The sequence below is a fragment of the Gossypium raimondii genome, chromosome 11 (genome assembly GCF_025698545.1).
Source record: "Gossypium raimondii isolate GPD5lz chromosome 11, ASM2569854v1, whole genome shotgun sequence".
Lineage (NCBI taxonomy): Eukaryota > Viridiplantae > Streptophyta > Magnoliopsida > Malvales > Malvaceae > Gossypium > Gossypium raimondii.
The window spans coordinates 42,932,718-42,997,409 of NC_068575.1; the positions used below are offsets into that span (position 1 = coordinate 42,932,718).

Sequence of the window (64,692 nt, forward strand, 5' to 3'; positions counted from 1 at the left end):
TTATTATTCTAGCCATTGTCATTATTTACTTTTACCATTTTAGTTATTCGTTGTTAATTTGTTATCACATATGCTCATTTTAGTCACTCAACTTTAATAAATTTTTATTTTAATCATTCATTTTTTAAGAATTAATTTTAATTGTTAAAAAACCTTGAGTTTTTATAGAGAAGTGAGTCATTTAGTTGCTAAGATTAAATTCAAAATTTTCACTTGTAACTCAATTTCAAATAAAACTCAAATCTTTCCTTGTAGTAAACTTTAACTTTTTATTTTTATTGAAAACTAAATTCTAAAAAAAGAAGAAATTAACTAGATAAAATGGTTTTCAGTTTTCCTATAGAAATCCAGATAACTTTCTCTAAAGCCCTAGATATTTTCCTCTTATTACAAAAACTAAAATTAATTATGAAAAGAAGAAGTAAAAAGATAAGTTGATTTTTACTATAAAACTAAAGTAAAATCTTAAGTTTTTTGCTTCCCTTTTTGGGAAAAATTAAAATTAATTCTAAAAAGAAAAATAAAAACAAGAAAATGAGTTTTCTGATCAAGATTTCCATCAGTGAAAAAAAACTAAAATTAGTTCTTAAAAAAGAAAAAAATAAAATAAGTGATAAAAATAAAAATTTACTAAGTTTGGTTACTATATAAGATCAAATTAATACTAAAATAATAAAAATATCTAACAACAACACTCATATCGCAAACTTTTTATTTTTTATGCTCAAAGTAAAATTTTATTAAAATTAAGTTACCAACTCAAAAATTTACCTAAACCTTTTAATCGAGATAAGTTTAGAACCAAAGAATTTGCTGCAGTTGGACTGAAACAAACCATGCCTCAAGAGAGAAAAGAGAGAGAAAGCGAATCCGAGACACACTAAAAGGACAAGTTCAGTGCTGTGGACCACCATATCTTCACTTTAATTCCTGCAAGCCCACAAAAGATAATAAACGGGGGTCCTCCCCTCTCCTCTCCTCCTCTTTATTTTTTGTTTTTTCCTCCTCTTCCTTGCTGATTATCTCTTTAAGAGATTCCGTAATCAGCTTTTGTTTCTCATGGAACTGTCTTAGTGTGGCCAACCAAACAACCCTTTCAATTCAATTCTATCAACACACACATATACATATATTGCCTCCATAGAATCTTACTTTGCCTTGCTTGTTTGGGGTTTGTTTAGGGTTACAAAGAGTGGGGATTATATCAGATAGAGAGGAGAGACTAGAAGATGTCAGTTGCCAAAAAAGAAATGTGTTGGGCGAGGCAATAGTTAGGAGCTGGACCAGTGTGCAAGCTCGGAGAGGGCTTGTCGATTGTACCATGTCTCTCAGTGTCACCATCCTCTAATGCTCATCACTTGTTTTTGAGAGTACAAACCAAACCCACCTGTTTCCTTTGATTGATGGATTTTATGGGGTCAATTGGGTGATAGGAAACACAAACCCCTTCACAAATCTTTCTTTATCCCTCTCTTCTCCTACCAACCATCTCCTTAGTTCACCTTCCTTAATTTATGCTAAAACAACGCTTACCTTCTTGGTTTGGTCTTAAATAGAGTTTCGAGGATTCTTACAGAAAAAAAACATCTGTGTTCAAGTCTTAATTCATCAAGGTAAGCTCTTTGTAAACTTGTCTCAGCTAAGGGGCCCCATATCATAGTCCCCTTTCCTGTTTCAGCTTCCAAAACTATATTTTTATCACTTTTCTAGGGTGTTTATATACAATTAAATTTATTTTGGTCACTTCAAAATTTTTTCATTTGTCTCTACACTGCTCAAGCACTTGGGTTTCGTCTCCAGGAACAGGAAATCGGGATTTAGTGAAACGAGTTGGTGGGTTTACCACTAAAACGTCAAAGTCAGGGATAGTTTTGTCTCTCCCACTAATTATTTCTTTGATCAAGTGAAGAAGTGGTGATGAATTAGGGTTGAAATTATTGCATGTGGTCATGATGATGGGTTTGAGAACATACAGATTACTAGTTCATTAATTCCCTAATAATAAAAAACTGAGATCGAAGGCTTAGATCAAGGTTTTAATGGAACTGAGAGGCCAAGATAATAAGGAAATGGGGATGCCAAGCTCTTTTAGTTACAAAAATCAACTCAACAAAGACTCTTATTCTTCAGCACCTGTAAATTTAGCTACGGGAGAAAGAAGAAGAGATCGAACGGTTCATGGTGACCCCAACCTACCTCAAACCCTAGATGATCCACTTTCAGTACCTAACCCCAGAAGAGATTCGGACCCAGATCCAGTTTCAGCTTCCACAGCTACCACCGGTGAGATAGCAGCTGCGGCAGATAGCAGATCACCGCCAACACCGGAGCCCCAACCAGTCGCTGGTCCAACGTCGGCAACCATCAGCTTCAGTCCTTTGATTAGGTATAAAGAATGTTTGAAGAACCACGCCGCCGGTATGGGCGGCCATGTGGTCGATGGTTGCGGGGAATTCATGCCGAGCGGCGAAGAAGGCACGCCGGAAGCGTTGAAATGTGCGGCCTGTGAATGTCATAGGAGTTTTCACAGGAAAGAAATAAACGGGGAATCACAGTATGCACCGAGCAGCTATTATTATACCAACAACAACAACACAAGGAGAAACGCTGTACGTCCTCCTCCACGAGCAACACCTCTTCACCATCAAAGGTTCTCCCTTGGATTGTCTGCCAGTCCTCCTGCTATGTCCGTTGCACCACTGATGATGAGCTTTGGTGGCGGCGGCCAGGCCGAGTCCTCGAGCGAAGATCTCAATATGTTCCATTTCAGTGAAGGAGGGCAACAACCTTCACACCCACATTCATCAAAGAAGAGATTCAGAACCAAGTTCAGCCAAGAACAAAAAAATAAGATGATGGAATTTGCTGACAAATTGGGGTGGAAAATCCAGAAACAAGATGATGAACAAGTGCAACAGTTTTGCGATCAAGTGGGAGTAAAGAGACAGGTTCTCAAAGTTTGGATGCACAACAATAAACAAGCCATGAAGAGAACAAATGTAAGAGACATCTAATTTCTTCCTAAAACACATAACAATTTCATACAGAATATATATGCATTTGATTTAGAGAATAATTTTTGGATATAAAAATGTGAATAACAAAATAGAGATGGAGGAGGACATAGATTCTTACTATATTTGCTTCTTTTTCCTGATTTGTAAGAAATGTATGCTTACCAAAATTAAACAGTCTTTCTTCTCTAATCCTTCTTATTATTTACAGTTCTTAGAAACTTTTGCAGATTATAAAACTGTAGGAATCACAGCTTAAGCTCTCTTTCACTAAACCACAAAGTTTATATACTACAATTACTTTTCTCCATGGAAAAACAAGGAGAAGAAAGAAAAAGAAAACATGTATTAACAAAATATAATGTATGCATATCTTTTCCCCACTTTTTTCCCCCTCCAAAATGTTCCAATTGGCCCATTAATCACAAAAAGCCAGAGCAAACGGAATATGATGGGGTTTTACGATACTGACATGATTAACAAGGCATCATAAAAATCCCATTCTTTCAAATCCTTTCCCATTTTTTTGCATTTTCAAGTTGGATCATAGATTCAAACTTTGAATATTTCCTTGTTTTGGTGTTGCAAATTATTCAGTTTCTGGGCCATACATGTTATGCAATGTATCTAAAACAAAACCCCATTTTGTCTACTTGGCCAATCAAAGGTGTAGCTATGGGAAATGTTGCCAACACAGTTTGTTGCATGTATAGACAATAGATATTTGATTAGTCATAATCATAAGCTAGTGGAATTAAGCTTAATCTTAAGCTTCTTTCTTTGTTTTTATCCCCTTTTCAATTTGATAGATGTAAGATAAAAATAAAATAATATAATATAATAAATTCCCCATGCATTTTAAATAATTTGAGAAGTCTATTCATAACAATCACATGCATCGAAAGAGAGGATATTTCAAACAATTTGACAAGTATATCCATATTCAAATCAATCAACCACAAAGCTGAGAAATTGCATGAACATGGCAATAAGGAACATGCAAATATAAAGTAGTATTGAAGCATACAATATAATTAATATTTAAATATAAAACAGGAGGTATACTAACCAAACGTGTAGAGCTATAATAACTAGGTGACTGAAGACAAGTAGGGTTAGTGTTCAAAAGATTCAGCTTCATAAATATTAAGTAGGGGTTTACGTGCACAGCTCAACAATGTAAAACTCTAGTCTAGAGGGTCAAGTAGTTGAATGAAGAAATAGAAACACTGGGAGGAAAAAAAATAAAGAAGGTAATTAGGTTAGTCCACATATAAATGTTGGGAGAAAAGCTAACCAAGATCCACACATAATCCGTAGGGGAAGGTCATAGCCTCTCACAGGCATTTAAGAACAACTCACATGAAATCCATGCAGTCACTTGAAAAGGGTCATCTATAAAGAAAAGGGTGGCATAATGAAAAGCCTAGCCATTTATTTATTTATTTTTATACAGAGTTACATATGCTAATATTTCAATCTCAAATTTAATAAATGTCATATCTTAAGGAAAAACTTATCTATCTCTTAGAAGAGACTACATGAATGAACTTTGTTCGCTATGAAGTCTTTTTTAAAAATGAGAGGAGAATTACTCGAGCTGAGTTCAAAACTTACCTAGATTAACCCTCTCACAACCTCGAGTTCAATCCAATTTTCGAAAGGCCTGATCAAGAAAATATCAAATTATAAATTTTTGAAAAAGCTAAAAATAAGCTTTTATTTTTTTTCTTATCATTTCTCGAGTATGGTAAGGTTAAGAACTTAACAAATTTGAAAGTGTAATGAGACCAAGACCTCTACCTACACCTCTTGTCAAATACAAATACAAATACTCTTGATAGGTAAACTCAAACTTTGGGATGACAAAACCTAATTATATTCATATCTTTCCAATAGGTAAATAGTACAATTTATATATGCCCCCCAAAAAAATCCTAGAGGAATTTATGGGGAAAATGACTACAATATTTGATAAACTACAAATTTCATTCATTTCCCGTCATATCAAGCAGACAAGTTAAAATATGTTCCTAAGTGACACGAACATGATAAAAAAAGTAACTAAAATACAAAATAAAATAAGACACAAAATAATAATATGAACACAAATACACGAATTGTTGGGTCTAATATTTAGGAAGCAACAATTTATGGAGAAAATCTTCTTGCAAATGGGCTTAATAGTCCAGTTTCCAAATATCAAGGATAAGCCCAGGTCACTACATTGTCAAACTTACACAGCCCAGGTTCACTATGCACTACAATTTTGATATGGGGTTGGAAAAACAGAAACATGAAATTTGTCACGTGGAGAAATTATGTTTTATGCTTCCAATACCTTTTTTGTTTAAATATACTACCAAAATGAGCAAAAGACAGTGCACAAATTGTTTTTTATAATATCAAAATTCCAATATCTGCATGTGAATTTCTAGATAATAGGAAATAAAAGGAAAGGATTAACATTCCTCAAATACTATACTGAAGGGGAATTTTATTTTATTTTTGAAAGATTATGCTTCAAGAACAGAAAAGTAATAATAATGACAGTGACTCACAGAATGGTTCACTAAGTCGGCAAGTAGAAAATGAAGCATATGCTTCTCCTACCTTATTCTCCATCATCTCTTTAGCTTCATCATAGGTGTTTGATGCTTTATCACTTCCATAATTTACAGCTTGGCAGTATTCTCCTTGACAACAATAACATGATATGAAGCTGTATTCATTTTTTGATTGCCTTCTTCATAGGCATTGGCTGCTTTATCCCTTACATATTGCATAACTCCTGTCATTGTTTCATTTTGGCATCATCAGCTTTATCAGAAGTCACACACTTATCTTCTGACAAGTATTGCCCAAGGCATCGACTGTTTTGTCTTTCTTACAGACAATTGTTCCTGCCATTGTATCTAAAACATTAACAAACTTATCTGAAGCAACATATGCAACTATTTTAAGCTTCTGGTTAGCATTATCAACTCCATCATCACCAGCCTCCTAATAAGTGACATTTGCTCTAGCTTTATTAGCAACATAATTAAGAACATAAGTAATCATCCATCATACATACCGACAACAAGAAGAAAAAACAAATCCGAATAATTAGAAAAGAAATAAGACGAATTAATTTTTATCAGTGAAGGCAGATGGATGTGCATCCATGGTCCTTGAGGCAGGATCTCCGGCTCTATCCTATATATATACAATTTATCAATGTTCATGTTTGGGGTTCATGACTATTCCTCCTAACAATGTCATTTTTAAAATTCAGACCTGCATCTCCACTTAAAATGTAACATGTTTTAAGTTGCATCCAATACTAGTATTATTCTATTCAAGTCCCACTAATAAACTAAACTAAACCAAACCGATCTCCAATTGGCCTGATCAATCATAATAATGTAACATTTTTTGCAGCTACTTTGGTCATGATATGGACGACTGATCAGGCACAAGAGATCATTAGTGGTCTTTTAGTTTCTCTCCTTCCTTAAATTAAGAAAAATGGGGTCAAACATGCATGAACCATATTTCATTCATAAATATAATTAAGCTAGCTGATTCATGGAAATAATTAAAGGGAAAAACAAAAAGACAACCCTCAATCTAACCAATTCAATGTCATAGATTTTTTAAGCTTAAACCCTAATTACAACGAGTGACTAACTAATCTTGCATCAAGCTTATAATTTATCCTAATGACGCACATTTCATTTTCCACTTTTACAAATTACATAAGTGGATCCACTATAGCTTTCTCCAGTCAAGAAAATACACAATATAGATAGAAATTTCAAACTGAAATTTGAGTAAAATCATAATTACTACAAACTTCAATCACGTTCATTCACCTAAGCATATACACCTATATTTTAAGATAAATATCCTAGTAAAATGAACAACATTAAACAAAACCTAGCCATAAATCAACCACATTAAGTTCTAGCAAAATGAAACAAACGCCAAAATTTAGATAAGGATTGATCCCTAACATTTGGCCTATTGGTTTCACGGGCGTCCATCACACTGCTCATGTCATGAATTTGAGTCACTACTTGTGATGTGTAACTATGATATGTGCGTGTGATTTGTTCATGACATGTGACTTGTAAGACGAGTGTATCTATCACTCGGTTCTAGGCAACCACCTTTCCTATCCCCTTCCTATCCCGTGACACTAAGACCTCATTTGCACTTAAAATGTTGAAGTAAATTGTATTTCCTCTAATTTGCAAAAACTAAAAAACAAATATAGTTTAACATTTAATTAACTTGTAATATCGAATTAGCAAACATAAGTAATAAAATAATATTAAGTGAAAAGAAAGGATGGTATGAAATTGTAATTTCACGATAATAATGAATCAAATTTTTTCTCCTTATTTTCAGTTATTCCCTCCTAAATAGATTAGGATCCATTCTCGTTAAGCGACTGATATAAACAGATTACAGACGCACTTTTTCCACATAGTATAGGATGGTTTAAGTTTATGTATTTGATAATTACTCAGGGATCTTGTGAAGCAGATCGGGAGTCCTCGGCATCTTGCATGGCATAAGCGGCAATGCACATTGCTTGTTATTTTTTCTATACTTCGATTTCGGCATTCTCCATTGCATCATTCACCGTCTCCTCTGTTCCTCTAGCCAACCTGATCCCGGCAAATCCCCACCGATAACACACTAATCTATTACCATCACCGCCAGCACCATTTTCTTCTTCTACATCTTTTTCTTATTCTCTTTTTAGAATACTGTGTTTTTTGTCCTCGGAAAAAAAGTGTTGCAGTAACAAAAACTAGACGGGGAGGAAAAAAGAAAACAACAGAAAATTGAAAACCCTACACGATTGTGTCGGCTATTGCTCACAAGCTGTTGATTATAGAAGGGAAAAGAAGAGAAAGGAAAACAAGGGTGATAGATCATAGGAGGAAGAGAAAGAGGTGAGTTTTAGAAACGTGGCGCTGTGAGGGGGAAGAAATGGTGCCAGCAGCATGCGACGTGTAGTTAGGGAAAGGCAAGCATACTGTTGACGGAGAAATCCATCACCCCGTTTAATTAAATTGGAGTATATATATTATCTGGGTACTTTTATTCTATTTTATGGCCTAGTAAGGAATATATGGTATAAAATATTTTAAATCTCAAACCCAAACAGGCAATCCTTTTTGCTTTGTTCATTTTGTCGTTTGTGACGCTTTCTTGTTTTTTCCCGGAAAGTATGGGTCATTTGGGATGATTTGCAAAATTGTCGGGTCACAGTGCAAGACCTCAATGCCAACATTCACTCGGACAAATTGTGTTTCAGTATTTTGTTGGAATAGTAGCCAAGCAAGCTATACACAAATCCATGTGTAATAAATATGTTTCTCGAAATAATTAATAATGGTTACAACAATCAATTAGAGAGTGAATAAATAGTGTCGGTTACACAATGCTGGTTATAACAATCAATTAAGTTATGTAAGGTGACAATATTGGTAGTTCAAATCATAGGTAACGCAAAAAAACCACTAACAATGGAGTTCTAGAGTTGGATGATAGGATACTCATAGGAGGAGGCTGGTTTGGCATAGATCTCAACTATTGACTATTCTATTTTATAGATGTAAGTGTTAAGTAGTGAGCAAGCGCGAAAGTGTAAATTTTTTTAGGTTGAAATTAAATTTTAATTAATATAATTTCATCATTTGAATAGTCTATCTATGTAAAATTTTTAGAGGATTAAATCAAATTTTTATAATTTTAGGGAGCAAAGTGTAATTTTACTTTTACTAATTTAAAATTTTAAAAAATTTAAAAACCCTAAATAGAAAATTTTCCATTTTAGGGCAAAGAACGACATTAAACTCAATAAGTGACGGATTGACGAATGTTGACAAGTGTTATTTATATCTTATTAGAATTGCATGAGCTCACTTCATGCGACTTAGTGTTTGGCGAGGATGAGCCTAAGTGTTTGGTAAGACATTAGATAAAGTCGAAGTTTGTCAAAATTTATGTTTAAGTATTGGGTGATTCAAAGAATGTATAACAAATACAAATGATAATGAAGCTATTATTTTCATAAAAGAAGGAATAATTTAGGCAAATTATTCTTTATAGTTTTGGAAATGGAAATTGATTAGTAAAATATAATTGAAGCAACCTTAATATTTTTTTATAGGAAATGCTAGTGTTGCCAAAAGAAAAAAATCAATTTGAAAACTTCACAATGTGTAATTCATAATTAGTTGATTTAAAAAAGAAATTATATAGTATTCTTAAAAAGTATAAAAATTTTAAAATCCAAAAGTATATAATATTTTTAAATATATATTATATTTTTTGGTTTTAATACAATAAGCACTTGGCTATCTAAATTCATTGAGAAGAATTGGAGCCCAGTAAGTTAGGGCTCAATTCTCTTGAGGATTATGAACACCCAGTCTTTTAAAAACTTTACGAAATAAAAGGATCGTAATGCTTTAATAAAAAAACAGTTCTTACCCATGAAACATGATTGAATAGCAATATATAATGTAAAAGATACAATTTGTGATCTAAATACAAACTAAGGGATAATAAACAATGGATGAATTCAAACGAAAATGGCTACAACAATTTTTTATCATGTTGTGCAAATATCAATCCCAATTGCCAAATATCAAATGAATTAAATACCACAACATTTATTAATAACATCATTTATAAACTAAAATATTTACACATGAACTCTAAATGGTCGTGAAACAATATAATGCAACATTGGATAGTAGTATTTAAAATAAATTTGAAACAAATAATATATTTATTAATTTACCTAAATAAAGCATATAAAATGACCATGTAAAAGTCTCAATACATATATAATTGAAAATACGTAATCACCTAAATAGGTTTTGAAAGAAGTAAATTATATAAATGAAATCGACTTAAAATATATATATAGATATAAAAATACTTGAAATTTATAATCATATCAAAACAATATATATATATATATACATTAAAATAATTTAATGACCCATATAATGGCATTTAAAAATGCTATATGAAAAAAGTTATAACACAAAATAAATTATTAAAATATATACAAAGCTTATCAAATCAGTATAAAATGTCTATATATATTAAAAGATGATGAAACATATAGTAATATAGAATTTAATAAAACAAGTTTTAAAATAATGTTGATAAACTCAAAATATGTTAATAATAATTTTAAATAACAGTATGTTGTATCTTAAAATTATAATAATACAAAAAGTTTGAAAACAATGTTAATCCTAATATTTAAAATTTGTTATAAATCAACAAAACATTTAATGTTTATAAAATTAAACAAAACATTATGATGGATAAGAAATAAGAAAAGAAAAAAAAATTAAAATTAAAAAAAACAATAATTAAATCGAAGATCCAGCACTTGGAGGACTAAACTTGCAATCAATCGAAAGCATGAGGACTAACACAATAATTAAACACATAAGTTACAGAATTCAAATTCAGATAACAAAAACGTCACCGTTTGATTTTGGACTAAAATGAATATAGAATAAAATATATGATATAAATTAAAAATATTGAAAGAAATCGGATTGAAACAATGCAAAATAAAGGAGGACCTGCTGCATAAATAATCCATAAAGGCAAAACGTGCGGATCCCTCCCTCGGATCGGGTCACTGCGCGGATCTATGCATGCAAACGACGCCGTTTCGAAGTCATGGCCCCTAGCCTCAAACGACGACGTTCCCTTCACCATCTAAAACACAAAACTCCAAGCCATATGATATTTTCCCCTAATCGAAAAGAAAACCAAAAGAAAAAAATGAACAAAACTCTCTGGGCCGCTCGGTCTCACCGTCCCTTTCAAAGACTCTCAGTCCCCGTCCACGCTCCGATCGCGACGAAGCGGATAGGGATTCAATGGCGCTGAAATGAAGGTAAACTCTCTCGCGTTATTTGCTTTTCTCTTCTCAAACAGTAAACAAACAAGGAAAAGAATCAAAGAATAGAAAAACTCAAATCACCTTAAAAAACACTTTGATTTTCTGTGTATTGATCTTCTTTTTTTTTTTGAGTTTTCTACAATATGCGTGGATTCTCCTCAAATACCGAAAATGGCTTTTTATATAGTCGGATCCAAAAGAAAAATAAATCAAAAATCCATCCTTTTTTTTCTGCCCTTTCTGCTATATTGTTTTGCCTGCTACTTTGTTCATTTTTGTTTGTTGCAGGCGCACGGAGCAATGGACGTGGAGGCTCGCGTGGATTTGGTGCAGAGGCGCTACATGCGCGCAGGCGCAACACGTGCGAGGAGGAGGCCTGGCTCTGCTGCGGCGTTGGAGGTTCTAGGGTTCCTGCTGTTGATTTTCTCTGTTTTGGGCTGCGGGTATTTGGGCTTGGTTTTGGGTTTAGGTTAGTTGGGTTTCTGTAACTTGGGTTGGGGATATTGGTTGATTCAGATTTAGGGTCTGTTTAGTTTGGGCCACATTGAGCCCGGTGTAAAGGGACTATTTTTGGACTTTTAATTTTGGTTTTATATTTATTATTTATTTATTTCTGATTTGGGCTGGGCAAATTTGGGCCATTACAAAAATCATATAAAATCATCAATGGTAACTTCCAAGATTTTCAATAAAATCAAAAACTAAGGTAAAGGTTAATTGGACCTAATTGTAACAATATTTAAAACATAAAAATTACAAGAAACGGGCAAGAATTGACCTCACATGAAGCCAAAATATGAAGAACCAGCTTAAACCCTTGCTCCTATGGTTGCTTTGGCCGAATGTTTGATGATGAAATGTCTAGAATTCAATTAATTCCATTTTGTTTGTTTTAATTTCTATTTATTTACTATTTTGCCATTAATTGGCTTTTATTTTATTAATTTCTCATGCTATGTCGCCTCATCCTTCAACTTTAGGCATATTTATGCCTTATGTCCTCCCTTATTTATTAGTTAAGCCATTTAGTCATTTAATTATCATAATTAACAAGTTTTACACCTTTTTCAATTTAGTCCTTTTTAACCAATTAGACATGTAATCGGTAAAATTTCTTAACAAGATTTTCCTATGACATTCCTAACATACCATAGACCATAAAATAATATTAAAATAAAATTTCTTTTGACCTCAAATTTGTGGTCCCGAAACTACTATTCCGATTTCACTAAAAATAAAGGTACTCATGGGCCGGGCCAGGCCGAGTTCGAGTCGGGCCCCAAAAAGAATTCAGCCCGCTTCCTAGACCTAGGCCCAGCCAAGCCCAAAATATGGGCCCGAGGAAAAAAATACGAAGCCCGAGCCCGGCCTGGCCCAGCCCGTTTTTTGTGTGGGTTTATAAAACATAAACACAAATAAATGTTGTGTGGGTCTGAATCTGTTATTGGAGCATTTATTACATTCAACTTGGAAGTCAAGGTCAAGAGAAACTGGTGTTTTTTCTCATACTTGACAAAATCAAACTGTATTATAACTTTTTGTCATGTCATCAGTCCAATCTTTTAAGCTTTAAACAACGTAGAAGAAGGTCATAATCATAATTTGACCTAAAATTTTTTTTTGTTTAATATAATAATTTGGTATTTGATTTAATAAAAAGATTATTTTTAATTAAAATTGATTCAAATAATTATGTTTTTTATCCAAACCAAAATGGGATAGCAAAGTAGTGAATAGCCAAGGCGGGACCTTTGGGTTGAGAGAAAGCGACCTTTGGGGTTAATGAGGGAAGGCGACAATTCTTGCAAAGCAAAGGGCTAAGGCATAACCCCTTTGCCTGCATCTGCATGCTGTCCAACTGCAAACATCCATTACTAAAATCTCGTTTGGGGACAAGTGAAACAAAAGAATACTTTGAAGGAACGGCAGATCCAAAGCTTCTACCGTTCCCAGAAAAAATTGCTACTATAATGAGCTTTAAATTTCAGATATAAAAAAGATTCTTAAACCAAACTCAAGGATCTTGACAAAATTTTGTCTTCTAACAAAAATTATAAATTAACCGATCTTCAAAAGGGGGGAGTGAATCTAAAATCCATGAAAGATTACTTATATTTACAGTAAAGATCAGAGAAAGAAAAAAAAACAAAATATAAGAAGTGTGTGCTGAAAGATCAACAAACAACAAGGTTTATAATAAAAATGCCTGCAAACCAGATTGTCTTCTACAATACTTTTCAGGTACTTGGTTAAGTTCAGGATAAGAGAAATTAAGAGAAAGCAGAAGATAGATTATAAACCAGGCACTTGGTACAACAATCAATGGATGGAAGAAGCAACAAGGTTTTGAACGACTAAACAAATGAAACTGTAAGGCAACAATAGTAAGGCAACAACGACAGATTATAAACAAGGTTTTGAACTACTAAGCAGAAAAGACATCAAACAAAAAAAGAACTGTAAGGCAACAACGTTTGTAGCTTCGCTCTAACCTCTGATTCTGGAAATGGGTGGAGCCGTGGAGGTCTGGTCGTGGATCGGTGGAGGACCGGAGGTGGATTGCTGCCAGAGGTGAACTCAAATTGAGAAAAAAATGGAGGAGGGCACGGGCTTAGGGTTAGGGAGAAACGTGGAAGAGGGGAAATAGGAAATGAGGGAATGGGTTAATGAGATTGGGATATTTGGGATTTGGGAAATATATTTTAAAAATAAAAAAATATTTATTATGTTTCGGGCCAGGCCGGGCCAGGCCTAGGCTAAAAAAATTTTCCCGAGGCCCAGATCAGTTTTTAAACGAGCCTCATTTTCTGCCTAAACCTATATTTCGGGCCTATATTTTTACCCAAACCCTCCCATATTTCGGGCAGGCTGTCGAGCTGGGTCGGGCCGCCCAGCCCATGATCACCTTTAACTGAAAATTGGCTGTTACATTTTATGTAAAATGTGATGAAAGAATTTTTCTTGGTTATTGCTTAAATTCTAATGCTTATCGAGTCTTTAATAAAATAACTTTAGTAGTTAAAGAGTCCATACATTTTTTTCGATGATTCCAACTTCCTTCCTAGAAAAGATTCTTGTGATGATGATGATGTAGGAATATGGAACAATGATGAGAAAATTGATTAATCATCGAATGAAAGGATCTAGTAACATACACAAAATGTTCTAAAAGAGCTCACCTTAGAGGAAAAAGAAGTCCATCATCCAAGATAGTATAATTATTTGAAGGATTGTAAGATTTTGGGAGATCTATCCAAATGGGTAACTACTAGATCTTCTTTTAGAAATACTAGTAATTATGTTGCATTTATCTCATGAATTGAGCCTAAAAATATCAAAGAAGCATTAAATGACGAATATTGGATATTGGCTATGGAAGAAAATTTAAATCAATTTGAAAGAAGTAAAATATAGACCCTAGTTGAAAGACCTTGTGTTAAATCTACCATAGGTACTAAATGAGTTTCTAGGAAGAAGTTAGATGAGTGTGGTAACATAGTAAGGAACAGGACTAGGCTTGTTGCTCAAGGTTACACTTAAGAGGAAGGAATATATTATGATTCAACTTATGCTCCTATTGTAACACCCTGAATTTTAGGGTTAGAAGTCTTGAGCTTTGGGGTTAGGGTCAGTGAGTAGGTTGTGCTATTGTGTTTAGTTGCGCGTTTAAGTAAGAGAATAGGCCTGCTAGTCTAATGGTTGCTAGTTTGTTAGTGTGCCTTTGGGTCCTAAGTTCGAGTCCTCAGAAGTGATTTGAAGGACCATTTTTTTTGTTTTAAAGGTTTAGATAATTATTTCCTTTATTTAGTGTTATTTTATTATTTTATTATGATTATTATTTATTTTTCTAGTTTTTTTACTGCTATTTTCTTTTTCACTTTCTCCATCTTCCTCTATCTCTCATTTGTTTTGCTTTTATTTTTATTTTTATTTTTATTTTTTCTTTTTTTAGGAAATGGTTTTGCTTATGGATTTCGGAGAGTGTCACCCTCTTGTTGTCGAGTCGGTGTCTAGACGTCATTGATCGCAAATCAGGTGTGGGTTCCGTATATTTTCTAATTTATTTGCGAATTCCCGATTTGACTCTATAAAACTTGGCATTTTATGTGTGTGTTCTCAAATCAATTATTTACGATGTTGTACCGCTGTTTTTATGCTTAGAACATGTTGATTTGGTATAATTTCGAGTTATCGAGGGCTAGAAAGTGCTTTGAGGGTGAAATCATGTTTTTTTGAGCTATTTTAGGGTGGTTTCGTGACCACACGAGTGGCCACACGGGTAGTTCACACGCCAGTGTACAATTAGGAATTAGGGTTTTCGGGCAAGATTTAGTGCCACATGGCCATGTGGCTGATTTAGGGAAATTAGTCAATTTAGTGGTTTGGAGCCACACGGTCGTGTGGCTAATTTAAGGATTTAGGGATCTCACACGGACGTGTGAGACCCTCACACGGTCGTGTTGCCCTGTACTCATAATTTAACGCAATTGGACAGTGAGTTACACGGCCTGTTCACACGACCATGTCCCTAGCTGACACGGCTGTGTGCCTCCTCCCACATGGGCGTGTTGACCCCTACACGGCCTAGGCTTTTCCACACGGCCAGAACATATGGCCGTGTAGGTCGAAGTCACCAATTTTAGTTCTATATATTTTTCTATCTGAAAATGTGTCTGTGTGTTCCAACCCTTGACTAGGCTTTAGTAAGGGTAGTTAAAACTCTGATTTGGATATAAGCTTATGTATTATTTGCGACTGTTGTGCGAGATATTTGATTTTGAACCCGGTTAGCTGGGTATGTACATGTTTGTTTCTGTCTGACTGTTTGTCGATGTGTTCATTGTTTCTGTGAGGTTGTAAGCATACATGCACTTGCATAAAGTAATTTTTGGGTTGGTTGTGAAGAGAATGAAGACTGATTTTGATTTGATCTGGCAGTTTAACTGCAAACTTATCGGTACAGCGGTTTACCACTCTGTACCGCATGTACGTCAGCTTCGCTGTGTACTATTATCTGATTTGGCTGTTTAAACTGTAACTTGTATGTACAGCGGTTTACCGCAATGCACTGTACTGTAGATACGTCAGTCTTGCTGCGTATTATTATCTGGGTGGCTTAGTCCACATACATGGTGTGTAGGGTTGGATAGGCCTTTTGAGGTCCTATGTGGTGTGTTTGGTTGAATGAGCTTAAACAGCTCTTTTGGGGTGTGATCGGGGGATGGAGAGGTGTTTTGGCTGGATGGGTAGGTTTTTAATACTTGACTGCATTCATATGCATCTGGATGTGAGCTATTTGTCTGTAATCTGTCTATTCGTAATAACATTTTTGACTGATTCTACACGTATTGAGGTGTTAGCGTAATGACATTTTGGATTGTGATGATAAGTATTATTATATCGACCCGTTGACGGGTTTATCTGTTGAGCATTTTGTGTGTGATTTGGTATGCTTTGACCGTGCATATTTTTGGGATGTTGGTTCTGAGTTTGCTTTCTGTTTCTGCATATCTCTATAAGTACTTTTCTTTATCGAACTACTGTTTGGTTTATGATATGTGATTCCATTGTTAGATATGTTTTGAACTCACACTGAGCTCGTGTAGCTCACCCCTTAGTGTTTCCCCTTGCAGGTGCTTAGTAAGCTCGTATAAAGGAAACTTAAACTTAGCGAACATATTGAATTAAACAACCAACATACTTTCATCATGTCATACACCAAACTTCCTTTCCTATACACACCACTTCATAGGGTTAGTAAGTATAACATTACATATAAATTTCAAGTAAATAATGGCATATAAGTAATAAACATTTAGGCTTTATATATCATCCATCACATATATATATCCGTTACACATTCTACTCATTTGAATCCACATAGTTAGTAGATAATGAGTAACATAGCATCTCTGAAACATAACATAAATAAAGAAATGAATTCCATGCATATTTCATCCATTACATGATAAATTCTCATCCTTTACAATTTCATATGTGCATATCCACCTTTCCATTTCATATGAACATTAGTAACATTAAGTTTTTATACATGTCTTTCCATTAACCTTTACTTACCCGTTGAACCATATAGAATAACATCTGATACTCGGGAACACCTTTCCATATAACCATAACTTTTTCAATAATGCTCATACGAGCTGTGAAATGGGCCTGCTCACGCGAGCTGTGGGTCGGGATGTTAGCTACACGAGCTGTGGAGAATCCGTAACAAATGCAGGACCTCAGCCATTGATAGGACATCCAAGACCAGCGCCCGAAACATATAATCCCTAATGACATGTCATTTGTATCCTAAGCGTTCACAAGGTTCAAACGAGTCTATTTCTATATCATTATCCGTGACCTTCATTTTCACATTAGCATTTCAATATTTTTCCATGAAATTCATATTTTCCTTACTTAACTTTAATTCCCTTTTCGATATAATATCTTGTATAACCATTCATGAAATTTACTTGTTCTTAAATTCATCACTAACCCACTTTAATCATTAAATTCAATTAACCATGTAATACATAATAATCAATTCACTTACATTAATTATTCAATAGCAATTAAAAATTTTACCATTAATGAATGATTCAATATACGAACTTACCTGAACTCATAACAACTTCTAACACAATCAGACCACTATTCCGCTACTTTGACTTTTTCGTGATTTATGTCCATTCGAGTTCTTTCTTGATCTAGATAAATATTTGTATTCAATTAACCCCATTCCAACATTTAAAGTATTCAATTTAACTTATAACCATTAATAATGAAAATTTACGAATTTGCCCTCAAAACCTTTTATGCAATTTAGTCCCTAAACGAGAAACTTACAATTTCACCATTTTTAACCATAAATCATGCTAGCCGATTTTTACCCAACCTTATAACAGCCCATATTTATAAAAAAAATTACAATATTTTCCTTGAATTATACCATTTTCATAAATAAGTCCTTAAACCTTAAAATCATAAAAAATTACTTAACAAAATATGTCCATTTAACAACCAAACTCAACAATCGACCATAAAACTTCAAAACTACCTTAAACTTATTCATGGAAAGTCCCTAAACTTTTAACAATTCTACAAATTGACCCCTAGGTTAGCTAGACTAAACTAAAACGATCACAAAAACATAAAAATCATTAAAAACAGACCTCGAAATCTCACACATGCACAGGAGAGAGCTTGGCCAAACCTCTTGGTGTCAACAATGGTGTTCTTCGGCTTGAGGAAGAAAAACAATAAAATAAAAATGTTTTTCTTTTTATTTTTAGTATACTTCAACTTAACTTTCTTTTTATTTTATTAAAATAACATATAAATTAACTAATATCAACCACCAACAGTGAATACCATTTACTTATGGTATTATTGCCACATAAACCCTTCTAACTTTATTAATTTAACTATTTATCACTTTTAACTAATAGAATTTAAATTTTGTAGCCTTTACGATTTAGTCCTTTCCAATTAATTAATTATCTAAATATTAAAATTTCTTAATCAAATTTTAATATGACCGTAATAACACTCTGTGAACATGTAATAAAATATTTATGGGCTTGGTTTATAGAAACGAGGTCCCGATACCTCATTTTCTAAACCTACTTGACTTTAGGGACACACCACTTAAGCTTAGTTATTTATTCAAATAACATAATTTACCATAATAATATTTACGAGCTTACTCATCGGATATGTAGCCCCAAAACTGCTATTTTCGACACCACTGAGAAACAGACTGTTACATCAATCTTGTCCTAAGGAATCTCATTTACAAGCCATAGACACACATAATTTAGGTCTTTGGTATCATAGAGACTCATCCTTTAGCTTACATGCTTTCTTAGTTGCAAATTTTGGAGGTTGTAAATTAGATAGGAAAAGCACCTCTGGTACTTGTCAATTCTTAGGCAACATGCTAGTGTCATGGTTTTCAAAGAAACAAAATAGTGTTGCATTGTCCACTACCGAAGCGGAATACATTTCTACCAATAGTTGTTATGCTCAAGTTTTTTGGATGAAACATCAACTTATGAACTATGTAATTGATGTAGATATCATTCATATCAAGTGTGACAATACTATTGTTATTTGTCTCACTAAGAATCTCATCCAACACTCTAGAACTAAGCATATTGAAATTAGACATCATTTCATTAAAGGACATGTCCATAAAGGAGAACACCGATACCTCATTTTCTAAAACCACTTGACCTTAAGGTCTTACCACTCGTACTTAATAAATAGTTTAAATAACATAAATTATCAAATCAAAAATCTTTTCAAAGTAACATTTGACTCATAAATATTAAATAATAATATTTACGAACTTATTCGTCAGATTTGGTGGCCCCGAAACCACTGTTTCTGACACCACTAAAAAACAGGATATTACAAAAGCTGTGGGTAAACTTGGTCTCTCAATTAGCAAATCGACTAATAAGATCAAGACTATTAACTCTAAAGAGGTCCTAACTGTGGGAATAACACAAGGAATTGAGTTACAGATTAGTCAATGTAAAGGCAAGAAAGACTTTGAGGTAATTCATTTAGATGATTACGACTTTGTTCTTGGATTGAATTTCCTTGACAAGATTAATGCTCTGTTAGTTCCATTTACTAGTTGCATATGTATCTTGGATATCCATCAACGACAATGCATTGTGTTGGTGAGTCATGACTGGAAAGGTGGAATCAAGGTATTGTTGACAATCCAACCAGTCGAAGATGTTCACTGTGGTAAGAACATTGGCTTGGTAGATTGGAATGTTACAAAGACCCTCTTAAAAATGCTATAGGTGTGGCAAACTGACATAAAGCTTGTTGAGTTATCAGTGGGGCTACCACCTATGAAAGAGATGTGTTGTGCATTGGACTTTGTAGGAAAAGTGATGATGCAAATAGTGTAGTTAAAACAAGTAACTAACTATGAGCGAGGTACATCTTAAACACTTTCCTAGTGTTTTACATTATGGCTTACCATTGGTTTGGTAAAGACACAAGGGCCCTTTCAGAATTCTAAAGCAAGCCGGGGGGCTTACAAAATAGAGTTGACGACAATACTCAAAGTTAACCTGGTGTTCAACGTGGGTGTGTCAAAACCTATTTTTGAGGATAAAGGAAATCCCAAACGAGGCAAGTTACAATAGGGGAAAAGAGCAGTGTCCTCCTACAATCAAGATGTACAAAAGAGAGAAACAGTTCGAGTTAGATGGATAGAAACATAAATCGAGTCAAATATTTCGAGGGCGAAACTACCTAACATAGAGAATGGTGGGGAATCAATCGATGCATCATGGCAGTTCCAAGACGAGTTAGACCAGTGTTATTCTGAGGACACAACAAGGGCATCACGAGAATGGGTGGGATAGAATATCATGGGTCGCGGATCAAAGCCACAAAGCATCCCATGGAGGTCAGTCGATTAAATGGGGCTCATTTAATCCACTTGAATTGACCCGATTCGTGGAATATATAGAGAAGCTCATCTACTTAAGCCTTGGTGCCCCACTGGAACACTCCAGTAAAACTTGAGTTACCATGGTAAATATTATAAATCCTAAAGGGTAAGATTGTATAGAATTTAAATATTGACTGTCAATGTAATTTAAATTGTGCTTTTGAATGTGGGGGAGCTCAACTATAAATAAAGAATTTCCCCCTCATTTGTAATCATCTCATTCATAATGATTGAATATATTTGAGAACATTTACTCGAACAATGCAATGCTTTTTTGTGGCATTTTTTTTAACTCTTTTATCTTTTGTATTTGCTTTGACTTTACTTCAATGCCTTAAAAAATTTCCTTTCTGAATACTCACTTTCAAGAGCAAATCGAATTCGAAGCAAAAGAATAACTTAAAGCCACGTGATTTGCGAGATTAAAATTCTAGCCTCGTGATAGCAGTATATCCATATTTTCCTATCCTTGTTATTGTTAAAAGATTAAAGAAGTAAACAAAACATTTGTAAGTTATTCAAATTAAAATGGAAAAATAAAAAATAAATTTGACTAGATACTAATCCAGGAAAAGTTTCAACTTTAACAAATGAGGAGCCAAAAATAAGACAGAACCATGTTATTGCAATGAATCTAGTAGTCTTTCTTCCATGTCTAAGGTTACAAGGTTTGATGAACGTAATACATTCTCGGAAACCTCATCACCCAATTTTAAGATTTACCATAATCCACAATTTCATCCCAACACTGTACCTACTACTAATCATGTATCCAGTTATCATTCTTAAACAAAATTCCCACATCCATGGTTTCAGGGGTAAAAAACGAAAGCACACTCTATCCTGCAAGTAAAACTCTTAAGATGGCACACCACCTTCAGCTGCCAATCTTATTCTCTGGTGATGCTCAGTAACCTTGTAATTTACTATTTCCTTAAACAACTGAGAATCCAATCTGCAGTCTGAGCGTCCGTACACGGCTGCCTGGATGCTAGCCACGAGTTTTGCTATCTCACGGCCAGAGAAACCTTCCGTCATTTTGGCAGCCTCTCGGATTACATCTTCTGGCAAATCTTCTATGGTTATCTTCTGTGGTTTTTTATTTAACAGAGCACCCCACTTAGATGTATTGTCACTTTCTCCGCCAAGGTATTTGTTTAAATAAAGCTTCAAAAGTTGGAATCGTTCTTCCTCCCCAGGAAGTGGGAACTCAATCACATCATCAATTCGGTCAGTGATAGCACTGTCAAGATCCCCGGGTCTGTTTGTGGCAAGCACAAGAACTATATCTCTAGACTGATCTCCGGTTCGAAAGAGCAATGCATTCAAAGCACTTCGCTGTGCTTCACTCATATGTATACTGTTACGCCTGTATTCATGAATAAACAACACAATTGTTAACGCCATCACCAAAAGGACTCAGTATAATGCAGACTGCAATTCCACCTTGAAACTTGAAACACGCCAAGGATGTGGTAACTTACTCGCAGAGAAAAGCATCAGCTTCATCAATAAAAAGCAGTAAACCTTTCTTTGACTTCTTAGCCCAATCAAATATCTCATGGATTTTGGTGACAGCCTGCGCACCCAGTGGTGCAACATCACCTCCAGTCATCATTGCATAATCCAATCCCTGCAACATATACGGTCAAAACACAGGAAATAAGCAGCAAGTATTGTTGAAAATTAGATCAATTCTAGCAACAGGGAAGTCAAGAAGACCAAATAAATTGTCGAATTACTCCAACAGCATTGATTCATTCACTCTATTTATTTCTATAGGACATACTGTAACCTTCTTTTTTTCAAACGTATAGAAAAGACTATAACTCAGATAGATGTGTAATTCTCTATGAAATTCAACATTCTCAGTTAATTTTCCTTTGTATGTCATATTATGAAGCTTATAGGAATTACTCCATCCAGAGAAACAACTTGCTGAGGCAGCAATTCGAGGGTATGGTACAAGTATCTCACAGTATATATGAAGGAAGGAAAATGAAACAATCAATCACCACCTACCGATTTTTGTGCTATCTCCCTTGCAACCAGTGTTTTACCGGTACCTGGAGGTCCATAAAATAGCATGTTTCTGAATGGGGCCTGATGGGTTTTGGTGTTTGCTGTAGCCCTAGCAAGATGCTCTATTCTCCTTTTCAGCGAGGGGTGGAGAACAACATTCTGAAGACTCTGTTTGCTTTCCACTGTTGCTGCTGTACTATAATTTAAAATTCGGTTCCTTGCTTGAGACATCATGCCTGACCATGGAAATTTAGCAATGGATGACTCTCGTATCAGTGATGGCTGTCCAAGTATCCTATTAATATAACCCCATGTGACTCTAGCTCCTTCTCTGTAAACATGATAAGAGCCGGCTACCAATTAAAGTTAGAATGTCTTTGTGACACAAAAATGAGAGGCAAGTGAGGGTATAGAAACTATCCATCTTTCTCTTAAATCTGTGAATAAGGCACAGCTTAACATGGTGCTAATAGGAGCATACTAAGAGAATAAATCCCATAGAGTAAAGTAAGAATGTATTTGGTGACGTAAATATGAGAGCCTATTGAGGGTATAAAATTGTTCATCTTCCCCATAAATTAGTGAATCGGGCACAGCCCAACATGCCAACCAAACATTGTAGCAATACACTTATCATTACAGTAATGCCACCCCAAGAGAAGCTAGTGATGGCAGAGTTCAAGGAGCCATCAGCTGTGCTAGTACTATTCATTATACAGCAGATACAGTGCTTTGGCCAAACATGTGCTTTTACAACATGTTTATAATGCAGTCAACATGACGTTAGCATCCACCACAGCTAAATATCCGAAAAGTCATTCATTTTATTGAGATGGTTTTATATTGGACTACAGAAAAACTTATTTTCAGTATCTTGAGCATTTGAAATGCGCTTTCTGAGCAAAATTTGTGACAAAGAAAAGTGGCATTTCCATTTGCAAATAAGGAGACTATGGATATGCTGGTAGAACAACATCAAAACTTGGGGAAATAAGAGGGAGGAAATTTTGAAATAGTTTAATCCATTAAACCAAACTTCAGTTTGACAGCAGCAACAAAAGAAGGCAAATATACCTTGTTGTATAAACACCAGCAGCTAATGCAGTAACTCCTCCAACAGTCATAACCAGCTTATTCCTATCAGTCAATAAAGTTCTAAATCCCCCTGTAAATTTCATTTCAAGGAAATATTAGTATACGAGAATGTCCAATTAATTTAATAGTCATAAAGATACAAGACCAATACCACTAGAACGAAGAAAGAATACCAAAAACGTCATGTACCTTCTATGTGACTAAAAGTTGTATTAATTGCAGCAAGCCACTTCTCTCTTTCTCCATTCACCCTTTCTATTAACATTCGCCTATTATGATCCTCTGTCAACTTTGCCTCATGCGCACGTCCTTCAGCCTCAGCCATGGCCTTAACTCTTATAGTTTCCCTTTCTATTTCAGCCCTCTCTTTCTCTGTCTGGCGTTGCTGAGCTTGTATTTGCTCTTCAGTAGCTCGTCTTGCTTGTTCTTTTCTGATGGATGACTCTTCTTGCATCTTAACCAATTCAGCATTATGTTTCCTCTGAGCTTCATGATCTGTCTGCAAAGATTGATAAGGTGGTAAATATAACAGTTTGATAGAAGAGTTATAGCAAATTTGATGCTTGAAGGGCATAGAAAAAGAACATTTAAATGAAAAGTAAAACCAAACTGTCATTTCTATCAAGAAGAGACATGCTATATTACAGCTTCTTAAGCCAATTTGACCAAAGTTTAAATATAGAAGGATTGAACTAAGATAGTTAATAGTTAAGTTAGCATGCTTAAAATATGACTTTTTTTTTAGATATTACCAACCAATGCTAAAAGCATGTTAGTGATTTTTTCTCTATGTTGTTCCAACTCTTCATTCTTCTTGAAATACCCATGTCCAATGCACATCTAGATATAAATATGAAGATATAATACACCAGGGACCCCCCAAACATAAGTAAAAAACTAAGAAAAAATTTAACATCCCATGTCAGACACATACCCATACATGACACTCATACCCGAGTCTAATAAACTTTGTTTCTTCTAATAGGACAGTAGTCTAATTTCAGCTTCAAAGACTAGAACTCATTGTGTCTAAGTTCAAACTCCTTTTACTAAGTTTAGCATAGAGTAAAATAAGCAAGTAGAAAAACAAGCCCCTGTCACCTGCATTCTTTTTCTGGCCAACTCATCTTCGTATCGTAGCATTTGCGCTTTTGCCTGAGCTTGTTGTTGCATTAAATTCCGTTGCTCCTCAGCCAACTTCCGTTGCCTTTCCTGCCAATGGATGGTCACAATATAAGCTAAAATCCTAGAAGTATTTGTACAAGCTGCATTGCTAAGTAGAATTGACAACATGATTAGAACAATGGGCTAAGAGAAAGGAAATAGAAACTGTGGAAGGGTTTAGCTTATCACTCACAATATCAGCCTGCGATTGGATTGCTTCATGATGAGCTTTTTCAGCAGCTAACTCTGCTAGCCGAGAACGTTCCTGTTCTCTCATAAGATTAAAAACCTGAAAAGAAAAAGAAGGGAAAAAAAAGCAAATTGTCATATCAGCAACACAATCGATTCTACATCCCCAGTCAATTACACGTTTTCCTTTAATTTATTTCCGTTTCAAAATAACGAAATCAACACCAAAAAATAAACCTTCCATAAATCTACATTTGTTTCGTTATTTGGTCAAAAAAGAAAATAAAAAAGGCAATTAAAAATGAACAGTTACTTGTTTGGCATTAGGAGAGTTGTTAATCTCGCGAAGAGCTTTAGCGCCTCTTTCAAGAGCCTCTGGATCAAACCCTGCTCCTTTGGGCTCCTCGGACTCCTCCTTGGCATTTGATGATTGCTCCGCCTGTGAACCAGGAGGAATAGAAGAAGAGGATGAGGAGAATGGATTGAATCGAAATGGCGAATCGGCGTACGCAGGGTTCTGGAGTGTGGAGGCGGCGACAGCAGCGGCGGTGGCGGCTAATGCTACGCATGACGATAATCTAGAAGCAGACATGGTGATTAAGCAAAATAACTTTAGAAAAAACAATTGCGTAAGCCGGGTGATGAGAAATGAAGTACGACTGGATCTCGAATCATAAGGAGAGGACAAAGGGGAAGGCAAGTTTCCAGAGACGGGGACAATCACAAGCGAGCCACCTTAAACCCTGGTTACTGCATGCTAGGGTTTAAACGGTTGCCATTTCACCCAATAGGGCGGAACTTTTTCTTGGAGAATAATCCAATTAGGACCCGAAACCGGCCCTAAATGTGTAAGTATTATTTTTCGTTCATTTAATTTGTTTAAAAATTAAACAAAAATATCATTTTAATAATCATGATGATTTTAATTTTAGAAATTTAGTGTTTTCTTTATTAGATTTTAAAATTTAGATTCAATTGTTAATATTATTAGTTTTTTCTGTTGAATGTGTTAATGTGAGATTTTAAATTTTAAAAAAACTCATTTTATAGCCATGTAACTTAAAAATGACATTGTAATGAACTTAAATTTAACAAAATAGTTTTAATAATGTTAAAAATTAGATTTGAATTTTAAAATCTAATAAGTAGAAAGTCTAAATTGCTAACAATAAAAGTATAAAACTAAATTTTAAATTTATGAAAAGATATAGAGACTTATGATATAAGCTTTCATGGGTGTTCAAACTGTCAGTTCGGTTATTAACTGAATCAAATTATTATTAATTGAATTACTTGAAATGTCAAAATCTTTAATTGTTAACCGAACGAAATTTGTTTCAAATACATTAACCGAACCGAAATATTTTAGTTAATTCGATTGGTTAACAAATTAACCAAAATTTATATATTTTGTCTTTTGATTAAAATAAGTATAAAACATATAAAAAAAATACAATGCTAATGTTCATTTTCTTTTTCTTAATAGTTCAAAAAATATATTATATATAATATATTTTATTTATTTCGATTAATATATAAAATAATAGTTCAAAAAATACATTGTTAATATAAAAAATATATTGTATATAAATACATATTATTTATTTCGATTAATTCGCCGATTTCGAACCGAAATAACCGATAACTGAAATTTTAAAAAATCATTAACCAACCTCCGACCAAATTAAATTTGACAACCGACCAATTAACCGAATTAATTCACTTGTGACATTCATGATGTGATTTACCTAAATCCTGAGTTAGTCATTGATTTACTTATGTGCTTTCATATAAGTGGAAGCTTATGCTCTATAGATGATCGAGCCGATAACTGGTATGTTGGGTACATGACTTGTGTATAGCATGACTTTAATAGCAACAGTGGAATTCATAACTCAATTAAAGAGTTAATGATATTCTCTAATTGTCATTGTATGGATTGATAAATATGGAACGTGGCCACGGGTTGCTTATTCTCGAACGAGCAATTTATCACAGTCATTTGTTGATAGTGATCGTATTAATCATTAAGAAGACACAATGGTGACAATGAGATAAAATAAGATTGTGTTGAATGAACAAATTTAACTCAAAGGAATCAATGATATCATATGAGGGTAACACATACATGACGAGGTCATTGGACAAAGTAATTGGATAAATTACTTTCGTAAATAGTATACAATAAGGAGTTTTCGATCATGGTACTTCTTATGGACTAAGTCCATGATTAAGTAATTGTAAATTATCGGAATGATGCTTCTGGACATAATTGCAATTACTAGAGCTTAATTGTATATGTCCGATTGGTCCCTCCGCTAGCTCAACAAAAGCTTATCGGACTGTATTTGAATCAGAAGAAAATTCTACGACTTTGGAAATAATTTAATTGAGTTGATTTATTCGACATGGAATTAAATTGGGCGATTGTAAGAATTGTTCATGTAACACCCCTAACCCATATCCGTCGCCGGAACAAGGTTACAGAGCATTACCGGGGTTTACGAATCAATCAGACAAAAATTTTGAACTTTTCATTACACATCAATATTCATAAATAAAACCAATGGAAACATATATTGCCCCTTAAACGAGCCCTCAAGACCCGAAATACATATTAGAAATAAGTCGGGATTAAATTGGATAATCAAAGAATTTTTCAGAAATATTTAAAATTTTCAACACTGTAGGGATGACACGGTCGTGTGGTCAGGTCGTGTGACTCACACGGTCAAGAGACATGCCCGTGTCTCAAGTCGTGTGGGCATTTGAAATAAGGACACACGGTCGTGTCTCAGCCCGTGTCCGTGCCCGTATAACTCTCTAACTTGGGTCACACGGCCAAGTCAAACGCCCGTGTGCTAGGCCGTATGAGCATATTGACTTGCATTCTTTAAAAGATACAGGGGACACATGCTAAGACACACGCCCGTGTCTCTGCCCATGTGGACGAAAATAGACGATTTTACAAGCCATATTTCTCACCCAATTTAGTGTCAACCTACAATTGTCATTATGCATATTCAACTACTATTTTACCTTTCATCATTCAACCACTAATCAATTCACACATCAACATTATAAGACAAATTATGCACCTACCAAATACCAAAATACAAGCCAAATAAGTGGCTAGTCCCAACAAAACACATATAAGCCAACATTTAGCCAAAATAACCTAAACATGCCATTATAACCAAAATCAAACATCTAGAAGTGTCGATTGAACCGATGGATAGTGTGATATATCTTCGATAAGCTTCCAATCCGATCAAGCTTCCAACAATCTGGAAAAAATAAAGGAAAACAAATACGTAAGCAATGATTGCATAGTAAGCTTGTATAAACTTTAATCGTATCAATTCATTTCATTATGAAATTTATATTTATCAAGAATAAACATTTATTGATACCACACGATTCAAGAAACCATATTCAACAACTCACAAAATGAGTAAATCCACAGCATCATTTATACATTTTATTTCTAGTATAATGGAGTTTTAAACAACTTTATACTCTTCCAAATTTCTTTATTCTCATTTGCACTTCTTTACTTTCCACACTCGTTCCATAGGCGTAACACACAAGTCATAAGCATATCATACCTCCATAGCCACAAGCTAGTGCATTTAAACATAGCCCCTTTTCAAATTAATCATATGAGAAGTCATTTCATAAGAAATTGCATAATTTAAAACTTACAACTCTTTCATAAGCACAAGCATATTTTCATTTGAGCACTTACCATTTCAATGCATATTGTAATTAAACATGTTTCCATTCAACCAATAGCTTGGCACTTGCTTAAGTATCAAACAACAACACTTGCTAGCGTTCTTGAACATATTTCATATAAATTCAACATCGATAACCTTATTATCTCAACATATCACACTTGAGTTTATTACTCGTCTCAACTTACATAATTTCCATGTATCAACATATCAAGATATTCATATATATATCATAATATATATCATTCTCTTACCGTTTCTTCATATACATTTATTATCCAAGAGAACTCCCGAGATTTTTCCATTCAAAGAACGACTTACGGATAAGAGTACATCGTGAACAGGAGCTCGAAAGCTAAATAGAAGCTCGTAAGAGCTTAACAGAAACTCATAAGAGCTTAACAGAAGCTTGTAAGAGCTAAACAGAAGCTCGTAAGAGCTAAACAGAAGCTCGAAAGAGCTAAACAGAAGCTCATAAAAGCTAAGAAAAAAGTAAAACACGAGAGTTCGTAACAAATGTTGAACTCTGGTTTACTTTGGTAATTTTTTGATATCATCCTCCAATACCGTCATACGCCAAATCACGAATGTACTCAAATTTCGCGTTACATTCAAACTCGAAAGCTAAATAGAAGCTTGTAAGAGCTTAACAGAAACTCATAAGAGTTGAATAGAAGCTTGTAAGAGCAGAATAGAAACTCATAAGAGTTGAACAGAAACTCATAAGAGTTTAATAGAAGCTCGTAAGAGCTAAACAGAAGCCCGAAAGAGCTAAACAGAAGCTCGAAAAAGCTAAACAAAAAGTAAAACACGAGAGTTCGTAACAAATGTTGAACCCCGGTTTACTTCGGTAATTTTTTGATATCTTTCTCCAATACTGTCATACGCCAAATCACGAATGTACTCAAATCTCGCATTCCATTCAAACCAAATATCCAATTTAATATTATAATTCGAACATTAAATTATTTCTAGAAATAGAATATATATGCATAATACCAATCATCAATTTATACAAAAGTTAAATTTTAACTGTACGAACTTACCTGGCTAAATTGTAGAATTACCAAGATTTAGGGGTATTTTGGTAATTTTTTATTTTTCCTCGATTTTCCACTCGATCTTGAGGAAAAAATATTAACAAATAGCTTGAGCTCTCTCTCTTGTCTATTTTTAAACTGAAATTTGGAGAAGAAAAGCCAGAATGCTTTTAAATTTCAATTTGTCTTATTTAATTTCAATATAATTACAATTTTGCCATTGTTTCTTTTTAGTTTATTATTATTTATTCATATGTCGCCTCATCCATTAATTTAGGCATATTTATCACTTAAGTCCTCCTTATTTATTAATCAAGCCATTTAGTCACATTATTATAATTAGCAAGTTTTGCACTTTTTTTAATTTAGTCCTTTTTAATTAATTAACTGTCGAAACGTTAAAATTTTTCAACGAAACTTTAACACTACCTTAATGACACTCCGTAAATATTTATAAAAATATTTATGACTCAGTTTATAGAAACGAGGTCTCGATACCTCACTTTCTAAAACCACTTAACCTAGGATTTTACCACTCGAACCTAATAAATCATTATAAAACATAAATTATCATATAAAAAGCCTAGGTCTCGATACTGTCTTGTGATAGTGAGAACTTCGCTTCTAATCCGACTCAACAAGTTTCGCAAGGTGACGATCTACAGGGAAGGAAAACAACTAGAGTAAGCATTAATAAAACATAAAGAAAATGTCATTCATTTTGGCATTCAGAAGTGACTATTCTTGGCACATATTGGTACATCTAAGTACATGATAAAATTATCAACTAAATAGGTTAGTGTACATCTAAGTACATGATAAAATTATCAACTAAATAGGTTAGTCACATTTACAAAACATAAGAAATGTCTAGGACATTAAGGCAATCCAATACTTGTCACATATCAAATATCAAATATATATTATGCCATATTCAATTTGCATTTAAGTTTCCATTTCCTTTTAATTGAACATCGCCCAATGAACTATAGTAAAAAGGACTTGGATACGGGAATAAGTTGCTCACACAAGCTGACAGTATATCAAGGTTGCTCACACAAGCTAACATTATAACGAAGTTACTCACACAAGCTGACATTATATCGAGGTTACTCGTCCAGGATGAACCTACAATACGTATAACCTGAGAATCTGCAAAAAAAAAACTAAATATCATAATATCATGTAAAATCCCTGATCAAATGTGCATAAAACCTTAATGGCATGCCATAGGTATCCTAACCTTTTACTAAGTTCACACGGGCATCATTTTCATATATATGTCATTACCAATCCTTGTAAATGATCTCATATTTAATTTGCAAGTCCTGTAATCAATCAACAGTCGTATTTGCACCATGTAATATTACATAATAGTCAATATTCACATGACTTTTCAATTCAGTCCATTTTAAGCCATATGTGCCAAATTCACTATATTCTACTTAATTCTAACATAAAGATAAATTCAAACATAATTCACACATTAAATAAAATAGGGTGGTAAGTTCCATATGAACTTACTTGTCCAAAATATGTAAAGTGAATACTTCAGGGGCTAATCTGTAATTTTAGTTTTTTCCTGATCAACTCCACTTCGATTTGATTATTGATTTAAACAATCATTTTATATCATCCATCAATACCAAATATCTCAATACTATGCTATGATATGCAAGAACCTATATAAATTTGGTTTTTTGATATCCCAAAAATTTTATATTTTATTCAATTCAGTCCTTGAACTCGGGATAAGCATAACTTTTGATTCCTGGCTATGGATTAAAATTCGATTCCACATATTCTCATTAGGGACCTTATACTTTCTATTTCTAACACAATTTCATGATAAGTTTTACATTTATTCAATTTAGTCCTTAATGTAACAAAATTAACAAACAAGCTAAACTTTACAATCTAATCCCTTTTATATTATAAGCTTAAAATCTATCAATTTCAAGCCTAATTCTTCAAGAAATCAATCATGAAAACTTTCTAAAACTTTAACAGTTTTACAAATTGGTACATGGACTAGCTAAGTCAAGCTCCCATACCCCCAAATTCATAAAATTTACAAGAATATGACTTGAATTAGCTTATGAATCAGTAGGTGAATGTTAAAGGAAAATTTATAGGTTTTCTTCTTCCTTTGGATGAAAATTAGATAACCAAATGAGAAAGATGACATTATTCCACTATCTCGGCATATATAGCTTGATTAGAACTTAATTAACATTAGTTAATTAACTAAATCTTTAATTACTTTACTTTAATTAACATTAACATCATTAGTGGAAAAACACATTATCATCCACTATCTTTTGAAATAAAATGATCTATTTACCATTTTGACCTTTGGTTAATAGCTATTTAAATTCTCAAGCCTTTGGTCAATTAAAAACTTATAGCAGTTGGACTTTTACAATTTAATCCCTAAGCCTTAATTAACTATTTAATTGAAAAATTTGCTCGACCAAACTTCAATACATTTTTATATTATACTCATAATATTAATATTAATATTTACGGACCTGATTTACGAAAATGAGGTTCCAAAATTGTATTTTCCGGTACTATTGAAAATCGGGCAATTACAGTTATGTCCATACTTCTTAGCAATAACTTTTTTATAAATAAATATATTATAACACTATTGCAATATGTAAATTATTTTTATAATAAGCTTTTGACAATAACTTTAATGAAATTAGGATTTAAATAATATAATTTTTGCTATAACTTTATAAAATACGTATACTTTATTTTTATAATATAATTTTTAGGATTTGTAATATAAGAATTGTTTTTCTATAATCATCCCAAAGACCCATATGTGTTCATGCTTATAATATAAATTTTATAACTTAAACTTGTATAAAATAAATTTTAAAATTGAATTTGGATATAATTACCCGCGTAATTACTCTATTTCTCATCCTCTCTTAAGAATTAAAAAGTGTAACTAGAGTGTTCCAATTATATCCAATTTAGTAGGACTCACTAATTACAATTGCTACTCAAACATGTCACTCACTCAAATTCAATTATTAAATGAATTTTCAAATATCACTTTAGTAAAAATTAAAATATTTTAAAGACTGGATTACACCGTGAGTTGCTCGAATGAAATATTAATATACTTAAAATCCAAATTCAGACTTGAAATTGGGCTGGCCCGTTTCCCTATTCATAAATTAATAAATAAGAATATGTTTTATTATTAATACTTAGGTTCTGTTTGTTTGGCAATAAAATGTTTTTCGAAAAATGATTTTTGGAAAATGATTTACTGAAAATATTTTCTGGTGTTTGGATGAATCAGTATAAAATATTTTCTATTGTTTGTGATTTTCGAAAATATTTTCCGGAAAAGTTATTTTTACATATATTAATAAATTTATATACATATTAATAAATTTTTTATTTTAAATTGTTTTTACATATATTGCAATGATTTATTTATAAATAAATAAATCAAATTAAATATATAATAATAGTCAATTATTAAGCTACAATATTAACCGTCATAAATTGAAAACAACCAAAGTCAAATAAATTATTTGTAATTGTGTTAAAAAATAAAAAAACAAGGATTGAATAATTATAAATTAACTTTCAAACCACAATTAAACAACAAAATTATCCACAAAATTATTTTAAAAAATCTATAAAATGAAAGTTTAATAAAAACACACTTAGGGCACGTTTGGTTCGCTGTATTGGATTAGAGGCGTAATGGAATAGAGGTGTAATGGAATAGATGTGTAATGGAATAGATGTGTAATAGCAAATCAACTGTTTGGTTGATTGTAATGGAATAGATGCGTAATAGTAATCTTGTGTTTGGTTGAATGGAATAGAGGTGTAATAGCATAATGAAAACATAATGAAAAAAACTAAAATGACTAGAATACCCTTAGCAGAATTTTTTTTAGGCAGATGATTATTGTTATTGTTATTAAATTTTAATAAGATTATTAATATAAATAATAAATAATTTAATCATATTTTAACATAATTATTATTAAATATAATTTAATAAAATTCTTAATATTAAATATTCTTACATGAATTTACTAAAATCATAATATATAATACTATAAAATAATATATAATCTACTTTATTATTTTTAAACCACAATACATATTTAATGTGCTAAAATATCATTAGTGAAACAAATAATTTAATTATTTTAATTAAACATATAATTTAATTAGTTTTATGCATTTAATTATTTTATTTTAACAAATGCATTATTTAATAATTTGGAATATTAAAATAAAAATATCCAAAGCAGAATGAGAAGTTTTGATGAAACTTAAGCATAAAGCATTGATATCTTGCTCAACAAACAAAACAAAAACAACAAGATCTTTATGAATAAAAATGCTTAAGTAAAGACCAAATGAAGAAGAATTTTCGAAAGGTTTCATTACATTTGAATGAAGGCACAATGCCATTACATATACCAAGCAATCAATTGGTCAAAAATAAGAAAATGTTACCTAAACACATACCTAACTCCACTAAGTGGATTAGTAACTTTTGATAAACATTGCTTGTACACTTGGTAAAGGCGATTTATCAATCTATCACACCTAATTACATCAAGCATATCAACAACTTAGTTCATATCTAACCAAATAATAAAATATCTATTTGAAAGTAACAAAAGCAATGACATAAGCTTCAATTTGCAACTTGCATGGCTCTGACGACTTGGTGCGCTTCTTGGTCTACATGCAAGCCAACTTCAACAATGTCTCAATGATCTCTGTTGTATTTTCATAATTTTTTACAAGTTAGGAGTAAAAGGTTTGGTTATCTGGAGACGGTAATAATATATAGCAGAGTTGAAGGAATGATGTAATGAATTGAAACAAGGAACAATGCAGACTGTAAAAGGGTACGTTTAGGTTGCTTGAATTGGTGGATGTAAAGTCCTTATTTCCTTTAGTTAAGCTTATTAATTGAATTGGTGATTCAAATATGCATGAATTTCTAGCTAGCAGTCTGCTTGCCATCTCATTGGAAAACCTTTTATAAATAACTCTCTCGACAACTTCACAACTCATTTAAGAGATAAGGATAGTCCTCCCACATTTCAGACTCTTCTCCTTCCTTCACAAAGGCTATTAAATGGATAAGCTTATACTCCTCATACTCTAGTTTTATAATTATATGTAACTTTAAAACAAAAATTTGATAATAAAATATAATTGTAAATTTTATAAATTTTATAATTATTCAGACCTTTTAAGCTGCTTTCCATCTTGCATAACACTTTTTCCAGATCCTAACACCATCATTAAAAAAAACACTATTGTTTTTCCTTGAACCAATAAACAACAATAACAAAAAAAAATCAAAATAAAAATAGCTATCATTCACCAAGATTAACAAGTTATTCCACAAACTAAAAGAACAAAGATAAGCATATTATGCGAGCAAAAAGAAAAAAAAAAAGAAGAAGCAAAATATGCTATAGCCTATAGGTACATTTCGACATAAAACTTGCTGCCATACTAAAATCCATATCAAATTAAATAACCTACAATTTAAACAATGACTTTGCTCTAATCTTGGAAATCACATCAATGCATATCAAGATACACACTAAACATACAAGAAGAAAGACATCCGTATTGAAATACCATCAATCAGAAGATGATCTCTTTACAATAAAGTCTCTATAGCTATTCATACAAGAATATGTATAATGACTTGACTAATGACTACTATTAACTCCTTAGCAGACTATAGTGGATAGCAAATAGTTACAATTGAACCAATTGTATAACGACTTCGACTAATGACTACTCTTGACTAATGACTCACCGACTATCCTTAACAATGCAACAATGCTAAAAGCAGTGCGATCAATCTCGGGCATCCAATAAGAACCTTCAAATTTTGTCATACAAAGAAATACTAAGAACAACCCTCTACTTGGAGAAGCTAAATAACAATTAATCCAAAACAAAAAGAAAACTAAAACTAACAGATGCTCCTTTTCAAAGAAAAAAGAATAAACAATAGAAAATTGTATTCCGTCTTAGTTAAGGTTATTCATTCAACCATCCGGCTAAACCCAATTAGAAAAAGCAGAGAAACAACATTTACAAACTTTCCGGTTCCTTTTCCTTGGTTTTCAATGCAACCAAACAGATATTTAACACGAGAAAGAAAAATAATAAGAATTACTTGGGAAGATAAGAATTGAAAGCTGGTTGTCTTCGGTTCAATTTTAGGGTATTTTATCGACCCTCCATTGATTCTTTTCATTTGGTTTCAACAAAATAAAAAAATTCAAGGAACTACAACGAGAAATAAAGATAATGATAACATATATCCGATATTCATAACTCATCACAGATTCGATTGAAAAATAACTAAACGAGCAAGCAAAATTCAACGAAAACGATAAAGAAATAAGCTGGCGATAGAAAGGTATTTGACTTACGTTTTGTGCGGTTTGAGATTAATATTTTGGATTCGATCAAACAACAAAAATTTGGAGCTATAATGATACAAAAAGAAAAGAAAAGGTTGAGAAGGAGCAAATCGGTTGTAAAGAAAAAGAAAATAAAAGGTGAAGCCTGGGAGGGTAAAACAGGGAGGGTAAACTGAAGGATTGCCTAAACGGAGCAAAAGGGAGGTATTAGAAATCGGTGGATTTCACCGATTAGGTCAGTAATGGTTTAGCCCCGTAATAGCAATACATTAAACCAAACAATGGATTAGAGGCGTAATAAGTGGGGCCCACCGATTAGGGGTGTATTGGCTATGCCAGTACACCCAACCAAACATGCTCTTAAAGTTGTGTTAGTGAAGCTTTTAGAAATTGTCTTTTATTTTTCTTTAATTTGTTTGTTATATAAATTATTTATTAATTGTCTACTTTAAATTTCATGACAATCCTTCAGCAGCTGAAAGCGATTAGTGTTTTAAATAGGTAAATAAATTAGTTAATTAGGCCTTGCTGCAGGTATGAATAAATTCATAGCTAAAACACATAAGCACAATCAAAACTGTCCAAATAAATAAAGTAATGAGATCTGAATACAATTGTCTCGGTACATAGAATTTTATATGAAGTAATATATAACCTACCCTTCTAAAGAATAGGTTATATGTAAAGCTTTCAAAGTACAATCATATCTTGTAAATATGTGTGATTCCCAGGAGATTGAAGCATTTTCTCATAACCACTGCGGTTGCTTCACATAATAGTAGTCTACTTGTTTCCTTATCTGACCCGATAACCTGCTCATTTCATCAATATATGCCACATGTCATCTTAAAGTTTCATTGCAACATCTTTTACCTAGAATTCACTCTGCCATTAGAACTTTCCTAGTTTTAACACTAGGTGAACGGCCTTGTGAGGGCAGGGTGACAAGTAGAGGTGCTCATGGGCCGGGCGGCCTGGCCCGGCCTGACGGCCCGCCCGAAATATGGGAGGGTTTGGGTAAAAATATAGGCCCGAAATATGGACTTGGGCAAAAAACGAGGCCTATTTAGAAAACGGGCCGGGCCTCGGGCACCACTTTCATGGCCCGAGCCCAGGAGCACCTCTAGTGACAAGCAATAACAAGGTTTATTTTACCAAGAAACCATATAATTAGATCGTTGATCATACCTTGCACTCAGGGTTGCTGTAAAATTTGGAGAAGATTTCGGATAAATTATAGAGGTAGTCACACACAACATTCGGTAACAAATTGGTACAAGCCTCCTCAACAACCTGAAAGTAAGATAAAAATTTGTCAGACCGAGCCTGAGTCAAGAAACAATAAATATATTGTTATTTTTTTTCCTTAAGTTCTTACCTAAGCAAACTGCAGCAAATGGAGCCCCAAATCGCGCTTATCCTTATGCTCTAATACTAATGTCCCATTCTATTAAAAACAAATAGATAATGGGTAAAAGTTGCAGATATTGAATCTGATACAAAAAAGTAGTTCTACTTAGCCTAATAACATCATACTAATGTTAGTACATAAAAATGCAACTAAAAGATTTACAACGCTACTGCTTCGGATTGAGGAGGAACTTACATTCTTCACATCCGGAGTAAGATACAATCCCTTTTTACTTACTTTTAGGTTCAATTGAAGTACTCATGTTCTATATTCGTGTTCAACACATCCGGAGGTGATACAATCTTTTTACATATAGGGACCAATAACAGAATTTAACCTTTTTACATATTTTTTTCTTTCAACGAATAAAATCCAATCCATAATAAAACCTCGTCCAAATTTGGATCATAGTATAGTGAATAAACTATGCATGCAGTATAAATATTTGAGAACCAAGAAATCAGTAACTTACAAATAGCTAGCAATTGCCAAACAACCATCAAACCAAAGGCATAATGAAAAAAATAAGCTCCAAATCCCATCTCATTTTAAACCGAAGCCATTAGAACTCATAAAGAAAAGCTAGATATTTCAGAACCTAATAGGTAAATAAAGATTCTATAGAAATAAGTCTGTATATAATAACATCTACAAAATCAAACAGTAAGTCTACTTTCAACTGCTAAAAACAGTAAGCTAGAACTTGCCTTCACACAGTTGACAACATCAAGCGCTTGTGCCACCAGTTTGGTGAAGCATAGCATCGATCTCATCACCATCCTCCATTTTCAGCTGAAACAAAAGAGAAAATATGCATTAGAACACATTCCCCCTCCGCAATGTGCACATTAGCACGAGTGGTCACTCATCTAATAGAGAAAATGGAATGATACCTCATTAGGAGTTTGTTTGCCTCGCAGGCGGCGGCCATAAAACAAGAAGGCAATCGAGTTGAAATCCACAGATTGTCGATCACAATATGCATTCATGAGCTTCTTCAGTTGAGTGCTTCTTTTGATCCTAAAGAAAACTTCATTCCCATCCTAGGCTCATCATACAAAATTACAAATTTAGTCCAAAATAAAAGAGGAAGCCTTACTCCAAAAGGCCAATTATAAATCTCAAATCCACTACGACAATATGAACAACTCTCCAAATATATATATCATTTAACGGTAAACTAACAAAGTGTTGAACCAGAACCACTTACCAACAAAAAAATTAACAGTTTCCATGAATAGATAAGTCAAAACAAAGGTGTGTCACGGTCACAACAAGAATTTATACCAAATTTGCAGTTCTCTATCATCCCAAAAGTACTAAAACTATTTCAACCTTCAAATTTTCTACGCCCTACAACCTGAATTATCTTCTCATTATTCATATATCTCTCACTTATATCTCTCACTCCTAACCTGAACTTATTGGAATTAACAGTTCAAATTATTCCTACTAACATACGGACAAAGATACACTTAGCTTTTTCTCAGTTTTAAAAAAGCTAAAGATGCCACAAATTTCAAACTTTGAGTAAACAAATTTACCTAGCTCTCTGATCCTCCTTTTGGTTTCTCTAGATGCAGCGACAAAAACTGTCATCGATCGTGGGTTGTTACCAGGCTAAGAATTTTTTTTCTGGAACCAGACCCGATCCACCAATCAAATCAGTGAAAATTAAACAGAAGAAATGTTTTCTGGAACCTTCAACAATGGAAGCTTCAACAAACAATTTGGATTTTTAAAAGAATTAAACATAAAAAATACCTGTTGATGACAGAGAGAGAACCACTGCTTCTGGGTCTTCTTTTCTTGACTGTGGCTGCTAATTTTTTAGGGTTTCTTCATAATACAAGTAAGGCCGACGGTCGACGGAGATGACGGACGGAGATGGTGAGGTGAGGTGGCGAACGGAGATGAGGAGACAGAGGATGTGGAAGAAAATTTGCTTAGAAGAGAAAGGAGAAAGGGAAAATGTCTTACGGATTAGAAAATTTCCAAAATTTTGCTTTGGATTTTACCCGTGTTTGTAAAATGTTTTCCTATGGAAATCATTTTCCACAAAACAAACACTGGAAATGAATGAGAAAGTTTTCTGGAAAACATTTTTCACCAAACAAACACACCCTTAATAATTTAGTTTTAAACAACAATAATTTTGTATTATTTAAATTTAATCCAGGCCGGCCCAAAAAAAATGAAAAAACCATCGTGTTTAAGCCCGACCCGGATAGAGTTGAGCCCACATTCTATGCCCGCGTTTCGTCCCCGCGCAAAGTTTCGCGTTCATTCGAATTTCAGTTCCCGTTTCTTCATAAAAAAAATAAAAAGTAAAAAACAGTTCCCCTTTCATATTGTTTTCTTGCCATTCTTTAGTTTCTCCCGAAATTCATTGTAAAGAGAGAACAGTTTCATTCTTTGAAATGGAAAATGGAACCGTTTGCTCTAAAAATGGTGGAAGACCCTCATATCCATAATCAGGTCGGATACTTTATCTTCCTTGCATTGCTATTTACTGCACGTTTGCTTCTTGAATTTAAGGAGAACCTTTTCAATATCCGTTTATAACATTGGTTTTTTTTTAAGGTAACATTGGTGTTATTTTGATCATTAAATATACACATTATTAATTTATTGAAGTTTTGTTGATGTTAGTTGATTTGCAAGATCTACGGGATTTTCAATTGGATTGGTTTTTCACCTATTAACCAGGTCTGTTTCTCGATCGTGTAACAGCTTTGTTTGTAATTTTCATATATGCCGTTCGATTATTTACTGCTTAATCTTTTAATTGTAACTTGCAATCCGTTTGAAATTAATAATATTTAGTAAACAAAATAAATTATATTAGGTTATTTTACAGCCACAATTTGAGAATAACAATTTTATGTAATAAATATATTTATTAAAAGTATAGTCAAGCTTTGATTGGAATCTTAAAGTCAAATGATTTTACATAAAAATATATAAAAGATAAAATTACTATCATAGTAATATAATATAATTTATATATAAAAGAGTATTTTAATCATTTCTCATCTGAGTTTTGCTCAAATAACTTGTGACACCAATTTAATTAAAAGCTTAAATACAATATAAATATCAATAAAATATATTTAACATTTAATCTAACTAGACAAGGTCAAAGAAAAATACAAAAGATAAATAAAGCAAATAATAATATTTTTCTGGGGAATATTCTATAATAGTCTTCCTGCAATTGAGGTCTCTGGTTGCATAATATAATGTTCTTTCACTATGATCTTTGACCCTTCAGAGAACCTGCAAGACAACTAGAATAGGTTAGACATTATAAAAGAAATTTATTTAATTTTTATACAGTCTATACTCCATAGGAACCTTGAAAAGAACTCTAAAAGTTGGAGATAAAACACAAAAGAAGTTTAAGATTTAAAAGAAAATAAAGGTATTAAAAACATTATCTGTTCGAGTAGTAATGTAGTCATTTATTGCATATAGGTTTAAATCGATTTGTTTGGTCTAGTATGAAGCCTGAATTATAGTAAAAGAAATTGTTGCAAGTGAATTAAAAGAGGGTGATTATTTTTTATTTTAATATCTCACTTGTGAATTGTTTGAACTGGTAATGTTTAAGGCCATTAACAAGCTATCCAAAAAGGGTAAGATTAAGCCTCATATGGGCTTCGTTTTGGCTTAGAAACAGGATAAGTACTTCCAATTAGGATTTTTGTTAGGTAATACATTGAATATAATTGATACTTTATAAGCAGTTAGGTGAATAGAATTGTTGCCTAATGTTCATTAATAAATAGTAAGTAAAATAAAACAAAATGATGGACCACAGAAAAGATATTCCCCACTTTTTCTGGATTATGTTCTACGGACCCACAGGGTGACTTCAGCTATTTAATGTTTAAGGACTTAGGGAATGACATTGTCTGATTTAAGAGTTCTTGTGGGGCTGTGGAGGAGCTAGGATATACTTCCTGGATAACTATTTCTTTAAACACAGACGTATAAGCATTTGATTATTTATCACAAAAACCAAAGAAAGTTGCATTGTTAGGAATGCCAAATTCATGCTTATGAAATGATCTTCTGTTTCTTGGTTATCTGAAAGTGTTCATGGATAACTTGCAAATATTGACAAGTGAATGGAGCTGTGAATGATCATATAAAATGGTTTTGGATATTAGCTGATTATTTATTAGGTTGGGTACTGAGTGGTACAAAGTCACTAGCACATTACCCTTTGGATACGGTAAGCTGATAACTCACTGCTTTAGTTGCTGCTCCCACTTGGATATGGATAAGGGTACCGTCCAGACTCGATCTCTTTGACATCCCTGACTAGGATCTCATAGTGCTGCTTGACTTCCTCAGCTGACTTTCCACCCACAGCTTTAGCAATATTAATCCAGCGGTCAGGAGTGTCCTGATCATATTTAGCCAGAGCCTTCTCGAACATTTTGTTTTGCTTAGGTGTCCAGGAGGAGTTAGAGCTACGTGAAGAACTGAGAGAATGGGATGCCATTTGATGAAAATCCAAATGCAACTATTGAAAACAGAGGATTTATCGACAAGCTCAGGTGAATGGCAGGCTAAAACTTAAAAGAAATATGCCTGTGACTGAATTTGAGAGAAGGTTGTATAAATCGAAACGATGATGGAAGGGAATAGATGGACTTTTTCTCTCAAAAGGTTACTTCAAGTCAAGGTGCGGTGTGTGAGAGAGATCATGATAGAAGCTCCTTATAAGATGGAAGAAAAGTGTAGTGGGGTTGAGCAAGTTGGGTGAATATATCCTTCAAAAGGGTAGAGTATAATGTGACCCGTCCCCTTAGGAACCACAAGATGGAGCAGCACAAAGAACAAGAAGTAAAAGAGAAGAATCAGAATCAAAGGACACTATTGTTTTTTAAACCAAACCGTATTCTTTGATTAGGTCAGTGGCAAGTGGGATTTGCCTTGTTAGTTACTAGTTAGTGAAAAAAAAAATCGGATGTAGATGCAATTAGCTGTACCAAACTCATACTCTGTTGCGTTCTAATTATGCATCAATTAACAAACTAGTGGTTGCATTATTAGCTAAAGCTAATGTAATTCATTTCTTTTGGTACGGAAGGGGTTATTGATGATAATTAAAACGTGAGGTCAATAGGACTGAAGTACTAGCAGCTTAGAGTTTTCCTGGACAAGTGCAATAATTTACTTTGTTATATATCTTTAAAAAAAATTATTGTGTCATAAGCACCTGAAGAATTTTCGTCATGTCTTAGTTGGCCTTTGGTAATGGTTCTAGCTGTTGTTCAGAAACAGACAACTTGTTGCCTTATTATTCAGTCAGAAATTAGCCAGCCAACTTGTATGGCTCCCTTAGCAGGACTTGGCATTGTTCCACGAGTGTGTGGACTAATCCGAGTAAGAATTCCTGCATCTGCAACCAATAAAGGCAAATGATCTTTATTTCTTGATGGTGATATAGCTGTGTAATTATTTGCAGAGCTAAATCTGTATATGGGTAGTTTCATAATGCAACCAGTTCCCAGAAAAAGATAGCAATAGGTAGCTGTCCTTTTGGATAAGGGGCAAGCGGTCTCACTTTGTTATGAATAACCCCTTTCTCCATTTTTTTCCGTGCTGGCTGGGGTAGGGAGAAGCGTTAGCTAGGATGGGCAACTATCTTTAGCAATATCTTAATCTATTTCGACTCGGTTTTGTTTGGACTGAAGTTATAAAGAACAATATGCTTTTCACTTTGTTTCAAATGAAAATTGAAACCCATGAGCTATCTGTCAAAGTTGTTCTTAGTAAAACTTGTGTTAAATAAGAGTTGTTCAACATAGTAATTTTGAATTACAGTTTTTCTAAAGAGGAGTTATTCTTAATGTAGCTATTTTTAAACAACAGTTATTCCAAGCGACAATATATTAAGTGAAGTAGTATTGATACTCATATTAGGTTTGATACTCATATTAGGTTAACTTTGTTACTTTATTCAGATGCTATAATTTTTTGTAATCTTATTAATTTTTGGAAAGAGATAAAATAGTAGTAACCAAAATTAAATATCTACAACATACAAAGTATTATTGTTTTTTGGGCCAATTTTGAGGAGCGGAAGAGGTTGTAGAGAATTTAAACCTTAAATCTGGTGCCAACTTTAAATCCAGTGGCCAAAGCATAATTGCTTAATGTGCTAATTAATGGCCTTTCTGCTCAGCTCTCAAATAAGTGCAACTCTTAACTACTCATTCTGGTTGTGCACCATAAGCACAAGATGCGGAGTTATTCTCTCTTAAAGTTAGAGAAGAAATAGGGCCATAGGGCCATCACCTGCCAGCCGAGTTGTCATGACCATGGAAGCAGCAGAAAAATAGGTTCGCAACACTAATTAATTGAGTCATATACCTTGAGAAAGAGTTGCTTCCATCTTTGGAAATACCATGGTTCTTCATATTGGTCAGCTGGGCAACCATCTATTAATACTGTATAAACCACGAATTGCATAGTTTCAGGCAGATCAAGCTTATGAGTTATGACAGCTTTTGATATCTTTCCGACATGTACTAAGATTTGGCACAATGTTAAGCCATTATGCAAGCTTGATCTAGAGAAATCACCCTAGTCTAATTGCATCAAGTTCTTTAACACGTGGCTGTCTATTTTATCTTGTTGTTTCCACAGTGAACCATAAATGCATTAGGATTAAGAGGTGATTATGATGCTGGAGGTGAAAATTGTGTTGACGATGATAAAATAAAGTGCATGAGATTATGTTAAGTAACAGTCAAAAGTTCACTACCTTAAAGCCAGGCTAGGCTAGCCAATGTTATCAAGGGGATGGCTTAGATTTGTCATTCTTCTTCTTCTTCTTCTTTTTATTTTTGAATCTGTGCATGTTGTAGTTCTGCATATTAAACAATCAAGGTCAATCCTGATAGAAAGTATGAAATTTGTCAATCAGAATCCTGCTGGACTGCTACACCAAATCTTGGAAGATCTTCCTGCTATGATTCTTATCATTTGCGGCTCTTTTTTTTTTATCGTTTTCCCCCTCTATGATACACAGATTGCGACCTCTGTTTTTTCCACTCTCTATTATTCCAATCAAGATATGGACTGAATTCTTTCTAAAATGTAAATTACCGCTTGGAATGTGAGGCATATTGATTCTCAACCAAAGATAATATCTTGGCAGCTACCCAGAACCTTGCTAGCCGACTGTGTGTGGTGATGGACTGGCCCTTTTGAAAGTGGGACTGTGATCATGTGTTTTTTTCATTGCTAGAATCTAGAAGTTGCTTCCAGACAAAAGAAGGGTACGGAAAACTTTATTTGATTGTCTTTACTACTTTTACTTGAGTACTTAGGTTTAGCTATAATTTCTCACCATATAACTACATCGTAAAATTGGATCTTTTCACTCACTTCACAAATATTTCCTTCCATATTGTTTGGTTAATTGGTGTCAAAGAATAATAGAAGTGTAATTTTGGGCGTTAATCATTGGATGACAGTGGCTTGAGTAAATGTGGGGTGAATATGAACTTGTGTTACTTTTGTACTTTATCTTGCTAAGATTTGAATTCCAAAATAAAACGGATGGATTCCCCTTTTCTTTTTCCCCCTTGGTAGATATTGTTCTCATATTATGGTTGCTATACTCTAATATTTACCTAAAGAAGTGACAAAATTGTCAAAAGATGCCTAGCCTAGCTAGCTAGCCTTTATGATTCCTTTGTGGTTAGATTCTATGTCCAAAGGACATAAATGTCCCCATGCATAAATTTGTATTATATTTGGTTTATAATCTTGTTACTGGGTCAATCAAGTTGTAAAGTTTAAAATTTTGGAGCTTGGTTATTGAAAGTAAATCCATTATTTTTGCCTAGTCTACATCTGCTATCATAAGCATGGGTACAATACACCTTTTTTAGGGGAATCTTTGCACAAAAGAACAAAGGGTTTTGGAAAATTGTTAATGACAAGTGAACCTGATTGAGGGAGCAAAGTATCTTTCAATAATCTTTCTTTGCTTTGTCTAAGTTACAAAAGCATAGACGTGTAGTAATAGGGTTCATGCACCAATCAGTAGTGTGTTCATGCATATTTAGACATTAGTCGATGTTAAAAGTTAGGAACCAATTTAAGGACTCGTAAGGTGATATATTGATAATGGATCTGTGGCCTGGATCAGTTGGATAAGATATTGAATGGATTATTGTGAGGAGGTTGAGAGACAGTACTTATTGTATTGTCATCAAAGACCATGATAAAACCCAATTGGCAGCAGTACTTTTCGGCCACTTATTTTAGCTCTGTGTCTCTGGATGAATATCTATTTAGGTCATCAGCCTGCGGGCTTAATAGTATTTTGGGTCTATTTAGGTGTTCTTAACCTGCAAGTTCCTATTGGGTTTGGCTGTGGTCCAAGGGTTCCGATGTTTCATTCATCATTCTCATCGTGGCCCAGTTTTGCCTTTCATTTCCCATTTTGAGGCAAAGCAGCTTGTAACTTGAAATATCAAAGAGAAACTAAAGGACAAAATGGGTGAAGTATTGGAGCAATGTCCGTGCGTGTATATGTGCTTATATATATAAGACTATTATTAGTTCTGGTCTTGTCATTTTCAAATTCTAAAAAAGTGAAAGGGACCAGGGAATAGCCGTGCATATAGGTCTTCTTGCAATTATTTTTTAAGATCTAAGAATTGGAGGTTGTAACTTGTAGAGGGATTATCTCCATGTGAACAGTGAGTTGGATTTTATTCAGGTTAGCATTTTTTCATGTCAAATTAAAGTATATATATTTTCTTGGAGGTTGCTTATCCTTACATCATATAAACGTAGAGCGTGTATGATACCATTGAAAATAAAATAGATAATTTTTTTGGATCGGGAATCTAACATAAATATATTTAATTTTTACTTTTTTTCATTTATTTGAATGGCTTTTAGAGAGATAAATTTTGTAGGGTAAGTATTTGATTGAATTGAGTCAAATTGATTGAATTGAGTCAAATCGAGTGAAAGAATTTCAAATTAATCGAGTTGATGAATATTATTTTATCATCCTAACGTGATTTGAATTTTTTCGAATTGAGTTGTGTGAAATGAAATTCAAATGCATTGAGTTAAATAAATTTGTAAGATGATTTATATGAGAGATTTGATTTAATAAATTACTTTAGTTTAGCATTTGTATATATCTTAAAGATTTTCAGTATTTTTATTTTTGAAATTATATATATTTATAAAATTTTGGAAAAAACATACTTTATACATATTTCAAAATTTTGTAATTTTTTAGAAGGATCAATTTGCACGTTTTTGAAACTGTTGTGGACCTAAGGGGTATTTTCATTTTTTGTTATTTAAGTTATTCAATTCTTTGAGTTGTAAAATTCAACTTGAACTTGAAATACCAAATTATTTATTTGAGTTGATTTGAAAAACTTAATAACTCGAATAAATTGATTCAATTATCTTGAAATGCAAAAAAAGAAAAGAATTGAATAGAGTTTTATTGTCCCCTGAATCTTTATACTTATACCTACAAAACAAATGTGTTGGATGTAAATATTTTTTTTGAGAAAATACTCTATTGGAATTTATTCAAAAATAAAATAATAGAAACAAAAAGAACCATATTCAAACTAAATCAAATCTTAATCCAGGCCCAAATACAAATAGACGTAGTTGAGCCTACCATTACAAAATAAAAGCTCAAAATAAAACTGTTGAAACCATTTTTTATTTTGAAAAACGTGATCGACTTGGATTTAAAAAAAATAAAAATGGGAGTCGTCACCGATCTTTTTTATTTAGGTGTGATCGAGTCACCTCAAAAAGTGGTTATTTTTAATAAGCAATTTGACTTTATTAAAATAACGATTTTGGTCCATGAAATTCAGAAAAACGGGTTCGGGAGTCGGTTACGTACGAGGAAGGATTAGCACCCTCGTAACGCCCAAAAATTGGTACCTAGTTAATTAATTAATGTCTTAATGTCGAAAATTGAAAACTTTGAAGAGATTTAAAATACGATCTTTTGTTTTTTTTATTTAAAAAAACTTATATAAATCAAGTTACTTGATAAGACCCTCTCATTTCGAAAAGAGAAAATGTCACACCCAATGAGTTAAGACATGATATTTCACTTCTCAAAAACGAGCTTGTCTAAAAAAAACTCGTGCAATAAAATTTAAAAGGATATTCAATTGTTTAAGTCAGATGAAGAAATCGTAGCCCAATACGTTAGGGCACAATTTCTCAAAATTCTAAACATTGAATATCACATTTATTATTTTTGGAAAAAAAATCCTCATCTCGAGAAAATAACGTATCATATCCAATGCGTTAGGACACAACGTATTGAATTCTCGATAATGAGCTTTTTATTTATGTTTTGATTAAAGAGCATTCTTGATTATTCAGATTCAACGAAAGAGTTGAAACCCAATACGTTAGGGCTCAATCTTCTCGAAGATTTTAAATACCGAGTATTGCCTTTATTTTTCAAAATTTTCTCTTTATACGAATTTGGGTAACAATTATATAATGGAGTAACAATTGTGATAATATAAATATAAATAGCATGATCAAGAACAATAATAATAATAATAATAATAATAATAATAATAATAATAATAATAATAATAATAATAATAATAATAATGAAAAGATAAATAAAAACAAATCAATCATGTATACACAATATCAAGTAAATAAACAAATAAAACCGAAATATTTAAAGAATATAATAATGATAATAATGGTCATGTGAATAAATAAATAAATAAACATCAAGTAAAGCAATAATAATAACAAAGAAAATAGATAAAATTATAAAATATAAAAATATATATATGTACATATAAGAAAAATATATATGTATGTGAATTATAAAAATAAAAAATATATAAATATACATATTTTAATATGTAAAAAATATAAGTATATATATAAAATTATGAAACATAGAAAATATAAAAAAGTATGTGTATATATATATTTATAAAAATTAAAAATGTAATACGTATATGTATATATTATAAAAGCGTATGTATGTATACATGCATATATATACCAAAATTTGAAATTTAAAGGCCTAAAAAGTAAATAATAATGATACAAGATTAATGATGCCACATAATAGTATTAATAATATTAAAATAATTAATTTAATAATAAAAATAACAAATAGAGGATTAAATAGCATTAATAATAAAAGACCAATGAATTTAAAACAAAGAGTATAAAATAAAAAAATATAAGGCAAAATAAAATGTAAACTAATTTGAAAATAATGAATTTGAAAATGAATAAAAAGGGAAAAAAAGATTTGAAATCAACAATATACAAATCAATAAATAAATTATACACAAATCAACAAAATAAGAACAAGCCACAGAAAATAAGAACGAAAGAGAGAGAGAGAGAGAAATTTGAGTGAATACTCTTAAGAATTATTATTATTCCCCACTCCCCCCTTTACAATGAAGGGAGATGCCTCTATTTATAGTTGAGCCTCCCAAAATCCAACGGTACAGATCAATTACATCAACGGCTAAGATTAAAGGGTATCTACAAATTAAATCTCTAAGATTACAAAATGATATCTTTTAAGATTGCATATATCATATTTAAGATTACATATATCATATTTAAGATTGCATATCATATCTAAGATTGCATATTCTTGAAGGTTATGTTTCTATAAGCTTGTAGATGGACCTTCAACCTTTTCAAGTAACGGGCTATTTCGATCGGGCCAAATGATATAATTTTGTACTAGACTTAGACTTTGTTTTATTATTTTGGATTTATTATTTTTTTGTGAGCCCGGGCTAAAATTGGGTATTACAAAAATAATTTCCAATTAGATATACCAATTGGCACCCGCTTCTGAGAAAGTCTCAATCATATCCCCTCACTCGGTCCAGTTTCCAAAAGCTATCAACTTTCCAAAAACAAACCCTATCAGTTACTATTATCCCTTCCAGAGCCTTCCACAGCATCCCCCTTCAGTCAGGTTCTCTTGGTCTTCTTCTTCCCATGGCTTCAGCGAAGAAGTTTGGTACTCCTTCCAGGTAATCCTTTCCTATCCCTTTTCAAACTTTTAGTGGCCAGAACATGTGCAAGAGTGTTCGCAGATTTGGGGCACATGCTTAAACTAAATCCTTTGAAATCTTTATTTTATTTGTTGAATGTTTCATATAATAGCTCTTATTTCAGATTTATCTTAAAGATTTGACTGACATTTTTTTTATTATTGTCCTTGCATCGCCTTCCACTACCATTGCTCGGAATTTTAACTGCATTCCCAATAACAACACTTGAAGGCATGCATAGCCTTCTGCTGTAAACGGGGACGCAACTTCAATGTAGAAAACCATTTTGGAGGCAATTATCTCAGCCGATGCATTTCTGGCAACAACCCTCGAACCCACTTTGGCATGCGTTTGATTGAATGATGCATCAAAGTTGATTTTAATCAACGAATCAGTTGGAGGGTTCCATTCCTCATTTCCTCTCGATCTGGTAATATTTTTTTCTTCAATTCTTTCTAGTTCACGAATATACCAAACTACCCATTCACCTATTTCCTTCCCATTGAACTGTTTCTTTTCATTTACTAATTGGTTTTTGTTTGTCCATATAGCCCATATGGAACAATAGAACGTCCTAAACTGCTTGTCCGTACTTCTTCTGAAAATCTAGGTAATCCACTCTTTATAATTCGTAACTAAGTTTGATAATATCCAGTTGAGATTTAAATGAACCCATACCTCTACTGATGTAGGACAATCTCAAAAAATATGGAGAAGATCTTCTATTGCACCTTTGCATTTGGGACAAAGGGCATTTACCACCAACCTTTTAGAAAATAAATTAGCCAAAGTAGGAAAAAAAATACCAAAAAGTTTTCCATAGCATAATTTTAATTTTAGATAGGATCTGTAATTTTTATAAGTTCTTGTAGAAATTAGTGTTGTCATCTCGTGTTAAATTTGTATTTGAGAAAGAATCATTTCAATGTAATAATTTATAGGCACTTCGAACAGAAAATTCCCCAGACAATTCACCCTTTCAAACCAGTAAGTCATCGTGAGCTTATTGTGCTAAAGGAATTCAGAGGATCATAGTCACAACTTCTTCTGAAAAGGTATTATTAATTAGATTTGCTTTTCACTTCCTATCAATATTGTTAATTAAGTTTGAAACCCAAACTAGCTTCTCATTGCCAACTGACTCGTTAATTCTGTAACAGGCAGAGCTAGAAAGCCACACATCACTTGGAATGGAAATTCTTTCCCCTAAACCAACTCTCCAACACAACCCACTTTGCAAGAGCTCTTTAGCAGCCTACATACTCTTCCAAGTAAGCGAAGGTAAATTACCTAACTTTGCATGCAAAAAGTCTAAATTTGGGAAATGTTTAGAATTTGGGAAATATTTAACTTTTAATACATGAGCTAAAAGTGAATTGGGATAATTGATAAGATGCCACTCCTGCTTTGCCAATAATGCGATATTAAATCTAGTAAGACTGTGGAATCCCATCCTTTCAAAATCCTTTGAATTGCACAAATTCTCTCAACTGTACTAATGAATCCCCTTTTTATCGAGACCTTTACTACTAGTATTTTGTCATGATATTTTCCAATTCTCCATAAAAAAAAGATTTAAGGAGCAAAAAGAAGCCCATCAAATAAGTAGGGATAGCTTGCAAAACTAATTTTATGAACACTTCCTTACCTCTTTGGGATAGAAATTGAGTACTCCAATTTTCTATCCTCAGTTTAAATTGATCTTTAAGAAACTGAAAAGAAGCCTTTTTGCATTTACCCACCATGTTGGGCAACCCTAAATATCTTTTAGGGTTATTAAATGACCGCATTTCTAGAATACTTGATACAATTCGTTTGTCCCCCTCATTCGTATTTGAGCTGTAAAAAATTGTGGATTTATCAAATTTTACACATTACCTTAAACGTCTTTTGTACTCCTTTAGTATCCCTTTTAACTTATGCATTTTTTAGCAGTAGTTTCTCTAAATAAAATACAATAATTTGCAAATTACAAATGCAAAATTTGAGGCCCACTTCTACTTGCCTTTGCGCCTCTTAACAAGCCATCTCTCATGGCTAACCTCATAAATATTGATAGACCATAACTACAAAACAAGAAAAGAAAATGGCTTAATGGATCTCTATATTGAAGCTTTCGATTGGGTCTAAATCTTTTACCAGTTTTTCCATTCACAATAACCAAGTAGGAAACTGAAGTAATACACCTCGTAACAATATCAATCCATTTCCCATCAAAACTCATACGTATTATTATTTCCTTCAAGAATTATCATTCAAATTTGTTATAAGCTTTGCTTATATTTAATTTTAAAGGCATAAAGCCCTTTTTCCCCTTGCTTTTGTTGAAAAGTATGCAAAATCTCATTGGCTAAAAGAATATTATCTGAAATTAGCCTTCTAAGAATAAAAACACATTGAGCACTATCAATATACAACTCCAATACATCTTTGAGTCGATTCACAATCATCTTTGTTATCAACTTATAAAGAACATTACATAGGCTAATATACCTAAAGTTACCAAGATTTGTTGGATTAGGACATTTAGGGTTCAACACAATATTAGTAACATTCAATAGTTCAAGATCAATACCTTTATTAAGGATATTTAGGCAATAGTGTGAGACATAATTTCCCATAATATGGCAGCATCTTTGAAAGAACAAAGTTAGAAACTCATATTCCCCTAGAGCCTTAGTTGGCCCTATCTCTTTTAAATCTGCAACAACCTCATCCTTTGAATAACGAGATAATAACCTTTGATTCACTTCAGTTGAGATCAATGGTTCAACCTCTGAAAGAATATGTGTAGAATTTTTGACACCACCCGAAGAAAAAAGATCTTAAAAATAACTTTGAGCAATTTCCTTCATTTCTTCCTCGTATTTGGTTTCCCTCCCATCTCTATTCACCAAACATTGAATTAAATTCTTTTGCCTACGACAAAAAACATAATTGTGAAAGAAAAATGTGTTTTTGTCCTTCACTTTTAACCAATTTGTCCTTACTCTTTGTTCCTAATACATTTTGTCTTTATCAATTTCCAAATTTAGTTGGATTTTCTTATCAATGATTTGAGCAAGATTCTCATCATCTAACTCCTTTTGTGCCAACTTTTCAAGTTTTTCCATCAACTCCTTTTTGAGGCTTTTTTTTTTAGAATTTATCAAGCTAGTCCATTTGATCAGGCCAAATTTCAATTATTCAAGCCTACTTAACAGTTCATCGGATGTTGACTCTCATAAAAACTTCATTTCTTCTTTAAACGAGTCCTCCAAAACCCACTAAGCCTTAAGCCTGAAACCAAAACTTTCTCTTAACTAATTTGTAGGTTCTTGTTTAGTGTGAATAAGGAGCGGATAATGATTAGAGAAAAAATGTGAAGATGTTGAATCATTGCACTAAGAAACATCTCCAACCATTTAGCATTAGCCACAACCCTATCCAGTCTCTCTTTAATATTTGTCTTAGGCAAATTTCTCATTTCCCATGTAAACCACACATCGGAATATCCAATATCTATTAACTAACAATTCTCTAATGCTATTCTAAAAGCTTTTATTCTCCCATCATTTCTCGACACCCCTTATACTTTTTCAAATGCGTACAAATCTCGTTAAAATCCCCACACACCAACTAAAGAAGCTCTTGATTGTGCCTTAGATTATGCAATAGATCTTATAACTTATCTCTTTACTCGCGTATGGTGACCTATAAAACTTGATTAACCACCACCTTAAACTCTCATCACCTTCTACTACCACAACATCAATGTGGTCACTAGAATAACTTTTGAGACTGATAGAAATATCCTCATTCCATGCTAGACAAAGCCTTCCTCTCGAACCCATTGTCGACACCTCAATACCATGCAAGAAACCACACTTCCTCAAAACCCTTTCCATTTGTATTGTACTCAATTTAGTCTCCATAAAGAAGACAACTTGGGGGTTATACATCTTCAGCACATGCAGAAGTCTTCTAACGGCCCGTAGACTCCTTAAACCACAGATGTTCATGCTTTCATTATGATCGGTTGGCTTGACCCTTGGCAATCGTCGATAAAAGGTAGTTTCGTCTTATCCCCTTCTCTTCTCTAACCACCAAAGACCCCATATTCGTCTCATTTGTGCAAACATCATTTTCTCTTTTGGCCCACTTCTTTTCCTTACCCCCTTCTATAGCTGGTTCTTCCAAGTTATGATCCATAACTGTTTAACCTCGAGACTTCTTAAATTTCCCTATAGTAGCCACTGTAGAACATAGATCACCTTTTAGATTCATACTCAATATAGGATCGATGCTAGTGGTAGAAATTCCCTCATCCCATTCACCCCAATTTCGCCTTCCAAAATTATGCTTCTCAACAGAATTACCTTTTCTCCCCTACTTCTTCCTCTTTAAGCCATATGATATTCATTGTCAGAGCCCTTTTAGATTGGGCTCGTAACGACAAATCCCATCCCATCTTAGCTACCTCAACCCTTAAGGGCATTCTTGCTGAGCAAAAAGAATCATCATGCTTTAGACAACCACAAAAGAAGTAAAACAATGTCAATCTCTCATATTTAAAAGTAACATAACCATAATTTTTTGGGGAAAACATAACCTTTTTTTTTCCTTTTCAATGGACGACAAACATCCAAACAAATCCTAACCCGTAAAAAATTCCAAAACCTTTTCCTAAACTAGCATTGTCGTACTTCACAAATTTTCCAAGGAAATCACCAAGTTGCCTTGCCATTGCTTCACTACGAAAACCCTGTGGTACATCATGAATTTGAATCCAGAAATAAGCAAAAATTAGGGGAGCCTTTAACGAATCTTCTCCCTTCTCTAAACAGTGAATCATTAAGAAATGATTATTAAAAGTCCAAGGAGTCTCATTAACAACACGCTCCATATCTATTTCACGAAAAAATTTAAACAAAAACATTTTCTCTCCCAAATCCGAGATTTGAACCCCTTTAACCAAGTGCCAAAGATTTGTCATTGTATTTCTCATTGTCGGAAAGCGAATAACACTAGCCGTTAGAAAACACCCCACCAAACAAAACTTGGTATCCTCAACCACAGAACTAATTTGTCCATGTGCTTGTAAAATCTCTTCCTCCTCCTCCTCATCTAACGACAAATCAGCCAAATCCTTCTCTATTCTCACTAATTAGAACCCGCGATCAACTAAAAAATCAAGCAAAACACTGCATTAAAGCCACCAAAACCAAGAAAACACAAAACCTAAAAACAAAAAGATATGCTAGAAACAGTAGACCAAAGACGTGCCATATAGGGCAGATCATATTAGATATAAATATTTAAAAAAAATTAGAGAGTCAAAACCACATAGAAAAAATAATTAAAGTATCTGAAAGGTTTTTGTATTATAGGGATTAGATCAAACTAGTCTCTCTATTTATTAAATGAAACAATTTAATTATTATATCATTGAAAAGAATCAAATAAGTCCAAATTATTATAATGTTGACATTTTTTTGTATAAAATATCTTGAAATAATTGCAATTCAATTCCAAACAAAAAATTCATTTATAGAACCATACAATTAAAAAAAATTAGTTAAATAATAAATTATATATTTTAAATGTTGATCTTATCATACCTACTTTTTTGTATAGCATGCCTAGAACTATTTATAGTCTTTTCTAACTCTTAAATAAGAAGATAATGTGTTTCAGTATATTCAAACCCACGTATTCTTGCAATGATAACAATGCTAATAATAATTAAATTAAAACTCAATCGGTAATAAATTATAATTTTTAAACCGTAAATATTAACTCTATTTAATAAAGATAGCGAGTGGAGGACGAAATGGAGGCATGCTGTTTGGGTTAAGAAGTAAGGCTTGCATTGTTTGCGAATTGCTGTTCATTATTTTATTTTTCTGGTAAGACTTCGCTGCTTGGTTAAGTGTCAATCTATCGAAGAAAAAAAAAGTTCAACATTGGTAAAAGAAATTTAGCAAAATCTATGCAAAACTGCATTTTCTCCGAACAACATATAATAACACCTAAAGCTACTATTATTAGACAACAAATATTTTTCTGCTACACATACCATAGACACCCGGGCCCTCCTTCATTTATCACTAACAATAATTAGTCTTATTAGCTGTGTGGGTTTTAAATTAATTGACTAATATCCATCTTTTATGTTTGTAAATTCATTATTATTTTCTCTGTAGAAAAAGAACAGACAATATAAGGAGTTTAGAGTTTTCTAATATTTATAAATTTATACGTGTTAAAAATTATTTAAAATATGATATAAACATATCATAAAATAATATGAATGTATCAAAAGTTTATATAATAAAAATAAAATATTTTATTTGTTTATAAATATACAATTTAATAGGTTTAAATATGCAGACATCTTAATACTTTTTGAAATTTAAAATTTAATTTCTATATTTTAATTATGAAGATATTGAATCCATGCAAGTTTTTTATTTAGAAAATTTTCTTTTCCTTCAATTTTGCAAATATAACAAAGGTAGAATTTTTTTTGCTAAATTTGATTAAAAAAGCGAGTTTTAAAAAGAATTAGAGTTTTAGTCGATTTCTAGGATATTTAAGGAAATAAACCAATTTTGAAGAGAGAAACGTAAATGTATCCTAGAGGCACACTTTCTAGCTTTCTAATATATTAGCTCATTTGCACATTTGTATTTTTATTTTATTTGTTTCAAACTTTATTTTATTTTTAATTAATTTTTTAATATATTAGCTCATTTGGTTAGATAGTAAATTAATAGTAATTTTATCCTTGAGTCTCAAGTTTGATTCTTCTTCCAAGCACATTTGTATTTTTTATTTCATGTTGTTTTAATCTTTTTTATTTTTAATTAATAAATATATTATTTTCAAGTTTTTTAATTTTAATTCATCTTTTAATTAAATAACCCTTTTATTTATACAATCAAATAATTATTGACAATTATATAATAAAAATATATTTTGATAAAATTGATATTTATCATTATGTTAAATATATATTATTTTTAAAAATATCAACTAATTTTTTGATATATTTTTCTTTATATATAATATTTATATGTTAAACATTTATTTTCTCCACCTATATTGTGAGTATAGTGATTTCTAATATTATAAAATCATATAATTATTTCAAAGATCATTATTATTTTTATATGTAAAATATTTCAAATATAATTGTTTTTTCATCTACATTGTGGGTATGGAATTTCAAATATTTTTATGTGAAATATTTCAATTAATTATTTCAAATATCATTATGTTTATATGTGAAATATTTCAAATAATCATTTCAAATACACATACAAAAATATATAATATTAAAATTTACTACACTCATGATATGGATTGAAAATAAATATTACCCATATAACAATTATATTTACTAAAAATAATGATATTTGACAATAATTATTTTATTTTATAAATAAAAGAGTTATTAATTAAAAGATGAATTAAAACTAAAAAATCTTGAAAACAATATATTTATTAATTAAAATAAATAAAAGCTTGAAACAACATGAAATATAAATGTGTATAGAAAAAGAATTGAGCTTGAGATTAAAGGATAAAATCACTATTAAATAACCATCTAACCAAAGGAGCTAATATATTAAAAAAATAATTAAAAATAAAAGTAGAGCTTGAAGCAACATGAAATAAAATACAGATGTGAGTAGGAGAGAAATTGAATTCGGGACTCAAAAACAAAACCACTAACATTTAGCTATCTGCCAAAAAACTAACGTGTCAAAAAGTTAGAGAGTGCGCCCTGCAAGACGTGTTTTCTGTTTCTCTCATTGACCTATTTCAATAAATATCCCAGAAATCGGCCTAAAAACTTTAAATATTTTTTAAAATTTGCTTTCTTTTCAAATTTAGTCATAACCTTTTAGCCCTCAATATTTATTAATTTTGCTACTTTGGTCTTCTTTAAAAGTACATAAAATTATAATTTTTATAAAAATTCATTTAAAAATAAAAAAGCATGAAATTATAAAATTTCCAAAAGTTCAAAAAATTATTTGCTTAAATTGTAATAAGTTCTCTCCAAAGTTTGAGATGTTTGTTCAATTCAATTTTCAAAATACTTATTTATATCCAATTTTGATATGTATTGAATGAATAACTCAAACTTTAGAGTGATATTATTAATATTCAAGAAGTAAATATCATTTTTTAATTTCTTATATTTTATAACTTTATGAGCTTTTAGATGACTTTTAAAAAAATATTTTCTTTTGAATTTTAAAGAGTTTCTATTTTTCATATTTTGTAACTTTTGAAAAAAAATTGTACATTTTAGGATATTTTATTTAAAATATAAAAATTTTAGTTTTTCTGTTAAATAACCAAATTAACAAAAACTACAAAAAAATATAGGTTAAAATTTGTTTTTATTATAATTGTAAAATTGAACGAAAATTTTAAAATAAAACTATAAACCTTTTAATATATTTATAATATAGCATAACTTTGGGTTCATTAAATTGTAAGATTTAAGAGTGGAAAATCTTTATAATAATAATAAAATAAGAAGTGATATAAATTGCAACTACCGCAAGATTCTAGAAGTCCGGGGTACCCAAATCTGAACAAAATTTGGAGTTAGAATAGCCGGCCAACTGAGTCAAACATCGTTTTTTATGTTCATTACTGTCGGTAGTCTCCGTTGTTAGTCAAGATGGGTTAAGTAAAAATTAAGTAAATATGATTTGGGTGAAATAAGAGGATGTTTTTCTAAAAACTAAAATCCGCTTTCCTAACCACCCCTTCGAGAAACTACCAACTTTTTCCTCTTATTAGAAAGAATAATATTTTATAGGTGTAAATTTCTGACTTTAGGTTATTTGATTTTAACCTAACCCTTTTTCCTTAAAAACTTACATTTATCGTAACAAATATGAATGTGGAAAGTATATGATATGTTAGTTAAGTATGAATTGACCTAAATTATTTATATTAATACTTGTAATGATATCTTTTATATTATATACAATTATTTTTTATGTGCTTTGTCTCTTTTTAAATTGTATATTTATTTTTGGGTATTTTTGTTGTCTTTTTAAATTGTGATAGATATGGACAGATGACAGTGCTTGTTGTCATTGAAATTTCACCGACCACCAGCAGTTTCTTTTGGAAAGTAGATTTTTTGTTGATTTCTTAATTTGTTTATGTTTTGAGATTATTTCAGAATAATAAATGATTTTACAAGTCGATTTCGACCCGTGTTGTCTTAAGTTTTATATTTTATATTTTTTTTATTATTTAACAAGTCTTCACTTTTAGAATTTTTTGTGTGCTCTTGTAGCATGTTTTTTTAGTCTTGTTTATGTATGTAGTCTTGCTTTTGCAAGTGATTTTAGGCTGGTTCTATCATTGTTCTTTTCAATTTAGTGGATGCTCGGTTCTTTTGTCGATTTTTTGCCCTCCACTTTTGACCATCCGAGGTTGATTTTCTTATTGTATTAAGTGGTTGGTGTTGGTAATGCAAAGTGGGTAATTTCATATTGGTTGAGAATGACTTCTAAGGGGATTTAAATATAGCATTGTCTCTTACCTTCATTGAGTAAATTGGGGTTAAAGGCCCAACATGTGTACGCCACTATTGCTCGACTTGGACCGTGTTAACATTCTTTTTGAATAAAAGTTTTGCTCCTTTTTTCAGAAATATTTTTTTTATTTTTCAAGATATTTTTTTAGTTGTAGAAAATCTTTTGGTTGTTGCAGAATATTTGCGATTGAGGAAAATACTCTGCTGTTCTTGGAAATTGACACTGCTATTTTATCATTTTGCACATTTAAAAAATAGTATAAATAGTAGGTCATTCTTCTCATTTTTCCACAACAAGAAAACAACAATCTTTTCTCTGCCTTTATTAGCTCGCTTGTTTTCTGTTTAGAAAAATTTTCGAATACTTTTGAGAAGAGCAATACCAATTCTATTCTACCTTCTTTATTCGGGTGTACGGATATTGAAGTACTATGTTAATCTTGGGGGCGACATCCACTACACGATTACATCGATTAGGGTAGATTTTTTTTAAGGCAGTGGTTCTTTCACGACACTATGATTATTTTATTTATTTTACACTCAATTTATTTATCCTATCAGTGCTAACTATTTCATTTTGCGGTAGTATATTTCCAACAATTTAGAAGCAAAATTCTACTATTGTTTAAACATGTCTATCATGATGAACAAGTACATTCTTAATCTCTTCAAGCTCGAGCCTATTGACGGAACCAACAATCGATGTTGGATTCAAAGGATGGTTATATTTTTCGAGCATCTTAAAGTTGACTATGTCCTCTTCAATCCACCTGTCACTAAAGAAGCTAGAGATTCTACTACCGTTTTTGGAGACTCGGACATCGATTTCACAACGAAAGCCAAGTATGACAAGGACAACATAATAGTAAGACGTCACATGGCTGATAACCTCTTCGACCTGTTTGTCAAGAATAAGTCAACCAAGTCTATTTAGGATACCTTGAAGAAAAAGTATGAAGCTGATGATGCTAGGGTTAAGAAGTATGTCATTGGAGAGTTTTCCAAGTTCCAAATGACGGATGATAAGCCAATAATGGATCAAGTACATGCCTACGAGAAGTTAGTTTCCGACATCCTAGCTAAAGGGATGAAGATGTGTGAAATTCTTCAAGAAAACATTCTAATTGAAAAGTTGCCAAAGTTTTGGTTCGACCACCGCAATCTCCTAAAGCATTAGAAGCGGGACATTTCTTTGAAGAAAATGATTTCCCACATGAAGATTGAGGAAGCCAATCATCTTAAAGATAATACTTTAGTTACTTTAAGTGGATTTCATTTAAAATCTAACTTTGTAGAATCTGGTTCTAGTCCCAAGTCTAACAGGTTAAAAGGCACTAAAAATTCAAAGAAAAATGAAAAACTCCAAAACAAGAAGGTTGTTAACTTCAAGAAACTAAGAAAGGATAAATCCAACAACTCTGTGAATTGCTACGTGTGTGGCAAAGTTGGACACAAAGAATACCAATGCTATCAACACTCGGACCGCCAAAATGAAAACAAACCACAAGCACATCTAGTCGAAAATCCAAATAAGATAATAGCAATTATGGTTTGTGAAGTAAACTTAGTTGAGAACAATGTCGAGTGGGTTGTAGACAAAGGCGCTTCCAAACACTTCTGAGCCAACAAAGAAATGTTCACCGAGTTTGAAAGTGTAGCTGAAGGTGAACAAGTCCACACGGGTAATTCTAGCAGTCCAAAATTACTCGATAAAGGAATGATTGTAACAACCTGAATTTTGGGCTAGTCGGAATAATGGTTTAGGGACCACAAATTCGACAAGAAAAAAAATTATTTTCATTATATTTTTATGGTATAAGATTTCACAAAATGATTTCGTGAAAATTTCGTTCAAAAATTTTGACGTTTGGGCACTCAATTTAGTCAAAAGGACTAAATTGTAAAAAGTGCAAAAGTTGAGTTCTACATGTTAGAAGTGTCCAATTGTTATGAAATTTTAAATTGGAGGTCATTAAATGGTAATTAGACCATTGGTTAACTTGTTGGACAAAAATGGACAAGAGATAAGTGAAATAGGAAATTTTTAAGTTGGGGGCATTTTGGTCATTTAGTAATTAAAAGAATTAAAAAGGCCAAAATAGCCAAAAATTTGTCCATCTTCTCCATGGTGAACGAAATCAGCAAGGGGGAAGCCATATTTAGGGTTTTTAAGCTTCCAAGCTTCATAGTAAGTGATTCCAAGCCCTGTTTTTAATGTTCTTTACATTTTTGGAGTCCCGATAACTTGATTTAGCTTATTCTAGCAATAATTTAATCTAGGGTTCATATTTGGAAAAATACCCATAGGTGAAATATGTTTATTTTGATGTTTTATGGTAGAACATGAAGCTTGAAATTATGTTAAATAACTTTTGCTAGCCGATTTTAAGTGAAAACGAGTAAATTGACATAATCGATAAAAATACCTAATGTTCATAAATAAGTGTTAGAGTGAGAATTTGATGTTTCCATAGAAGGGAAAAATGTTCAGCATGTCATAAAACATAAGAAAAAGGAATAAAGTTTAATTTCTGAGCCTGGGGGAAAAATCGTAATTTTGTGAAACTTTAGGGGCAAAAATGTAAATTTTCCAAAATGTGATTTTTGGATTGGATTGAATAATGTTAGTGTTAAATAAGCTAAATATGTTATTATAAGTCAAGAAAGACAAGGAATTAACTTTGATTAGTGAAAAAGGAAAAAATGAGAAAAAGAGAAATTTCTCGATTGAACATTCGGAATAAAAAAGGATACGAATGAAGTGACAGAAATGATCACGTGTGGCATGGACTGTGTGTAGGTCACTATGTGAAAGTGAAAGTGATGGTCACGTGTGTAGTACTATGTGCAGGCTACTACGTGTACCAGAATGATAGGTCACATGTGTAGTACTATGTGCAGGCTACTATACGTACCGGATAACTTTAATCACGTGTGTAGTACTATGTGCAGGCTACGTGTATCGGATAGTGATGGTCACATGTGTAGTACTATGTGCAGGCTACTATGTGAACCGGTATCATTAATTATAAGGTGGTTGTTATGTGCTAATCCTACCAGATATCATTGATTACAAAGGGTGGTTGCTGTGTGCTGAATCCACCGTGTATCTATTATTATTTCGAAGTGTTCATCGGGAAATTGACTAAGTGAAAATACATGAGATCATGTAATGATTAAGTGTGATTGAATGATGAATATATGTGTGGAATTGAATTCAATAATGATTGAAAGTGAAAAAGTGAAATTATGAAAAAGTAAAATTAACAACAAAACAGTTTTGGACAGTAACAATAATGTGAATTTGAAAAATCACCAAAAATGGTGGAAATTTAATTAGAGAGTGAATAAGATATGAAATGAAAGCTTAATGAGTCTATTTTTACATAAAAGAAACAGAGCAAGCAAAAGAGTTATATATTTTGAGATATTTGAATTTTAGTGAGGTAGGGTCGAATTGCTTTTGGAATCTCCTATTCGAATTTGGAAAATAATTAAAATTGTACAAAAATAATTATGAGTTATAATTTATATTATTAAAATTCTTAATGAGTCTATTTTCAAAGGAAATAAACTGAAATATCATCTGAATTATGTACAATGAGATAATTCATTTTTAGTGAAGAGAGGTCAGAGATGTTGAGCAGTGAAACAAGGTTGACTTTAAAGAATAAACTGTACTAATTGGCTAAGTCAAAAATTTTAAAAATTTTATGGTAAGAAGATATGTGAGTCTAGTTTTGGGGAAAATTAACGAAACTTAATTTGGAGCTCTGTAGATCCAAATAAAAATAATCTAGTGACTATAACTCGACTAGACAACTTTGAATTTAAATATAAGTGAATAGTGAAATTATGTATAATGCTATTTAAGCATGTTATATACATAAAGGATGTGGGATGGAGAGGAGGAGGAGGACAATAAAGTATATGAATGAATTGTGTATAATTGGTTAAATGTCTGATTATAATCGATAAATGTTGAAATAGGAATGATGCTTATATTGGTGCATTACTGGTCATGGAAAGCTCATGAGAGAAAATAAAGTTTCATAGCATATGCGTGTGGTATATTTGGCATGAAATGATGTCATGAGTGGCTCATGAATTAAATCATGTTGGTAAGTTGATGCATAATTTTAATATTCAAATATATACATATTTGTAATATTTTGCTATGTGATTCGAAAAAAGGGGAATAAATAGCATACTGAAAATTCGGCCATGGTGTTAGTTTATGTTAAATGAGTGTTTTATGGCATATCTTAAGTAATGGAATGTTATGAATTTTAAGATTAATTTTCTAGTCAAATAAATGACAAATGAATTGATTATGTATTCGTAATTTTGACATATGCTTGGTATATGAAACGTAATAATATATGCTTAAATAAACTTTATGTATTCGAATGACATGGATTTGATGGTGATAAGATTCGAACATTGAATTCATGAAGCACAGGTGATGTATTATTGTTGTGTGATAGCTTGGTTTGAGAAATTTGTTAGGTAAATGGTAAGTGAAAGTATTTATGGATATAGAAGAAAATTTGGAGTGAATATGAAATTTAGCTCAATTAAATGATTTCATCAATTAAACATTGTGTATACCAGAATGTGTTAGTGAATTACATATTCGTAAATTGACATTCAAAGTTCAGTTAGTGATATATGAAAATAACATGAAAAGATTTATGATTGTGATTAATATTGATTCTGACTTAAAGTGGATTCTTCAATATTGGATTGATTTAACGAATATATTTAGCATATGAATAGGTATGTATTGGGCCTCGTAAACCCTAATTAGCGACTCGAAGATAATAATTTGAAAGTTTTTAATTTGGATGAAATTTTATAACTCAGTTTAATATGTTTATAAGTGTATTTATTCTGGTAATGCCTCGTACCCTATTCCAGCGTAGAATACGGGTAAGGGGTGTTAGAATGTGACATCACCAGATTCGGCCCTAATGTTTAGGCCGAGTTTGGGGTGTTACAATGATCTTACTCAAACTTACTTAAGGAAAAATTAGCATTGAATAATATTTTTTATATACCTGCCTTGTGTAGAAATTTGATTAGTAGTGGATTGCTGAATTAGTCTCTGAATCCGATAAACTTGTACTTTCTCATAATTGAGATTATGTTGGGAAATATTACCTAAGTGGAGGTTTATTTGTGATTGAGACTATGCTTAACAATAATAAAGACACCATTTCTGCTTATATTGTTGAATCCGTTGATATGTGGCATGCTAGATTAGGTCATGTGAATGTTCATTCTCTAAAAAAACTCATAAAAATGAATATACTCTTTAATCTAGATTATGTATTGGCCTAAATTCAAGGTTATCGGAACAGTGGTTTCGCAACCACAAATTTGATTTAAAGAGAATTTTATTTTAATATTTTTGCATGAATATTGATATGATAGGAAAATCGTATGAAAATATCGATAGAAAAATTTTACTGATTTAATGGTTAGT

The 64,692-nt window shown here is 32.3% G+C and overlaps 3 protein-coding genes and 4 long non-coding RNA genes across 9 annotated transcripts in view; 3 read left to right on the forward strand and 4 right to left on the reverse strand.

Moving 5' to 3' along the window:
- Window positions 1-956: 956 nt before the first annotated feature.
- On the forward strand, window positions 957-3,206 carry LOC105803794 (zinc-finger homeodomain protein 6). The gene is made up of 2 exons (XM_012636193.2): window positions 957-1,613; window positions 1,801-3,206. Exon 2 carries the CDS (start codon window positions 2,040-2,042, stop codon window positions 3,012-3,014), a length of 975 nt encoding a protein of 324 aa, XP_012491647.1. The 5' UTR covers window positions 957-1,613; window positions 1,801-2,039; the 3' UTR covers window positions 3,015-3,206.
- A 109-nt stretch (window positions 3,207-3,315) lies between these two features.
- LOC105803795 (uncharacterized) lies at window positions 3,316-8,094 on the reverse strand. Its single transcript, XR_001136620.2, has 3 exons — window positions 7,528-8,094; window positions 5,628-5,917; window positions 3,316-4,680 (listed from the first exon to the last, which is right to left on the reverse strand). It is a non-coding gene; the product is annotated as an uncharacterized LOC105803795 (long non-coding RNA).
- A 12,942-nt stretch (window positions 8,095-21,036) lies between these two features.
- LOC105803793 (uncharacterized) lies at window positions 21,037-25,733 on the reverse strand. Its single transcript, XM_012636192.2, has 8 exons — window positions 25,224-25,733; window positions 24,915-25,010; window positions 24,659-24,769; window positions 23,747-24,056; window positions 23,537-23,627; window positions 22,463-22,793; window positions 21,925-22,073; window positions 21,037-21,809 (listed from the first exon to the last, which is right to left on the reverse strand). Exons 1-8 carry the CDS (start codon window positions 25,500-25,502, stop codon window positions 21,299-21,301), a joined length of 1,878 nt encoding a protein of 625 aa, XP_012491646.1. The 5' UTR covers window positions 25,503-25,733; the 3' UTR covers window positions 21,037-21,298.
- Window positions 25,734-36,708: 10,975 nt separating this feature from the next.
- On the reverse strand, window positions 36,709-37,589 carry LOC105803791 (uncharacterized). The gene is made up of 3 exons (XR_001136614.2): window positions 37,521-37,589; window positions 37,331-37,435; window positions 36,709-36,954 (listed from the first exon to the last, which is right to left on the reverse strand). It is a non-coding gene; the product is annotated as an uncharacterized LOC105803791 (long non-coding RNA).
- A 2,306-nt stretch (window positions 37,590-39,895) lies between these two features.
- On the forward strand, window positions 39,896-45,170 carry LOC105803792 (uncharacterized). The gene is made up of 3 exons (XR_001136618.2): window positions 39,896-40,031; window positions 40,206-40,262; window positions 44,500-45,170. It is a non-coding gene; the product is annotated as an uncharacterized LOC105803792 (long non-coding RNA).
- Window positions 40,647-42,368, reverse strand: LOC105803790 (protein RADIALIS-like 3). Its single transcript, XM_012636191.2, has 2 exons — window positions 41,782-42,368; window positions 40,647-40,832 (listed from the first exon to the last, which is right to left on the reverse strand). Exon 1 carries the CDS (start codon window positions 42,064-42,066, stop codon window positions 41,815-41,817), a length of 252 nt encoding a protein of 83 aa, XP_012491645.1. The 5' UTR covers window positions 42,067-42,368; the 3' UTR covers window positions 40,647-40,832; window positions 41,782-41,814.
- Window positions 45,171-49,445: 4,275 nt separating the features above from the next.
- LOC105803789 (uncharacterized) overlaps window positions 49,446-64,692 on the forward strand; it is a 17,449-nt gene continuing 2,202 nt past the window's right edge. The window contains exons 1-6 of one of the 3 annotated variants that reach the window (XR_001136612.2): window positions 49,446-49,627; window positions 49,880-50,078; window positions 50,200-50,258; window positions 50,603-50,703; window positions 50,809-50,929; window positions 58,727-59,160. This is a non-coding gene — a long non-coding RNA (uncharacterized LOC105803789). Of the gene's footprint in view, window positions 49,628-49,879; window positions 50,079-50,199; window positions 50,259-50,589; window positions 50,704-50,808; window positions 50,930-58,726; window positions 59,161-64,692 lie in introns of those variants that run through there. The other 2 variants (XR_001136611.2, XR_008191275.1) reach the window with 2 other exon arrangements.

What these genes read in the sequence shown, in the direction of transcription:
- LOC105803793 (XM_012636192.2), bottom strand. Translation starts at nt 25,502, where the DNA reads ATGTCTGCTTCTAGATTATCGTCATGCGTAGCATTAGCCGCCACCGCC. An exon ending in TGGCCAGAAAAAGAATGCAG is followed by an intron (nt 24,057 to 24,658) that starts GTGACAGGGGCT and finishes CAATCTTTGCAG; the next exon opens with ACAGATCATGAAGCTCAGAG. An exon ending in AACTTTTAGTCACATAGAAG is followed by an intron (nt 23,628 to 23,746) that starts GTACATGACGTT and finishes TGAAATTTACAG; the next exon opens with GGGGATTTAGAACTTTATTG.
- LOC105803794 (XM_012636193.2), top strand. Translation starts at nt 2,040, where the DNA reads ATGGAACTGAGAGGCCAAGATAATAAGGAAATGGGGATGCCAAGCTCT.
- LOC105803790 (XM_012636191.2), bottom strand. Translation starts at nt 42,066, where the DNA reads ATGGCATCCCATTCTCTCAGTTCTTCACGTAGCTCTAACTCCTCCTGG.